General features: G+C 39.8%; 1 protein-coding gene across 3 annotated transcripts; it reads right to left on the bottom strand.

Moving 5' to 3' along the window:
* Window positions 1-255: 255 nt before the first annotated feature.
* IL6ST (interleukin 6 cytokine family signal transducer) lies at window positions 256-36,848 on the bottom strand. 3 transcript variants are annotated; one of them, XM_063319528.1, is made up of 16 exons: window positions 36,732-36,848; window positions 29,154-29,234; window positions 27,724-28,035; window positions 25,759-25,891; window positions 24,380-24,540; window positions 23,882-24,033; window positions 21,375-21,534; window positions 14,866-14,948; window positions 13,454-13,673; window positions 12,008-12,184; window positions 11,222-11,323; window positions 10,527-10,673; window positions 9,510-9,650; window positions 8,156-8,252; window positions 7,196-7,277; window positions 256-6,351 (listed from the first exon to the last, which is right to left on the bottom strand). In XM_063319528.1, the coding sequence occupies exons 2-16, from the start codon at window positions 29,218-29,220 to the stop codon at window positions 5,626-5,628; spliced, it is 2,760 nt and encodes a 919-aa protein (XP_063175598.1). In that variant the 5' UTR covers window positions 29,221-29,234; window positions 36,732-36,848; the 3' UTR covers window positions 256-5,625. The 3 variants fall into 3 exon arrangements, with proteins under 3 accessions (XP_063175598.1, XP_063175597.1, XP_063175599.1); XM_063319527.1 differs by lacking the exon at window positions 36,732-36,848 and adding an exon at window positions 36,221-36,377; XM_063319529.1 differs by lacking the exons at window positions 256-6,351; window positions 7,196-7,277; window positions 8,156-8,252; ... (5 more) ...; window positions 14,866-14,948; window positions 36,732-36,848 and adding exons at window positions 18,103-19,315; window positions 36,221-36,377.
* Between the last annotated feature and the right edge of the window lie 19,556 nt (window positions 36,849-56,404).

Below are 56,404 nucleotides of genomic sequence, written 5' to 3'. Positions count from 1 at the left end.
AGGGCAGCCAGTTGCAGCCAACACCTATTTATGGGAGTAATTACAAAGCGGGGGCTAAAGAGCACCCAGCTGCTGCTGAACTGGCCCCAGTGCACCCAGATAGGTAGCCTTTTGTCCTGGTACACCTGTCTCTCCTTGGGAACATCTCTCTGCTTCTGGCCTATTAGGTAGTGCCCAGACTCTTTTCCCTCTGTGGTTACTACTTCAGTCAGCCTTACAAAACACCAACTCCAGCACACAAGGTTAAGTATGGAATTTTGTTTTGTTTTGTTATATTATGTACTAGACAAATGCAACATTCAGGCTCAGTTGGGTAACAAAGAAGAAGACATTCAACACTGACCATAAAGTAAATTGTAGAAAGCAGAGTTTATATGACAATAAACATGCAGCTTGCAAAAGAATGAAAATAGTGTACTGGTATTAAAACACATTTCCAGGTATAGACAGCTTATGCAGCAATTTACAAGTTTAACCTCTGGCCAGAGTATGCAAGCCCTTTAAAGCTGGCATTCAAATTACCAGTAGGTTAATCAGCGATACATAACTTTTAAGTACATAGTAAAATTTTTACTTAATGTTTACATTCACTAGCCATCCAATCCAGCATCAAGGCACTTTCCTTGTTAGTATGTTTATCCCCATGTCCCATGCCTCCGCTAAGCTAGACGCATGTATCTGCACACAGCAACATTCAGTGACCTTAACCTCAAATAAAAGCACTTGGTTACTAGGCAATCCACGGCTGTATCAAAGTGTCAGGCCATACGTGACACTGTAAACAAGACTGGTGTGTTAAAAAAAAACACGGCAAGTTGACTGGATCCACTAACGAATGTGCTTTGATATGAAGAAGAGCGATGGCTGTTGCAGAGAATGCTCGTCCACCATGCCTGCATTCACCGGAGAAGAAGGGCCGGTGCTGGGTGCAGGAGACGCTTCAGCCTGAGCAGGAGGACGCGGAACTTTCCTGCCGAGTGCGGACTGTTGTGCCATTATGTGTTTTTCACCTATTGTTACAGAAGTGTGCTTCTGCAGAGTATCGATGACTTTATTGCATATATCCCCTTCAAGGTTGCAAATAAGCACAAGTACTGGCTAAGGTTGCATTCTGGGAGGCACATACTGCCCACCCTCTCTCTGCACTAAAATTAAGGTGGGGGGGGGGAAGTGGGGAAGTGGACAATTGTTGCGATCTAGCCTTTAGCCATTAATTTTAAATTTGTTTGTACCAAATCTTGTGGCCTCAAAATGCATCCTTGTGCATTAAGTCAGCACTGTTTTCATTTCCAGGAATGGCTCAGATTGCACAAGTACTACAAAGGAAACAGCAGTGAAAGCAAACACACATACGCTTTTTAGCTTTTTTTTTTTTTTAACCGATCCTTTCCCTTTTAAGGAAGAGAAATAGGAATTTGATTCCAAAGCAAAATACTTAATTTGACCCTTCTCTAGACTTTTGCACTTATACCTCCATTTTACTGCAATTTTCTGGATCAAGAGCTAAGCTGAAGACTGGGGGGTTGGTTGTAATTCCCAAATGGCTGTTTCATGACACTCAACACTTTTGTTATCAACTGCTTCCAAATAACATTAAATGCAACTCTTGGAATTTAAAATGACTGTATGTATCCATCCTAGCAAACAGACAACAGGTTACAGGGGATTAATGAAGTTTTACAATCCATCAGCCAGGAGAACTTTTTAACGTAGTTAAAGGAATGTATCCAAATAACAATTAATTACAATTGTCTCAGGGAAAGTAAACTAGTATATTTAGTCCCATTTAATGCACATAAATTACAATTTAAAATGTGTATGTCCTGGAGCAGGGCTGACTATTAACAATATGAGAGTCTTTGGAGTTTCAGATCCCAGTGTGAAGTCAATACCATGGCAGCGTACATTGATGTGGGTCTTGGATATTCAAGACCTGGTACTAATTAAACAAGTTCAATTACTGAAGTTAAATCAGCGTGGCGATTCCCACATATTGGGCACACTAATGCAAGTTTTAACTATCTGGTGGTGCCCATGGTTTACAGTCCAAGCTGAAGCTGCAAATCCCACCCCAGGCCATGGGGCTTCTCCCGTGCCCAAGAACTGGACTCAGCCCTCGCATGCTAAAACTGCCCCCTCCTCCCAGGGCCAAGTTTTTCCAGTCCTGATAATTAGCATTTTGCTAGGCTACTGTAGCACAGACAGGCACATGCTTGTCACAAGCACTCCAGAATGAAGTCTGGAAAAATTTTTGCCCTGCTGTGCTTTGTGCTGCCAGGTTAAGCCTTAACAGGCAGTTTAGTTCACACTACAGTAGGGCGTATGAAGTGTAACCCCAAGGATTTCACTACAGTGGGGAGGATATTCCCAGACTAACTGCCCTGAAAGCAAGCCAACACACCTCAGGAAAAAAAAACCAACAGCATCCTGTTCTTACAGGACCACTGCAACAGATCTACAGAGATAAATATATTTACTTTTCTTCTAAACAGAGGAGCAGTCAGCCAGCCTGCACTTAAGAGATGTTTCAAACATGCTAATGCAGGAAAAATACTTTGTATTTCTACTAGCCTCCCTTTCTGCCACCAAATTAACAAGGTCTTTACAACTATTCTCCCACCCCTACTTGAAAAATTCCAGTCCAGGTAATTAAGATGGACATGAAAGTGTCAATACTGAAGTGTGATTTTATTTTAATAATACTTTTATTTTGTAAAGTGCACCATCGTTATTGGGGAGAGGGGTGGGAAGCTTTTTCTTTAATTACTATGCTAGGGCCAAGTTCAGAGAATTTCAGTTGGTTGCCTATAATTACATTACAGACACTCTAAAAACATGCACGCAACTGTTTGATACAATTAGATTGTTATGATCCAAAGAATAAAATCAAGCCAAACCCTGAACACTGCATGATATAGTATTTGGCACATAGGCTTACAAACAAGCTGTAAACCTGTAATTTATAACCCTCCAGTATCTCCTGCTTAGTCTTCAGTATTTTAGCCCTAGATAAACGCACAAGCCTGAAGATAGAATATAACTGCCAGACTGACAGAATGCTCTCTAGGAAACACTCCTGTACAGTGCTGTCAGTTTATTACCACTGGCCCATAAACATCAAAGAAAGATGGATGCCAGAAGTGACAGGCCAGAACTCTTGTTAGCACAGACCTTTAAAAAGGAGCATCTCTTGATGCTGTTTGTTTAACGTTGGAAATGGTCCATGATTAACAGCAACTGAGAACAAAATGCCTTCCTTTTCCACAATAGACAGGCAAATCGCAACTTCAGGAACAAATGAAGTTGTCCCTCAATACAATATATGCTATCAGAAGTTAGCATCACTGGATCACAAAAAACAATTGGGAAAAAAAAAAAGACAACACCATCAGCATGTTTTTGCAAAAATCCATGCCTCTGAAGCAATTTTCAGACTAAGTAGCCAGGTTGTGGCCCACAATATTTCAGGGATGAGCAGGAGGTGGATTAGGTGCACGTGGCTGCAGGGCAGTTCTAGTAAGCACACACATTGCTCAACGGAGACTTTCCCTTTTACTTGCTGTTTCTACAGTCACTATGAAGTTTGCATAGAGAAGATGGCCCATCCCCCAGTGAAGTAACAGCTATTATTTTCCAAAAGAAACGTGTTCTGACAAAGTAATGCTCAACCTCTGAAAAAACGAAAGAGATTCTCTCCTGTCTTGTGACAGCATAGTCTTCATTATGCCCTCGGCCTCTGGAAGGGAGTTTGAAGGTGCTGAAGTGGCGTGGGGAGAAAAGGAAAGGGACTGGCTGAACAAAGGTGTAGTTATAGTAAGCTGTAACACAGCCGTTTAGTTTAAAAAAGTGCCCAGATACAAAAAAAAATGGGAGAAAGGACCTGTGGAATACTGAAATGTTATTAAAGATTCTGCATTCTTTATCTGTTCGAATAGTCCAGACTTCAAGAGGTCATCTTATGAATTTACTCTAGCATTGAATTTCTTTGTAACAAAAGCAGAAGACATGCGTGAACACTTATATGCGTACCTGTCCTTCCATGCAAGCTGGCAGAGAAGGACAAGGGAAGTTGAAATGATACTGACACCTGCCCCTTCCAGGGCCTTTAGTAAGTGCTTTGCAGAACAGCAGCACCAGAGGTGACAGCACAAAAGATTTCAGGTAGTTTAAAATACATAGTTCTTTTGCTGAAGGAGAAATAAAACACTTGTTTTATTCTCACCACACAGCATTTAGTGTTTTGAACTGAGGCTTTAGTAGTGTCAGATTAGAAAGCTGACTAGGCTAAATTGAGGTTAAAAAAAATAATCTCCAAGAGTGCCATAAAACTTCTAGTTATCATTGGAGAAGGGGTTTATTTTAATTTAACTTCACTTTTCTTTAAACCCTGGTAGAGACAGTCTCCAAGAAATGAAAGGCCAACTGTATAAACAGGGGAAAAGCGAGACACTACAAAAAAGTAATGAATTTTAAAAACGACACATTATTTGTGGCTCATGATTGCTAATAGATACATACTACCAGTAATGTTCAAATTCAGGGTGTAGGTTTTTTTTTTTTCTTCCAAAAGCTTCAGTGACTTCAATGCTTTGCTATTTTGCTGCTTTCAGTTTCAAGGAAGTCCTGCAGCATTAGTGGTGAGGTTACAGCACACTAATTGTTGTAGGCAATCAGGAAGAAGGTCATATTCCCTTTCTCCTGAGCAGTTAGAAAAATGGTAAAAACTTAGAGCTCGTTACTTGCCTCTCAAGCTGTATACAGCTTAAACAAAGGCAATTTATATGATCAGAGAGGTATGACATAATCAGACAGTGATTTGGATACAAAACCTTTATGTAACTGTTAATCTGTGTTTTCTTCTGGATTTTTAAACTTTTGAACGTGAGATTGAATTGCTGTGCGTCAATTTGCAAGGCACATTTTTAGGCCAAATTATTATATAGTTCATGTGCACGCATACCTAAACATAGGCAGAATATCAATTAATATAGTAGCATTCAGAGTCAAGCAATCATGGTGTTTTCTTATTTGCACACCATAGCAAGTTCTATTTAATTTTTATAATTTTTAAATGTGGACGAACATGATTTGCAGGTCTGGTGAACTGGAAACTGAGACACTGGGCCAAGTCAAAATTCAGAAAGTCAATCAAGCTACGGGAAAGTGTATGACCCAAGTATTCGTCCACTTTAGAATACTATGCTTCAGTCTTCTGCACAAAGATGCTCCAAGCAACTAAAGCTGGCTTTTTAGGCTTGTACACTGCCACAAATTGAAGTGTTTCTTCTGGGAGGTCTATTGGCTGTTGTGATTAACTGAAACTTGCCATTTTCAATCACGTGTAGATCTGATATGACAATACACAAAAAATCCAAGGTAGCACAAAGGCTTGTTCAGCTATCCAGACACAAGATTTTGTGTAGTGCATAAAGGTGAGTCTCCAGTAGGTCTGGACTGCAAATTTTCCACAAAAACATGGTCCTTGTACTTTGTCAAATTGCTCTTCACTTAATTTCAATATTTCTAGCTGGATTCAGATAAAAATTCCTAGCTTAATTTATTGGAAACACAGGAGAAAGTGTGAACAGGCACTAATGAAGGCCTAAACAGAGCCAGTCTCTTCTCTCACTGAGGCATATAGCCTCCTTGTCTCACAGTCTGTGGGAGGTAACTTTTTGGCATTTCATCAGCTGATGGTGGATTTCCTTCCACTGTTCCAGGTCTCACAGTTTGTCCTTCGATACTTGCCTGTAAAACATCTGGCAGAGCAGCTTCCTGGGTATTTTTTTCTAGCCCAAGGCCCAGCAGCTGCGAACTCTGACCTGAGATCTGCAGTTGTGCAAATCCCACAAGATCCCCCTCGTTAGTTGGAGTAATTTGCTTTGTTCTTTCAAAGCATGGCCTGTCTGTGTTGGTTTCATCCTGACCACCATTTTGTTTGAAATACTGTTGCCTCTGTGATGTACCGTCACCCCCCCCAGAGTGATCTTCTGATCTCTCTTCTGAATCTAGCAGTGGCTGAGTCGACTCAGACCTTGAAAAGACTTGTACAGGTGTTTGGTCTCTGTAGCCATTAAGCACTACAGTTGAATACTGTACAGTGCTTGAAGTGTTTTGTGTAGTTTCACCTTCATCGCTGTCAGAGACGCTTTGCCTAGGAGAAGACATGCATGAGGATCCTCCAATACCACTGCTGTGTCCTTCTGAAGTACTTTTTTCCTTTTTAAGCAAGTCAAAGGGTTTTAGATCTTGTTCTGAAAAAGACTTCTTGTCATCAGCTTCTATTTCTACGACGCTTACATCTGTAAAGCTGCCTTCTGGGTACATCTGATCTTTGGAACTAAAGTTATGCTGAAAGAAAGAGATGAATGTTGCCTAAGAGGAAGGTTAAAAATCAAACCCCTCATTAAACATCTGAATTTTTCTTCTGTAATTGTTTCAAGTTTCTTCATGTAAGTTTTCTTCTTACTAAGTTTGGCAATATCTGTAAAGTATCTGTTACAAAATGAAGCATGTAGCTCTGTTTCCAAGACGAAGCCTTAATTATGCAGCTATTCTAAAACTATAGCAGATCTGCAACATTTGCTCTAATTTTAATTACTCTCAAGAGCCGTAAACATACAGCCATTTGCTGTGCAGCACAGGAACATTCTATATTGAGGTCACACACACATTACTTCCAATAATGTGTCCAACATCACCGCACTTCTTCATAGAAGTTAGCCACAGTTTATTGAACAGAATTTGCTATGTCATTCACCCCACATGGGGAATAAATTTTGCTGCCATCTCCTCATCCATGAGGAACTCATAGAGCTTTCTCTCATTCATGACTCAACTGGGCAAACAAGTCCTTCGAGGTTTTAAGAATGGGAATCATAAATTCTGTTTAGTTAATCCTCATTTCCCACGAATGAGTAAAATAATAAGGACTTGACCCTTCCAACTAGTAAACTGAATATAATTCACAATGCTGAAGCCTGCTCTGTGGTGTGAACTTGTGCTAACATATTTCTCATGCTGAACCTACTGATGCATTGAAGTCTTCTAACCATATTGTATCACAATGTCATGAAACTTAACATCCATGTTTTTTTCCTTGAAATCCGTGCACGCTACAAGACAGAAGACTCCTACTGGTTAGTTTATTTGAAACCTTGTAGACTAGGAAGAAACAGGATGCAGAAAATATTACCTTAGCTGGAACCTGAGGAGACCACTGAGCAATGTTACTCTTGGATGGATCAGGGACAATAGGCCAGATATGCTTTTTAATTCTGTAAAGAATTAAAAACAGAATAAAATTGCAAGATGCACTCCCTAAATTCCTATGTTGATAGCAAGTACTGGACAATCCACAACACCACTTCCTTACATAGCAATTTTACAAGAGTATTTATTTCCAAATAGGAATGCTTCCTGCACTTATCTACATCTTTGTAGGAAGCTGTACTATTTAGCAAAACACATCACTGCACTTACAACTCCTCCACACACACGGCAAACCAAAAAATGGTTAACGGTTAGTGAGGGATTTTCATATTTATACCACTCTAGAATCTACAGAGCAATTATTTAGGTAGTCTATGATGCATGTCAGTATAAATATACACTGTTGCTTCTTTAAGGTAACTATGAACACCACAGGTGTCAAAATCTAAGCCAACTTCACAGCTAAAAATGAAGGGAAAATATTTGAAGAAAAACTTGCTGAAAAGCTTAATGTTTACTAACACTGTAATTAAATAGCTCAAACACAGCCAGTAAAAAAATATGCTGTGCTTCACAAGCTAGGGATCATCATTCTACTGTCATACGATGACTAAGAAAACAACACAGACAGTATACCCTGATCAAAACCTAACAAACCTAATCCTGACCAGCTCTAGCAAGAAAAGCAGGAATTTCCCTGTAGGACTGAGTCATGGAACATTTAGTTTGTGTGCTAATCGTTAAGAGTAAGAAATTAGTACCATAAGAGCCCCGATTTCTCCAGGAAAACACAAAAATGTTTATGACCAATCAAAGTATGCGTGCTTTACCTTCTTCTTCTCATCTATCTACAGAATATTTACTTGTTTGTATTGAGTTATTGCCATGTCTCTTATGCCCAGAAATACCAGAAGCATAAGAGAAAGACTTCATTTATACTTACAAGTCACGTTTGTTGAAGCAAAACAAAACTCCAAGGAGCACAATCAACAGGAATGCCAGACACACAGGTACAACTATGGCTTCAATTTCTCCTTTCCCTGAAGAAAATTAAGAGAAGCAGTTATACCCTACATTGGCATTTGAGGAACTCAGTAGCAGCATGCATTCCCAAAGGGAGAGGGAGAATCTGAAACTGAATACACCCACAGCGCTCAGTCTTAAGCTTCACCTTCAGAAGAACCTCTTCACCATCTGAAAAGAGTCTGTTGGTGAAAACATGAAAAGCTCTGTCCCAACAATCTCATGCCTTGCATCAACAAAAAACACAGGTTGCTCTAGACGCTGTAATACTGACAGAAAAGTAATTTTATGGTTTGTGCAGATATGACAGTAACATCTATGTAAATTCATTTGTGGTCCAGGTGTTTCAGTGGCGTACTGGCTGCTGTAACAACATCATGGTCAAATAAATAACGTAAACAAAATCACTAGTCATCCATCAGTTTATTCTGTACATGAAAATATCCCCTCCCTGCAAACACTTAAGGTCGCATGCCTGTTATGCATTTCTTCCAATATTATACACATTCTTAAGTAAACCTTACAGAATGCTTAGGGAAAAGCAACACGATACAGAAAAAAAATTATAAAAATCTGCTTGATCTAAAGTGCTTTCCACAACTAAGTTCAGTTAATGTTGTTGCTCTTACCATTACAAATGGGAAGCACTCTCTAAAGCTGAATGTACAATAAATTCATCTCTTCAAAATGAGTCTCTTCAGTTCTCTGTAGAGAACTGGAGCAAATTTTAACAGTGATATGAATAAGAACCTGAGGAAGGGTTGTAAGAACGGTACGTGCCAACTGGCAGCTAGATGAGCAGATTAAGATCCCAGCACACCTCTGCAGCTCCTCAGGACACCTGTATCAGGATAATAAAGGCCAACCTAACTTCAGATTAAAACAAAGACTCTGGACTCTAGGACCCATCAGACACCAGAAGAGAAGGCAAGGGGAAGGAGTAAATCCTAATGACTCACACCAAGTTGGGGCAAAAGAATACTATAACCTAAAGGATACATAAAACACATCCAAACCCAGCACGTTTGCCAACATAAAAGAGCGATCCATGAGACCTGCAAAGGATAGCTTGTCCTCTGTACAATCAGAAGAAATCCTGGCTAAACCACCTCATTGTGATTGAGTACTAGATAGGCTACCTGGATATCATGCAACTGAAACTTTTTTTCTTTTAAATAAAATCACCTTCCCCTCCTATGAGATCTTGCACAAAGACTTGCTATACTGCCGCAACATTACTTTCTACTTCTACCAATCATGCCACTCTTCCTTACCAAATTTTTGTGTAGTAAATGTGAAATCAGGACCACTCCTGCCTCCTTCATCTGTGTATGCCATCATCCGCACAGTATACAGTGTGTCACTGGTTAGAGAAGAAAGCGTATACTCTGTCTCGGAAGGATCCACTGTCACAGCTAAAGAGAGGAAAAAATTTATACTACTTTTCTGTACAATTAGATCTGTACAAACACAGTCGCATTAGGACATCACGTCCTCAGATGTACAAGATAGTTTTAGTAGAATGCCTGGCTGTATGGAAAATAAAACAGACACAGAAAGACTACAAACTGGTACAAGAAATGCTGAGATTCATTTGTTTCTGTTCAAGTGTTTGAATTTAGTCTATTTCTTTATGATATTTTGTGTTAATTTCCCATGTGTGTTTTTTCACCCCAGAATGTAGCTACAAACTAAACTAGTAGTAAAGTTGAGACTTAAAGATCTATAATAAGCAGACTACATGGCTTACTAAAACCAGCTAGTTACTAACTAGAAAAACATGGTTAACTAGAAATAACAAAAAGTAGGGCAGGCATAAGTAATCAGTCCTTCCAATTTACGCAAATCTAAAAAAGAAAACCTTTTGAATAGTGCTAGCTCCCTGCCTTGTTCCTGCAGGTCATACACACTATTGAGAACTAAAATGCACTTCAAACAAGATGTTTTACATCAGTAATATACTGATGTGGCGTTCCAGAAGGATTAAAAATCCCTTCTTTTTGATCTCACCCTGTATTTATATAGAAACATGGGAGCACAATACCTGCAAATCAGCTTTCAGAAACTAAACTCAGTACCCTGTTATACACAGACTGAATGCTCTGAATTCTTTATTAAGGACTTTTCTGTTCAGTATGGAGGAGAGCTAGGCCCCAGACATCAGCTTTACGTCACTAGAACAGACTGTCAGCCATACTCTACTCTGTATCTTGTTTTTCCAGAAGATGTATTAGGAAGGCGACAGATGGAATACTTCAATGGCACAAAGCACTTTCTCAGCTTTCCATTACCTGTTTCATTTCCATCAACAGTTTTGTAAAATATGGTGTAACTTCTGATAAATCCATTTTGTTCATCCACTGTGAGATGGTTCCATGTCAAAACAGCTTCAGCTTTTCCTACTTTTTTTGTCTGAACAGTTGGTCCTTTTGAAGGACCTGTAATGGGAGATGAAGATTAGTTTCCGTTGGGCACCCTCACATCCACAAAAGCAGTGTATTAATGAGCAGTGAATTTCTATTCCATAAAAACTTCAACGGAATAGCTGCACTAACTCATTTGCAAAGCATTTTTTTTCAGACAAAATAGCAACCAAGATGTTTTAAAAGAGAAACCTCCATGAAAAGAGATATGAAAAACAGTACTCAGCAGATCACAGGAAATCTTCAAAAATTAATTAGTCTTGGCTTCATAGTTGAGATTTAAAATAAATCAGCATAGAAATTTTACTATACCAATAAAATAACAAACTCATGCCAAACTGTCTGACAGAGGTTTGAAAAAAGGGAAAAAAACAGGCATAGAGATCTGTTTAACTCCTTAATACTGTAAATAAACAGAATGGATGTTAATAGAAGGGACAACATCAATTATTTCAGATGACCCTCAAATGTAGGACTACTTTTCATTACAAAGTCCACAGTAAAGCAAAGGTTTCATTATTTTTAGTCAAGAAAGTCAGTCTATATGACTATTTTGTACTTACGATCCTGCTGAAGATAAGCCTTCACAGACTGTCCACTTCCCTGACCATCGGCGTACAGAGAGTACACAGTTATCAAGTAACACTTGAACGGCTTTATATCACCTAATAAAAGGAATTTAAAATGTGTTGTTTCACAGACGGTCAAATTCCTCACCATCCTTCTTGTTTACTTCAGATACAGGGCTCTGGGTTTTATTAGATGCACCTGTATCTAATGCAACTGGATCTCACTGATACACTGCTCCAAAATATTAACTAAAGGAACAATACAATGGTTCACATTCAAGTGTTAAATTTAATAAAAAGACTTCACAGAAGTCTGGTTTTTTTCTATTTGTTTTAAATAAAAAGCCTTTATCTGTCCGCAGCACTGAATCCCAAAAATATTGATTTGAGCTACTGACAATAATCTCAAAGGAACTGTAAAGCTGATCAAGTTTCATTGTTTGAACTGAAAGAGGGATAAGAGAATTTGATTCTGAAGGAAATCAGCCTTTTCACCACTTTAATGGTTTCCAAGAACGAGAAGACTAAACAAAACACAGATAAAAACTTTGATGTTACATAATATAAATTAAAAAATGCAAAATTAGATACAGTTTTGTATTTGACAAAAATAGACAGATACTTCCACACTTATGATAAACCGAGAGAAGCCCTCAGGACTATCCCAGATTCCTGTCCTACAATAAAGTTCTAGTCAGCATAAGGTTCTTCCTCACTTTGAGAATACTTACTAGGTTTTTAGGGTGTTCTATGAAGTATTTACAGATATGAGCAAAATACCTTTTAAGTATGTTCCTTGAACATTTCCTGGTTCGTTCTGCCATTCTATGACGCAGTCTGAGCTGTTGGACACCAGACACCATTCGATCACGTATTTAAGAACGTAACTGTTAGGAGCAGTCCACCCTACCCACAACTTGCCGTCTTTAGGTAGTGTTCTGACATTCTTCACAGGAGCTGTGATGGAAGAAAACAGAAACGTGATAAATATTGACAATTCTTCCACTAGATATTTGTAACAATAGCTATTTTGTCAAATGTGGACAACTTTTAGGTTATTGTAATGGTGACAAGTTGACAGAACATAGTGAAAAAGCCATCTTCCACGATTTGGAAGCTTACATCTGAATCCTTGTAGCAGAAATCCAAAATAAGCAGTATCAGGCTATTTAAAAACTGGAGACTAGACTCAGCTTCTCTGTTCTCAAACACAGTAAGTTGCCTTATTGCACCGTAAAGAGATCACAGAATCATAGGATGGTTTAGGTTGGAAGGGACCTTAAAGATCATCTAGTTCCAACCCCCCTGCCATGGGCAGGGACACCACCCACTAGGAGGTTGACTGTGTAGCTCAAAGCCTAAAAAGCTCAAAGCTACCAGGTTTCTTCCAAAAGAAAGGGTCTATTTCAGAGAGAAATCAAACCCTGAGACACTTCTAAATTCCCATTATAATCCTCACATTCATGTACCTTGCCAACTACGTCTGGCTGGAATGCTACTCTGTTTGAAATATATCCTTAATTAGCTCATCTAATAGTTTACAACCCGTGGCTATCCCTTGGTGTTTACACTAAAAGGAGCATCTGACCGCATACTTCTTTTTTGCTTCCTGTCCTGGTAGTTGTTTGGACTGTCTAAGAGGAGGCTGGAAGTAAAGAGAAACCAGCATATAGTTATTACTCCTACTGGACAATGAAAGGAACATAATAAAAATGAACATGAACAGTAGGGAAACAATGGAAGCAGATGACAAAGCAACCAGGCAAGATAATGAAAATGGGGGAAAGTGAGACTGCGACAACAGAAGAAAGGGGCGGGGGGAGGATCAGAATGCAGAAGGAAGAAGAACAATGGTGAGATGGTGTATACATGAAGTAAAGGATGCTTGCTTCCCCAGCTCTTTGATATTTTAAAAAAAAAAAAATCAAAAAACCAAAAATGCCTGCTATGCTAAGAAAAGAAGCAATAGGAAATGTAACGCACAGTAGCTCCAAGGACCAAAAAGAATATCAAAATAGCACACGTAGCTTCAAATACCCCTGTGACTACATAATTCCACACGTTCCCAGATATATAAAAGGCAGCATAATTATATAAGACTGTAGATACATTCACTAATACTTCAATTATGTGTCCGTGTAAAAAGTATCATTTTACAACACTGAAGATTTCTTATAACAAAAACCATGCAGATGCAGTTGAAAGACACATTACTAGGACACTAACCTTTTGAATTAGTTGCTGGGATCAGTAAAACTGATGGAGGGGATGCCCCAACTCTGTTGTGGGCAATCAGAGTTACTTCATAAGTTCCATTTGGCAGTTTTAATATAAGGTTGGTGGTATTAACGTTGTATTTTTCTGGTGGACTGGAGAGAGATGATTTAGCTCTGACAGTCACTTCATACTGCAAGATTATTCCATTGGCTTCAAATGGTTCCAATGCCTGTTAGAAACACGTTTTTGATTAAATCGATGCTGAACAAACATGACAAACTTTACTGTCTTTGATGCATAATTTAAAAATCTGAGAGCAAGACAAGTTACACAGATCAAATAGCTGTGTATTTAAGGAAAGCACAAATAACGTGTGTTCATTTCTATAAAGCAGTAACTTCAGAGTTATTGCTCATTTAAATCCTCTTTCTTCTTTGTTCATCGTCCTACCTAGTAGTTTAATAAAACCTATTCTGTAGAGACTGAAGAACATGTGTTGATAAAACCTGCATTTTATGTGGCTTTACAACACAACAACATAAAGGGAATCTCACATCTTAAACTGTGGTGAACCTGTACATGAAACAGCCCGAGTAGGTTTTTTTTATTACACATGGAAAAATACTTGTTTCTGTGTTATCTACTAGCACAGAAAAATACTATGTTTCTATGTAACAGTATTAGTTTTCAGATTACTTAAAAAAATTGTTGAAACTGTACCGTAGCACCAGTTTCACAACTCTAAGCTAAATAATGCCAGAAGCGGTATGTGTCATGAGTTACATCAGGAAATGATGCCATATCAATATACACGTAACTTCACAAAAGCCACTTAATAATAGGGAAAAAGTAATAGTAAAAAGACAGAACAAATGTGAGAAAGCTCACAGAGCAAAAGAAAGCATGAGATGGGGACTGACGACAATTGCATTCACTTTCTCAGCTTTGGACTAATTGGCAAACTAGAGGGTACAGCCTACCCCATGCAAACGTGCAGTGCTGTATTTAGTAAGTTTTGACTCAGGAATGTCTCTAGGCTTAATGGATTTTGCAACTGCAGTACCCCTGTCCAGACAGCGTTAGAAAAGTTTTAGGATACAGCAGGAGGCATAACATGGTTTACTTTCTTCAAGTGAAAGTTTCCAATTCCACAGACAGCTTAAGGACAAGACGACAGGAACCTGAAAATAGATTCTGTGTACTGTGGATCACAAATGTGTGTCAGTTAACTGATGGCCTTTAAATCTGTAGTTTTAATTTTTCGTAACTATTATAATAAGAATACTAAAGTAACTTCTTGTATCAGTAAAACCTGTACTATTCCAGCTATCTACTCAAGTTTGCTGAGGTCAATTTTGACACTTAAAACCTCATGTTTTTAAAAGAATGCTCAATGGATGCAGTTTATCCTGTTGCTTTACCTTCCACATCAGACGCACAGTCCAGAAAGCTGGTGAGCGAGAAGCGTCAATGATCCTCCATATGGGTGGTCCTTTAGATGGTTCTGATGAAAGAAACAATGCTTAATAGTAGAAATATTTTTATTTAATCTGTTTGAATTCATACTTTGACTATCATTAGAATCATTAGAAGCTTACCCTTTTTTTTTTTTAAATAAAAACATATACAAAAAGTGCTTCCTTAGTTCTTCAGCGAAAAAAATGCTTGATACATTACGTGGAACACCTGCATGGAAAGATTTTCTGAAGGGATGAGCAAAACACCAGTACTGCTCTAAGTGTACAGTACCAAAATAACTGAGTCACCATGCTGAGCACCTGCAACAACGGGCTGATGATGACAGTGCTGAGCGAGGCACAATTGAACCTATACCGAGCAGCCTGTGCTCAGAGGCACAGCCCTGCATGTCTGTATACTGCAAACCTTGCTATGGTCTGTAGCTGCAACACTCTCCCTACACCTCAATATCAAGTCACCTAAAAAGGAAAGTGCAGAAAATTTAACAAGAGGACTAATTTCTCCTGCAAGAATTCCCCGAGTTTCTCATATCCTTTATGCTAAAAATGGTAACACAACTGCAGTACTTTTGTACAACAGTAAAATATTTTCTGGCATCAGTACTGTAAAAAATTCAAGTGGTATTTCCACTACAAATTTAATTTCAAAGTAGAATGAATCGATCTATTACAGTGCATCAAGCAATAAAAAGCAGCCCATCCTTTCTGAGGGCCTTAGCCCTAACAGAAAGATGATCTTAAAGTACATTTAAATTTATAATCTTGCTAGACTATGTTTTCTCTGGGAGTTCTTTTATTGCTTTTTTTTCATATTAATCATGACCAGTTTTTGGCTGTTTTACCTCCAAAAAACAGTATCAAGCGTAGAGTGTGCACCTGTCTGTTATGCTTTTACATCAGGAGGGAAGGAGAACTGGGAATTGGAGCAAACTATCTTAACAATTCATTTGAGTACCCTGATTTGATTCACGTGAAACAGAAGAAATTGTACATCTTGTCTAATATAGATCATGAATGCAACATGACCCACCTCATGTTCACTTCCTACTATAACAACTTTGTTCTGAGCCTAAAATAAGACATAGATATTTAATCACTAATAGCAGTATTTTTGCAAAACCAGTCACCACAGCAGAACAGCAACGCAGTCTGAACAGACAAGCAGTCAGTCCTGAAATCCTCATTGCTCAGGTTGAGATAGTAAACAAAGAAAACAAAACCATACTGTCATTAGGAGTTGAAAAGAAATGACTAGAATATTGAAAGAACAATTTACAGTATCTCCCCCAGAGAAAGTAAATTTTGCATAAAGCTGAAGCAATGCCATTATGTACACATAAATTCCATTCTCTTTAATCGAGTAGGGTATATACTACAATCTTTTTCTTACTTCTCCAATGTAAGATGACATGTGAATTCAATCAGAACTCACTGGGACTCAAGTAGGATAAATAAGGAAGGATTTCTGATCCGGTGCAGTTCAGCTTCAAGCGCAAAGTGGTGTTTTGACAGTGAAACCTGTATGGGTTTAACTCTGTTTGAAGACATACACTGAAATGTTGCACTGAATAGACTGCTTAAGAGGAGGGCACCTTGGAAGGCACTAAGGAACAGATACGCTATTACAGAAAGGAGACCAGGAAGAGCGCAAGCAAGAAAGGCTAAAACACATTTAAAAAAAAGAAAACAAAGATCAATCATGCTCACTTAGAAGCTAAACAGCTATTGCAAAGTATCTGTAGTAGTTGGAGGGACGAATAGATTCCCTACTGGGTATCAAGCACACAACCAGAAGGTCCATTCGTTGGCTCCATATGGGGTAGGATCAGCATAGGCTAGAAACAAAGCCAACCTTGCAGGCTATCAAAGTAGAAATGAAACGGAAACGGGACCAAGTTAAAGTATTTTCACTCCTCACAACCCTAGAATTGGAAGAGAAAGGTTTCTAACTGATAATAACAACGTTCCTGGAAAAACAAGAAATTAAATCCCCACACTGTTAAATTCTCATTCAAGTCAGAAATCAGCAAGAGATTCACAAATGCTGCTGCTACTGATGATTCAGGAGGAAACAAAACAAGCTTTTAAAATCAAATCCTTTTGATGGTGATTTACTAATTCTAGAATCCCCATAAATCACAGTGTGTATTACTGTAATATACACAGCTATGCAGCAAACCTGGTCTGCTGGATAAAAATACCCTTGGCTACAGTCACTCTTTGGAGGTTCAAAAGATGTTTCCTGATAAGAATTAGGCAATAAAACAATTGCCAAAAGATTTCAAAATTGCCAGAATGCTTGCACTACTCTTCAGCATCATGACTGTACATTTGTGACTTTGCATTTAAGGATTCTGTTGAAACTTCACTTGACAGTTACAGTACTTAACACTTGGAAATATATCGGTTGGATAAAACCATATGGAAATATAGAATTATACCTTCCTAAATATAGTAGTGGTAAATACACCTTTATCTTGGTAGCTTGCTACTGAGACAAATCTTTTGAATGCAGGAGGCAAGCAGATGTGGAATCTTCTGGGATATGAGTCTAACAGCCTTAGACAAAGCACAACATCTAAAAGTCAGTTATATAATTTGATTGAGGGCATTAATAATGGTGTAAGTAACTTAAGTGTCCTGTGTCTGCTTGCTTCATTTAATCTTTGCAATAGGCAACTGTACAGTAAAAAAAAAAAAAAAAAAGAATAAAATTTTGGTAGAGGTTTTTCTGAAATTGCAACCTGAAGTCCCTTGTGTGAACCTGATATTTGGTAGAAAAAGGATCAGGAAACTATAGACCTCATGAGCTCCTAAACTTGCAAGTGTATCAAGAGGTGATCACACTTCTGGTAAGCAAATTCAGAATAGGAAATGTACTGTCAACTTATTACTACAATAGCAAAAGTTACAACTGATTAACAAGCTATGCAGAAAAAGTGTGATTGCCCTGTTATGATCAGGCAGGGTAGCTACAACAATTTGTTAAAATGCTATTCAACCAGCAGAAAACAGATAGTATTTACATGTAGAGTGTATCACAGCTAATGACACAAGCATTCCTCAAAAGCTTACTGCACAAAGACATTAGTTTATTTTCCCTTTAGCAAGAAGTGAGACACTAATGTAGGGTGTTCTGACACAAATATACCAGATAGCACCTCTCAAGCTTCTATTAAAGACATTAAATTAGTTCTAGTTCAGTCTAAGTGGGCCATTCAGATGAACAGCAAAAGGAAAACAGACTACAGAAAGGTAAGTTACACACCAAAGCCTGGTTTTATTTGGAGAGCAAATTAAAGGGCCAAATGCATAGGTCAAGGTCGTGTTTGTATATGCACTACATGTATTTTTGTTCTCTTACTGAAAAATGTTAAGAATCCATTATTTGCAAACAGGATTTTTTCCATACTGTAACAAATATAAGGGTGCGATTTCAATGTCAGTGTTCCAATAATCACTGCTCAGTTATTGTCATGCAACTTTGTTTTGTACAAATTTACAGTTGCTCCAACAATGGCTTCGTCATTAAATACTGCAGAACAAAACAGCCAAAGAAAATAAGAAAAAAAAAATTCAGTACCAGAATATTCTAAACATACTCAGCTAATAGTTTTGGCACAACTCAGTGCCAGAAGGCAGTCTCTCTACTCAAGAGCAAACCTGCAGCAGAGCCTCTAGAGGGGAAATACTGCAATGACTTTCATAAGCCGTGAAGCGTATTAAATCCATAACACAGTGGGTTGCAGTTACTTTAATGCCACAGTACATTTCCAAGCAATGCATGTGTTCATAAGCAACTGGAAGCAATCAATGAAGTTAAAAAACATGCTGCGGAATGGAGTGGACACAGATCTTAGAAGACACTGAGTGCAGTAACAGTCTCAGTGCTGCTGTCCTGAAGGAATATGAATGAGTCCAGGGCAACGCAGCAGACCTGCAGAACAGACAGTTCAGTGGAGACAGCTGACTGGAGCATCACAAGGAGCTGAAAGGCCAGCCAAGTTGATGAGATTGTTGTAATGTGAACAGACTGGTGCATGGCAGCAACTTTGCAATGCTGAGGATTTGTTCCACAAAACAGTGAAAGCTGACACTTGACTGAGGCTCTTAAGCAGTCTTTCTTTTTTTCCCCCCACGGCCACGAACTTAAACTTTAACCTAGTGGTTTGCTGCGTTTTGTGTATCTTCATTATTAATCAGTTATAGTTTGAAGTTATATATATCCTGCTTGCAAAGTCTTTTTGTGCAAGACTAAACATGATCCAAATACTGCTCCCAAACAGCCGATGGTCTTAACAACGGATTAAGAAGTTTTCTTCAGTAAATTATGATACCAGCAATGCGGTGTTCACCCGTAACTGCAAAGGGATAGGCTATTACAAGCCCAGATCTACAAGACAACAAATGCAATGATTATGTCATCAAGAAATGAAATGTAAGGAAACAGTGATTTTTGTGATTAAATATAGCCAAAACAAAACCATTTCCCACTTTCCGCACAGACTCAATCTTGCTTAAGGTCAGCAGTTTATAGATGGCATTCTTTTCCTCATGCTTCCCACGGTGGTAACTGCATCAGTGATGAGCAGCAAGACTCTTGATTACTGTGTGTAGAATATTGTAAACAAGTGGGTATAAGACAGTGCAGAGGCAGCTCTAAGTGACTCTGACAAGCAAGAAAGTGTTGTAGATTCAGAATACCTTGGGAAAAGTTAAGAGTAAACCAGAGTGTTTAATTTATATGCTATGGTGCATAAGATGCTACACTTCACATATGCACATTACTTCATATCACTGCTTTACTAACTTTGTGAATAGGTCTACATACCTGTATTGGGTTTGCATGGCAAGGTTTTGGTAGCAGGGGGGCTACAGGGGTGGCTGCTGCGAGAAGCTGCCAGAAACTTCCCCTATGTGTGAGAGAGCCAATGCCAGCTGGCTCCAAGACAGACCCATCACTGGCCAAGCCTCAGCCCATTGCTGAGCGATGGTGGTTGTGCCTCTGGGATAACATATTTAATAAGGAAAACAAAACCTGTGCAATAGCAACCAGGAGAGAGGAGTGAGAGAAATAACTATGTAGAAACTAAGGTCAGTGAAGAAGGAGGGGGAGGAGATGCTCCAGCCACTGGAGCAGAGATTCCCCTGAAGTCCATGGTGAAGACCATGGCAAGGCAGGCTGTCCCCCTGCAGCCCACGGAGGTCCACAGTGGAGCAGATATCCACTTGCAGCCTGTGGAGGACCCTACGCCAGAGCACGTGGATGCCCTGAAGGAGGCCGTGACCCCATAGGAAGGCCCATGCTAGAACAGGCTCCTGGCAGGACCTGTGGAGAGAAGGTTGCACTGGAGCAGGTTTGCTGGCAGGACTTGTGACCCCATAGAAGGGCCAACGCTGGAGCAGTTTGTTACTGAAGGACTACACCCTGTGGAAGGGATCAATGCTGGAGCAGTTCATGAAGAACTGCAGGCTGTGGGAAGGACTCACATTGGAGAAGTTTGTGGAGAACTGCCTCCCATGGGAGGGAACCCACACTGAAGCCAGGGAAGAGTGTGAGGAGTCCTCCCCTTAAGGAGGAAGGAGCAGCAGGAAGGACAACTTGTGATGAACTGACCACAACCCCCATTCCCCACCCACCTTTGCCACTTGGCGGGGAGGAGGTAGAGAAAAATCAGGAGTGAAGTTGAGTCTGAGAAGAAGGGAAGGGTGGGGGGAAGGTGTATTAAGATTTGTTTTTATTTTCTCATTACCCTACTCTGACTTCTAATTGGCAGTAAATTAATTTCCTCAGGTCAAGTCTTTTTGCCTGTGACAGTAATTGCTGAGTGATCTCCCTGTCCTCATCTTGACCCACGAGCCTTTCCTTATATTCTCTCTCCCCTGTCCAGCTGAGGAGGGGGAGTTACTAAGCAGCTTTGGTGGGCACCTGGCATCCAGCCAAGGTCAACTCACCACAGTACTCTATATAACTAAAATACTTTGTTTCATACTTATTGATGCTTATTCACCTATGACTTTATCTAATGGCCTCTTGAACAACAAGCTGTTCATAAACTAAGGCATTCTGTCTACTGAAAAAAATATTCACAAAGTAAGGAACAGCTTCTGTTACACAGTATAACCTTCAGAACAAAAAACAAGCAAAAAGCCTATGTCTCTTCTAAAAGACTTTGAGAATATAACTTTCTGTGAAGAAAGCTCTTCTTCCCTACCTCCCATTTTAGCTGTTTTCGGGGAGCACCTCCAGATTAGCTTCATGGGAAGCTATTCTCATGCTCCTTTGAATGTATAGGTCAAGTCGGTCAGTATTGAAAGTAACTCAGGGGAGCCTTGTTGCACATGTAATCAGACAGCTCAAGCGCAGATACTCAGCTTCAGCTGGCTATTGCCAAATTGCTGAGCATTCACTTATTTTGAAAGTCAGTGACCTACTTTCATATATTACTTACTATCTTCAGTGGTGATCCCAGTTTTCTCTTCACTCCAGTCACTCCAGTAGCCCACTCCATCTTCCTTCATGCAACGAATTGAAAAGACATACTCTGTGTAGGGTCTGAGCCCTTGAACACTGAATGAAGTTCTTGGTGAAGCTGTATCTTCAGGAGGAACCTGTAAGTGGACGAAACATTTTAGAGGCACTGATAAAAAATTGTAAAGCTGAGTTCTATGCTACTACAGCTCCCATTCAAGAGGGCTCCCCACCACATACACACGCAATATAAACAACATAGTTTTAGTCCTCTCTTATTTCCAAAAGCTTCAGTTGTCATAGAATCACAGAACGGTTTGAGTTGGAAGGGACCTAAAAGATCATCTAGTTCCAACCCTCCTGCCATGGGCAGGGACACCTCTCACTTGACCAGGCTGCTCAAAGCCCCATCCAGCCTGGACTTGAACATTTCAAGGGATGGGGCAGCCACAGGTTCTCTGGGCAACATGTTCCAGTGTCTCACCACCCTCATAGTAAAACATTTCTTCCTAATATCTAATCTAAATCTACCCTCTTTCAGTTTGAAACCGTCAACCCCTCATCCTATCGCTACACTCCCTGGTAAAGAGTCCCTCCCAATCTTTTCTGTAGGCCTCCTTTAAGTACTGAAAGGCTGCTATAAGGTCTCCCCAGAGCCTTCTCTTCTCCAGGCTGAACAACCCGAACTCTCTCAGCCTGTCCTCACAGAAGAGGTGCTCCAGCCCTCTGATCATCTTCATGGCCCTCTGCTGGACCTGTTCCAACAGGTCCACGTCCTTCTCATGCTGAGGACTCCAGAGCTGAGCTGCACACAGTACTGCAGGTGGGGTCTCACCACAGTGAAGCAGAGGGGTAGAATCACCTCCCTTGATCAGCTGGCCCAGCTGTTTTAAAAGTTACTATTTCAATGGTCTTGTGTTCCTGTTAAAAGGGCATGCATGACAAGTTACAGGGATTCAACAGGATAATGTATCAACAGATCCTGGAGTTGCAGAATAAGCTGTGTGGGACAGTGCTCTTCCAGGTATCCATATAGGTGACCTTAATAATTAGTCTCTGCATCTAAAGTTCAAAAAGTTCCTCCAAAGGAATACACTACATTAGTCACAAGCTATCTGCTTCAAACACCATATTTTGGTAAGTCAGAAGCAGTCTTCCTTCCAAAAAGTCATGAAATTCAGAATACTTTTGGACTGTGGTAGTAAAACAAAATATGGGAAGATCTTAATGAAAAGAGTGTTTCTGGAACACTGCTGCTCTCAGAGAAGGCTTAAAGAAAGGCAAAACTGAGAAGCTATTGAAAATATGTTCATAGACCAATATAGAAGAAAAAACCACAACTCTTGATGACGTGAACATATTATAGTGCACTAAAGGCAGGCCTATTCCTTACTCTTTTCCAGTTTCTTGACTGCATCAGGCTAAAGGCATGTATGCAGGACAACCATACTGTATAGAATCATAGAATTGTTTAGGTTGGAAAAGACCTTTAAGATCATAGAGTCCAACTGTAAATCTAACACTGTCAAGTCCACCACTAAACCATGTCCCTAAGTGCCACACTTACATGTCTTTTAAATACCTCCAGGGATAGTGACTCCGCCACTTCCCTGGGCAGATGGTTCCAACGTTTGACAACCCTAGCTGTGAAGAATTTTTTCCTCAAATCCAATCTAAACCTCCCCTGGCAGAACTTGAGGACATTTCCTCTTGTCCTATCACTTATTATTTGGGAGAAGAAACCAAACCCAACTTCAGCCTCCTTTCAGGTAGGGACACGCTCCATCACCTCAGTGTCTTTCTTGCAGTGAGGGGCCCAAAACTGAACACAGTATTCGGAGGTGGGGCCTCACCAGTGCCGAGTACAGGGGGATTATCACTTCCCTAGTCCTGCGGGCCACACTATTTCTGATGCAAGGCAGGATGCTATTCGCCTTCTTGGCCACCTGGGCACACTGCTGGCCCATATTCAACCGGCGGTCAACCAACACCCCCAGGTCCTTTTCCATCAAGCAGCTCTCCAGCCACTCTTCCCCAAGCCTGTAGCATTGCATGCAGTTGTTGTGACCAAAGTGCAAGTACAGCAAGTTCAAAAAAAGAGTATCAGCACTGTACAGTGTTTGCCCAAGCTTTAGATGACATTTAGATCAGTAGTTCTGCATGTGCATGGGAAGATGAAAGTTCATGAATGTTCTAGACGTTGCACGTACAGAATAAAATTTCAAAATAAACATACTGCAACATGATAGGGACGACAGCACAAAAGTCCACAAAGAAAAGACAAGGTCACCGTACTCTAGATTGTGCCAAAAATCCCTAGATCACAGCCTCTGTGAACAGGCCAGGTAAACTACCTTGGGAGGCCACATAAGGCCTAAGGATAATAAAGTGAATCCTCTGAACTGTAGCAGTGGGGGAACTTCTTCTGGACTTTGACAAATGGCGGGGTTATACCAGAAGAGTGACAAGGGACATTAGTAATATTACCTGCATCCAGTTTGTGTCTCCAACGGTTCTATAGCGAATATTGAATTTCAGCTTCATCACAGATCCTGAAATCCTGTTCTCCCAGGAAATCTTCAGAACAGTAGGCAGTATTCCTGAGTTGACTGATAAGTTGTGTGGAGGCAGAGGTTTAACTAGAAGAGAAGTTAGAGTTAGAGTCAACTCTACAGCTGTATTTTATCATGCCTCTAGCAGCTGGCACGCTATGCTGTAACACTACCATTAAAGCCTTTCACACACTCAAATGGCTGCTATTTCACACTAGTTTTAAAGCAGACTACTCAACAAGAACTTGCTATCTGAAGTGTGATCAAATTTCTCACCTTCCCTACCTTGGTCCAGCACTGTTGAAGTTCTAGTCAACAATATTTTGGTAATATTAATTTTTATAGTGAAGACACATTAACAAACCAATTCAGCAATATGCACAGAAGCAGCAGTTATGCACTACTAAAGCTTTATTAAGAGACATATAGTTACCAATCTCAATAGGATCAAGAACAAGAGGATCAGATTCAGCCTTCCCAAGAGCATTTGCTGCTTCTACCCAGACCTCCAGGTTAACAAAGAACTGAACATCAGGAATCGTACAAGAATTGTTTACATCTTTTGGTATACAGTCAGGAAAGTTCTCTTGTGGCCTAAATAAAAGAGAGGGAAAAATAAGAATAGAGAATCTTTTTAAGTTGATCAGAGTGATCAATCAGCTTAGCTTGTATATTTCCCTTCTGCTGCTATCTTTGTAAGCAGAGAGGTGGAAAGCAAAGATTAAAAGATTAGAACACCTTGTTCAGCCACAAATGCATGACTGCATTAGAATGCAAACGAGAATAAAATCTCTCGACTTCAAGTCACATAATTTCAAAAGCACAACCCACGGTATTGTAACTATAAAGTTGTATACAAAACTGATTTAGCTTAAAAAATAAAGATCAAGTATTGATACATCTGATGAAAAGCGATATAGCTAGCAACTACAGGCATATTCATGCATTAAAAGACAGAGTGAGTATCACCTGCATACCCCTCAAGAGTACAGCGCTACAGCTGCAACACATCATCTTTTCTGTTCACCATCTTCTGCTACACTAACAGCAGATATTTCTAGGGGCATCAAGAGATTTGCAAAGCATTACATTTTTCTACCTATCCATACTTTCTACTACACTCATTACCAGAACACCTTAAGAATGGGGTAGATAGAAAGCTGTAGGCAGTCACTCCTGTCTCCAGAGCAGAGCAACAATTCTGCCCACTCCATTTAAACTATAAGAGGCCATTTGAAGAGTCTGAAAAATACTGAAGTTAATTTGCTTTCACAGGGGAAATACTTTTGCTGCAGCTTTCATGTTTGGATTAATTGTGGACAAACATCCTTCTGAGTTCTTGGGAAATACAGATAACACCTCTACAAAACCCACTATGTTTGTTTCTCTACTTAGAATCATAAAATGGTTTGGGTTGGAAGGTTATTTAGTGCAACCCTCCTGCAATGAACCAGGACATCTTCTACTTGTTTAGAATTGGATAGAACTGTCATGGAAAAATGTAAACTATATAATTTGGGTCTAGCCAGCTAATGATTAGGTGCATTGTACTCAAGCCACAATAATCATGTATTTGAAGAATGGAAAAATAAGAGATAGCTGTTACTCCAAAACACAGGAAGCAGCAAAATTTCAATTACTTTAAATGTGAACTTCTTTAACTTTTCCCTTCCCCCCCAAAATAGACAGCAATGCTTCAGAAAATTGGATTTAATTTAGGAACTGAGAAGTATCAAGGAATTTCAAGGAAGTTTGGTTCAGCCTACAAATATTCTTCAAAATTATTTAGATATTCTATAGAGTGCTACTTACCATCTGTATTTCAACCTAAAGTGAGTGTCCAGGAAAGTATGCCTTCCAGGGTTCCAGGTACAAGTCATAGGATATGTAAGTTTTAACACCTGATGCACAATGCAACTTAAGTTCTTGGGCTTCTCTGGGGGCACTGTACAGAAAAAGTTAGCAATAATTAATCTAAATACACATTTCAACCCAGTAAGAATCATGCTAAATGTCCCATTACAGCAATTTCAGTGAACATTAGAAATATTTAGTCAGATTTATTACTAACGGAGGGCGTAAAAAGTGCTAGACACCTCCCAGCAATGGAAGACAAGAAGCTTAACCAGCCGCTCTGACAAACAGTAGGCTGTGTAAGAACAAGCATCTGACAGTAGGGAACACACGGAAGATTTCTCATTCTTTGAGGCAGAACATCTGGTATCAACCATCTCTCATCTAAATCTATTTTAATTCACACTGAAGAAATGCTAAGGAACACTACAGCTGGATTGGCATAGGCTGATTTTGCCAATAACCTGATCTCTAAGGCATTTGTGATATGCCTGTTCTCCCTCAACTGAGCTATGGAAGAAGGATGCTTTAGCTGCAAACACCTACAAGATAGATAAGCAATCTTCATCAATGCACTTTAGAAGCGTGTAAGAAACTTTTTCAGAGCGCAGAAGAACTATTTTTTTACTTCTTAAATTCAAATCATAGCACACAGAGTTTGTTTCTAGCTTCTAGAATATCACTATTTACAAGACTATAATGTCCTTGACAAATCTTATTTCCTTTCAAGCAGAATGCTGTTTCCAACCGAACTCCCTTATGAACCTTATAGTTTTGTTCCTGAATAGTTGTATTCTTCTCAAGCCTATTATTCTCATTGTTTACAGAATTTTTCTTTAATTGACAGTATGAAACAGTACTGTCAATACTGTAGCTTGAAATACAAACACATCTCAAGATTCATATGTCAATCACAAGCGTAGCATCTTAACTGTACTGTCATTCAGTCTACCAACTTAGGATATTGTGTCTGTCCTCACCTTTCCATAGATTTTGCCTGTCACGTCTTTTTTGGTAAGAAATTTACTCATCAGAAGTTGAAATAGAAAACATTGTTCTTCTGTGAAAGTATTTTGTAACTCATACAAGAACCACGTTTAAATTGCAAATGCAAGCCAGCCTTTTATACACAGACTATGCAACAACTGCAGTACCTTTTGCCAACACTAGGAGGCAACATAACTCACCAGCCATTCACACTCCGCTATCAAGGGCACCTGAACTTATAAAAGGTCTGCCAGCTAATTAGTAGTAGTATATTAAGTTATTCGTGTTACTTTCTCAAGACCTCAGTCTCGTCTCAAAGAGCACTTGCTCAGAACTATGCAAGTGCTATCATGCTTGAATAAGGGAAGTTTATAATTAGTTGAAAGTATTTTCTTATATATAGAGGTAAAGTAATTCAAATAGTATGTTCCATTCTTAAGGCAGTTAGTGATACAGATAGACTAAATATTTCTCAGTCCACTAATGAAGAAAACACTAATTTCATAGTGTTATTACGAAAGCAGGACATAAGAGTTTATTGCATTTCGTTGAACCCTGAAACAGAAGCAAGAAGGAAAAGTTAAGTTTTCCAAGACCTATTTCAGTTAAATTCACATCTTCTTTCCGTAATTTAAATCTTCCTGCTTCAACATTTTTCTGTTGTTTTCTGTTGTTCTGTTTTCTTCCTGTTTCAACACTGAAATACTCCAGAGTATTTTCTGTTTTTTCAGAAAACTTTATTGTGTGTATATTTACCAGCTTTGATGGCATGCAATTTGACAGTGTTTTTATACAATTATCCAGGAACAGAGGGAATGGAAATACGCGTCTCAAAATGTGCACACTTTCTACTGTTTGCATTCTCTTCCCTGTTTCTCAGAAGTAATTTTCTTAAGACCGGAATAAAAAGCAAAAAAAAAAAAAAGAGGTACTTACAGCCTACTGTAACTGCAATTCCATAAATGTTCTGCTCAATCTGTCCATCTGCTAAAATGTTGCACGTCAGAGGAGTAGCTAATGAAGAAGTGTCATTAAATGTGACGCTGGAAACTGTTCTGTTTATTTCACGATACTGCTCTTTAGGTACCACTCTATTTTTAATTTTCCAGATAATCTGATTAGCATAGATATTGCCAAAGTCAAGACAACTCTCATTCAAAATGCATAATGCAGTGAAATTGGAACCAAGGGCCAACACAGGAGACTCTGGGATGATGTGACCACATGACTGTACAAGTCCACCTGAAACTAAAAAGAATTGCATCTTTATTAAAAACTACAGAGCATTCCATAATCAGTATTTCTGATACACCACTAGTGTAATGTTAAAAATACTACAGGTGTCTAAGCAAGAAATGAATAAGTTACTTGACAGTTATAAAACTGAAATGCATTAGTGGACCACGAATCAGACTTAAGGGGCTACATCAGAGTAGTGTTCCCCAGGCTTTGCAGAAGTGTTTTACCATGCAAGAAAAGCTCTATTAATAAAGAGGGGCCTTTAGAGAGACAGGAGAGTCAAGGACTGAATGTTTAGTATGTTTTGAAGGAGGAAGGTAATATACTTGAGGTTGCTCTTGCAATTAAAAAGGTATTTTCTGTGGAGAAAGTTAACAACAAAAAAATGGGTAAGTGCGCACCTTTGTTGTGGTGGACTACTTTTACAAGAATTGCATGCAGTTAAATACTTGAGTTGCCCATTTCAAAAGCTTCAGTGTGTACACAATAAGCATATTTGGGAATTAGAGCGAACTCTGCATATTTGGTAGTACTCTTTTTTACAAAGGAACTTCCACACAACAATGAAATTGACTACTGCTACAGAGACACATAAAGAGAAAAGTGTCAAGTTTTAAAGATGAAACAGATGACTGAAATACTGCCTTGAATCAACAGCCATACTAAACATCTTGAGGATGATCATTTGCTACACAACAGCAGTGTCCCACAGCTCGAACTTGATCACAGAGCGTACTACACCAGTTCACTGGTAGCTTATTGCTTTAATAGCATTTAGTCTGACCAAGACATGCTTTCATTTAGGTACTGTTTGGCATATGTGAAATTAAACTTCAGTTCGCTACAGTGACCAGATCCAGTGATGTCAGTGGAACCAAAGCAACTTTCCACTGACCAAAGCCACTCTTCACTATCTCTGTACACAGATGAGCAATGAATAGAAGAAGTGAGTATTTGACTAGTTATTTTACCATAGTATTAAGACCATAGACTAGGACTCTATCATAACACACCTTACTTTCTGCCCCCACCCCACAAGTATATAGACAAAAAGCAACTATGTGCTTCAAGCATCCGATTAAAGAAGTTCTACAAATGTCTTGTGTTTGAGACACAGAAAGTCTTACCTTCAAGAGAACAAAAATTCAACAGTAGATATAAGCCATAGGCCACCCAGTTCCACCCAGAAAACATGCTGCACAGAATTCCTGCAACAGAGAAAGAATTATTTTTTTTTTTTAATTTAAACTATTACTTTGCACTTTAGATCACTGACAAATTCAGATTTGTATTTGATCTATGACAATTTCTCAGGCATGCACATTTACTTTCCAGAAAGAGTTAGTATCTTCTCACTCTAGAAAAAGAATGGGCATATTGTTTCCATTTTACTTACTGCTATGACAAAATCCAAATGCCTACTTAAGACAACTGATGCAGTTTAAGGCCTCTTTAGTTACAAATTTAAGAAATGCAACAGCTTAAGGTGTTTGTGTCATATGTGGAAACAAGCTTCACAGGTACTTCTCTGGGAGGTTCAGTTCAAATAGAGAACATAACACTGTGGCTCAGGTTTTTAAAAAGAACCCCATGAATTTGATTATGGTTACCAAACTTACCTAGCTTTCAAAGGCACTGATACAAATGCTTTGCACAAGGTTCAGAACAACTCAGCACAAAACCATGTGTCTCATTCACAAGAATGACTTAAAATACATTTAAGAATTATGAAGCACAATGCTTCTGTATCAAGAACAGTTGACTACTATAGAAAAAGCATTAGCTTTCCTCATTCTTCAAAACCATACATGGGAGTTTGTAATTCCTCACAAGTTGGAAAGGTTTTTTTAATGTCTTATGTTACTTATTTCTCTATTGCAGCAGAGCTCACTTATTCTCTGTTTTGACAACTTTACAAAACAGTTTAGAGGAACTGAAGCATTCAGAGAGTAACTTCCACTTCAATTGTTTTGAAGCCACAAAGTCTCTTCTGGATTTCTGAACCTGCAGTTAAAAAGCAGACCTAAATTACTAAAGTGACCATTCTCTACTAAGCATAAGAGCTATATTATTTTTAGTTACATTTATGCACCTTTACAGGAATAGGTAGATTGACTTAGTCAAATAGGGCATTTAGTCCAAAGACTGATTTCTAGAAGCAGACTTCGTACTGTTCTTATAGCTAGAAAGTAAACACAGAATTTCTAGGTTTACTAAGATTTGAGATGAAATTGCCTTTAGCAGCACTGCTTCTGAAGTTTTATTTTCACTGACCTAATAAAACGTATTTGGAAACTGGTATCCTGAGCTTTACCCCTATAAAAGGCAACTCACTAGGAAGTTTTAAGGAGTTCCATGGTATTCCCTATAAAGGTAAATTTAAAAGCTACATTTACTATTATCAAAAGGAAAAGAAACTGCAATTTATGACAGGAAATACTCTGTTGTTTTGGTTCCATGTAGTTTACTTTATAATAATGACAGAAAGATGCAAGGCATTTCATGCAGATCGATAAAACTAGATAACACATTTAGCCCCGATATATCAATACCAAGCTAGAACCTCATTCCTTAGGCATCAGCACTTTTTTTTTTTTTAACTAATCAAGGTAAACAGTATAATGTAAAAACAATCTCTATTCACAAGAATTAGAAAACAACAACTAAACGAAAGCCAATCTCAAACCTTTACAGCAAAGTCTTTGTAGGGATCACCAACATAGATGTGCTTCAGTTAGGACTAAAATAATAGCCATCAGAATCACTCAGCAGTTATCTTTATTTGCATCTATACTTGTGAGTTGTTTACTCAAAGACCACCAAAATTTTCTATACAGAAAATTTATACTAGAAATATTGCTGATTAGAAGACCTGACAATTATTTTAACAAGCTTTTACATGTGTCACTAGAGGTTGGTGGGTTTTTTGTTTGAACTAAATAACAAGACTTATTTATAATCAGAATGTAGTTGTATGGAGTTGAGAATCAAAAAGTTATTCATTTTTTCTATGCTACACTGAAGTACTCTCATTGGGCTGGATATGAAAACCATTATACAGTTTTAAGTGCAATACATCTTTAGATATTTATTACAAGCACACAGTAAGAGAACTAAACCAACTGATTTTTTTGCTTATTATGGATGTAAAGTCCTCCAATATCTCAAAAATAAGGCTTCTACCCACTTATGACTTTCTACATTTTAAAATCCCAATTTGTTTCACAAATTTTAATACTTTCATATAGTGAATACAACCAAACCCAGAAGAGTATTCTCTTTTAATTAGGTCTTCAGACACTGAATAAAATCAGCACACAGGAATCTATTTTAGTGTCTTGACTTACTCAAACATTGATCAGAAATACTGCTTGCTACCTAAAGCTTGCTGTGCTCTATTAAGGACAGACCTTACAAGGCATTATTTTAAGCAAGATTAATTTAAAGCCATTTAAGTTGAACAATTTGAGTTGCAGAATATCTGAAACTCCTGAAAACCCTGAGCAATTACAAGCTAGGTAGAAATAACTAGCAGCTCCACTTTCCTGCTAATCGCCAAAAGCTGCAGAACAACAGCAGAAGCAGTTTCCACACTGAAGAGGGAAGTGTAAAGCAGATGTAAAAAGGCTTTAAAAACTGTTCAATGCAGTATTTCTCTCCCATTTGGTATCATTATTGGTGCCACATTAGAATAGTGGCAGTGTCAGCTACACTAAGTATTACATCATTACAAAGTTATTCAATTTCTTTTTGGTAATGATTTACTTCAGGTTAAACGATATGTCCACAAAACTGATGGTGTTAAAATCATATGAAGTCATATTAAGTATGGCTCAGGTTAACAAAATACACTGTGAAGCACCTGAAGGAACACTTAACTTAAAAAGCCAACACTTAAAAAGCAGCAACTCAACATTGTCCTGAGCAGATTCATTTACACATGGGAAGCTGAAGTCCAAATCTCTACCACTTTGCACTTTGGAAAGTTTTGTATCTGTTTTGAAGCAGCAAAGAAACCCTCCACATTTGATAGTACTTATTCCACTGCACTCAGCTCCTGAAAGGCATGAGAACTGAGAGTCACGCTCCGTCACCTGCAATGGAAAGTTAAGCAGAAAGCCCCCCCACCTACAGTATGGGCAACAAGCGTTTGTGACTATAGTGTCAAAATCAAGGTCCAGTTCAGCATATATCTGCTTTTAGGCTATTCTGATGTATTTTACTTTTTACCCCCTGCTGATCAATGCAGTCTGAAGAAGACTCAACCTACATACCTCCAAACCCACAAAGGGGCTACTGCAATCCCTTCTAATGCGTGCTATTTTTAAAAACATTAGTCTCTGCCTTTTACAAGGCTGATTCTTAACTGAAATTTAATTCTAGGAGAAAGAATCAGAGTTATGCTAAGCACTTCCATCCCGCTTGCCTAGATGAAAGCTTTAAAAAAAAAAAAAGGGGGAAAAAAATGTGGTGGGTCTTGTAACTATGAAAACAAGGAGCAATACTTCAGATTAGAGTAGGGAAGATACTTTTATGAAAACTAGTGCTTTCTAATCTGAGCATATAAAGGCACCCAGGTGCAGAAACCCTGCATATAAGCTATACCAAAACTTAAAAACATAGTGCCATCATTCAAAAGAAATGCTGCTAAACAGCAATTGTTCACCATTAACTACTTTAAGTAAGACTAAGCTGCAAGTCTGGGCAGCAGTAAACTCAGTAATTTCAGCGATTATGCAGCACAGCCCAAAGTCTTCTGTTTTACAGACTGGTATAGTGTATTAGGAATCTAGGTTCAACCCAACGCAGAACTAACACTGAAGCAGCTAATCAGTTCAGAAGCTTTTTGCTTAAAAAAAAGAAAAATCAACATTTTACCTATACATGTAGTTGTTACGGACAACTGAGTGAAAAGGAAAGGGCGACAGAGAAAGAAACTGATGTTAGAAGTTTGCGAGGTTACTTTCATAGTTAAGTCTGACAAAGTGGCAAAGGATTAAAGTCTGTCAAAATACTACACAGCAAAATCAACGTGGTCAATTTAGAACTGCTGCAGGTGACAGTCCTTAACTCGCAGAACACGTTATCTTAAAGAGGAAAAAAACTGTTAAAATGCTGTGTAACAACAGACATACTAAATTCATATGCCATGAGACCATACCATTAAATCTCTAAATCATATGGGACTTCTATTATTCTTGACATCCTGCTACCATTTGGAAAGGAAAGCACTAAGCCTTTATGCCTGAACTTGAAGTGATCCTTCAGGCAGTATCCCATGAAAAGCTAGTAAGAACCCTGAAGTCAAGCTTTATATGCATAAACTAGCAACAGCATAGAGTTTTCTGACTAACCTGTAAATAACTGTTTTTGAAGAAATGTCAGGCATTCATGCAAAATGGATATCATTACTTATTCTGAGCAACAGAGAGAAATCTCACAAATTAATCTTATTTCATAAATCATGAAAACTACCCCAAAATGAATACAGGTGTATGTCATATGGTGAGTTACCATCTCTCCATTTCAGAGAAGTGACAATTACTGTCCAAGTGACCTACAAATGACAATTTCAGTTTAAGACACTATAGCCAAAATTACGTTCTTCCCAGCAAAGCCCGCTTGCAAGCCAGGAAGTACAGACAACACCACGACCACCACAGGAAGGCATTAAGTCTATTAAGGCTCATCATCATACCAATCACAAAAGCCCAAAGGTTGCTGGCAAATGGATTTCCAGAAATGTCTCAAAAAAATGAAGCTAATTTACAGCTTCAAGTGGTAATCTCTCACTAAGAATCCACATAACTCAAGCATATAGAGCAAGGAACGAGTACATAAAAGTGATACTGTGCATAGAAGCTACTGCTTGAGGTTTTATAACAAGCCAGGTAGTACGTAAGCCTACCTAAAAGCTGTAACTATCCTCAAGGAATTTTGATTACTCAACCCGTAACTGCTTTCTAATTAGGAGTATTTAATCTGCAAACTTCCTTCCTTTCTTCCTTAAGCTTACTCCTCCTTGGAAACCTCAAACACCTTTAAGGGAATCACTTGAAAATCTTACATAACATTATATGCACAGAATATTCTGAAATTCTTTTTCATATTTAAAATACCTACACACAAACGATATCTCTATCCCTTTCACCAAATAGGTAAGTCATTCATCAACATTACTCATTCCTTTGCCTCTTGAAGGAGGCTTCTCCCTACTTTTGGGGTTTTAGTATAGCACTCAGAACAAAAAAAAACAAACAAAGGGGCACAGATTAAAATGACTGAAATACTTCATTAGAGGCACCAAATATTTGCTTGCAAGAATTAAGTTCTTCTTTCTGGTACCTTCTTAAATTGCAGATCATTTTCTCTGAAATTCTTCAGGTTTTTTATTTTTGCAGCTAGCAAGTAGCTTTAGTCTACAAAGTAAATGACTTTATACAAAATAATGTCTTAGTATTCCTCATCTTGAGGTCGAACTTTCAAGACTGACAACCACCAATGCTGGTTCTCCAATTTAGACAGTTCTCGTTAATATAAGAATCATCCTAAAAGAACTGGCCAAGAGGTTTATTTATTTTCATACAACTGCACTTGTGTTAATCCTCCAGAGAAGAAGCATGGGAGACAGTGGGATGTGCATGCATCTTCTCCCCGCTCCCAAGAGTATATATAGGCTTTACTTGAAGATATCACATTTCTAGACATGTAGACAAGATCCAAATGTTTATTTTTAATGCTTAACTTCTAGAAGTAATCTCAATTTTTCATCATCCTTTCCTACTTTCCTATTGTGATACATGAACATACAGATTAAAAGTTTAAGTTCAGAATTTATATGCTTTCAACAGGTATCTTTTACATATCTTTATTCCTCTGGAAGTAGCAGTATTAATTTTATGTTCTATAAGGGAAAAGAGGGTGAAAGAAAGATGCTCCCAAAAGTATCCCCAAAGGATTCAGGTTGTGGAGCCGCTTTTTTCCACCCCTCTTTTCAGTGACAGTGCCTATAACCCCCACGTAATTCTATCACCAGGTTTCTCCTTCAGAAATGCCTCAGAAGTAATAAGCAGCCACCATCTGGCAATCACCTAGTCAGCTTAAAACAAGGATGAAAAACGAAATTGGGATTTATTCTCCTCCACACTGCCAGTACACTTGGCAGACCACGTTCCTTTGTGCCTGAGTTTCATCATCTGCAAGATGACAGTAATGACACCGTTTTTCTTTAGGAAGAGCATCAGAGACCCAGTGCTAGGACGGCTGGAGCTCAAGAGCACATCGGAATTCAGCAGAGGATCCAGGCTGCCCACTGTACCCGTTCCTCAGATATCTCCCCTCTGATAGTTGGGCCAGGCGTAAAACAACATGTGCCTTTCTGTCAAGGCCAGCAGTTTTCCACCTTCTGGTATACAGGCAACAAGAACAGGCCGCTTGTGGTGAAGGCAACAAAACGCAAAGCTTTCCAACAAGAAAACGCCTGCTGATAACACGGCCAAATTTATCGGAGAGTTGAAAAAGCCCTAAAGACACGAGTCCAGTGAGGGCCGCAATACCTTTATTAATTAAGGCTGTCGGCATTAACAATCACCGCACTGGAGAAAAACCCGGATAATGTTCAGTCTTACCCTCCGCGCCACGCCGGCGGGGCAGTGTGGCCGCACCGGGAGAGGGGAAGGGTTGCGATGGGGCACGGCCAGCCGCTGGGACTACCGGCAAGGAGAGGCCCCTCGCCAGGCCCTCGGACCCCGCACTGAGGAGGCCCCTGCGGCCAGACAGCGGACGAGGCCATATTGCATTTCAAGGGCCACCGCCAGGCCGGCTCCCTCAGCGCCCGCCGAGGGGAGGCGAGACGCCGCCGGGGGGAGCGGGCGGCGGCACCCGCGCCCCCTCACAGCCCGGCCCCGCTCGGGGAGGACCGCAGCCGGACCGGGGGTGGAGGGAAGGCGAGGGATCGTCTCGGGAAGCGAGCGGCGCTGTCCTCCCCTCCATGTCTCCCAGTCAGCCCTGGCCGAGCGCCCGCCCGCCCCGGCCTCCCTGCCCGCGGCGCACGGTCCGTCCCGGCGAGCCCGGAGGAGAAGAACGGGCCCGACGCGGCCCCCGCCAGCGGACACCCCTGACGGAGAGGGGCTCCACAGAGGCAAGCTAAAGGGGGGCCGAGGAGAACCGCCCCCGGCTGCGAGCCGGCCCTTACCTGGCCCCTGCGCCGCCGCCTCACGGCGCCCCGCGCCCACCGCCAGCCCCTAAATAACGGCTCCGCCGCGCCGCGCCATCGCGCCGCCGTCCCGCACGCGCGGCCCCACGCCCGGTCACGCTCCCTCCCTCCCTCCGCCCTTCCTTCCCTCCGCCACCCACACCGCCATTGGCGCACGAAGGGAGGGGGGGTGCGTGACGTTGCCAAGAGGGGGCGGGGCTTCCCGTAACGCGCCCGGCCGGTGCCAGGATCCCGGGCGCGAGGGGCGCGCGCGCGGCCGGCGGGAAGGGCGGTGGCGGGCTGTGAGGGGAGGAGGGAGGTGTTCCGCCCCTCCGCGCTCCCCCCGCCGCCATCTGCCCGGCGGCCCCTGGGCTCCCCCCCGCCGCCCCTCCTCGGAGAAAGGCTCCCCTCAAGGTGTGTAAGAACAGCCGAGGGGCTGGAGAGCACCGCTTCTTCCGGAGGGCGGCGGGAGTCACCTCCGTCGCCCACTCCCACCCCCCGCGGCTCTTACCTGCTGCGCAGCGGGCGGCAGCCGCGGGGCCCCTCGCTGAGGCTGACCCGGCCCCTGCGCGTCGCCGCCGGCGAGGCCTCTGGAAGCTTCTGCCGGTCGTCAGCTGGCCGGGCCTGCGCGGGGGGTGTCCTCCTGGGGAGGGCTGAGGAGCGACTGGCCTTCCCGGCGTTGCGCAAGGCGCCTCTGGGAGCTGGAGCGGCTGGAGAGTTATCAACAGCGGCAGTATTAGCAAAACGGTGTTATCGAGAGCAGCCCTTAGAGAAGGTGTTTGTGAAAGGCCGGGTTGCTAGGAAATGGGCCTTAATATAGATCGTTCCTGTGATAAGGGCCCAGGGAAGCCTCTGGGTTCCCTCGATGGTTAGTTATCCTTGTGTATTTCTTCATTCACTAACCCTGAAAACTGACTTTTGTAAATGGGACACGGTCATGTGCTCTACGATGGCCTCTTCATTCCACATTAATTTTTTCCAGTTCACGAGTGAGAAGGAGTGCGTTTCAGTGCCACATCCACAAACTTGCACTGTGCTAAGAGTGTCAGAGTAGGCGGTTTCTAGTCAGGAAAGTACCAGGTTATCACTGATGCATGCCCAGGTTGCTTCCTGCCTTACACTTGAGGTGTTTGCCTGTTTCTTACATTATCTTTGGGCCTGAGTGGGATATGAGCTATATTATATTTTTGATTACTTCTTTCTTGGCTAGACAAATAGGGCATCTAGTCCAATATCCCGTTTCAAATACTGACTGGCATGAGATGCTAATGAGAAAAGATTTAAGAACTTTAGAAAAAGATAGTGGAATATGCCCTGTTTCTCACGTGTTTAGTGCAAGTCTCTGATTATGTTTGTTTTACTTTCTGAGATGGCTTAATATCCCCCCCCGCCGCAGAATACTGTTGTTACCGACTCTGAGAATGTTGTGTATTTTATACATAACAGAGTAAACCTGGATGTGCACTTCAGAGGCCATTTAGTTCCTCCACTTTCCTCAAGACAAAATCAATTATGCTTAAATAATTTCTGATAGGTACTTATCTAACCTGCAGATTAAATTTATTACTTCAATGTCCCTACTCACAGCTGATGCTCTTTCTAGCAACCTTGGATGCTTGTAGTGTTGCTGTTTCTCTCATTGGTGGTCTCTACACTCAATAGACCCAGTCCTTTCCATCTTTTCTTACAGGGTTTTTGGTGTTCAGACCCATCTTAATGTGTCAGGATAAATGACATCTGGGGAAATAAGTTTCACTTTTTTTTTTCATTACAAAAAAAGTACTTCAGCATTACAATTGTTCACTTTTGCTTTCTCACGATTGTGGTTGGTGCGTTTCTGCTTATGTTGATGTAGGATTATAGTTTGAGAATTATGTATAATTGGTAGATTTTCAGTCTGTATGGATATCCCTGCTTCGGTACATTTGGCAACAGAAGGTTAAGTGGAAGCAGGCTCCAACTAGAGGGACTGAAAAAATGTGGTGTTTTTTTTCTCTCTCGTTTTAGCATATCTTCTGTGTCCTGTAAGATCGTTAGAGTTCTGCTGCTAAATAGACATTCCAGGAGTAGATGCTTAACTCTCGCCCCTTCCCCCAGCCAACAGAAAGCCTCTTGTGACATTCGCATTCCCAAATCCAATAGCCTGAAGCGATTCCTGGTTTACTGCCAGAACTTGTAGAACGACACCTCCCCCCCCCCAATCAAAACCAATCCCGTCTCAGGCCGCACTTACATATGACATGTATTGTAACTCTTCAAATAAGCAAGAGCTCTTGTAATTCACAGGCTATTTATATGTAAAACTATTTCCACATAGCTGAAGTTGCGCAGAAGAACAATGCAATTTGCAATTGTACTTAATTCCTCTGTATTGGCACAAAATATCATTAATATAGTAACAATTTAGTTGCTGTATTGAGTAGTGTGTGAGCTCTTTTAAGATGAGTTGCTTTCCCAAATATTTTTTGTATGTTTGGAAAGATGGTAGCATGCTTGCCTATATACCTTATCTCCGCTGGAGAACCTTTTGCAAACTCTAGATGCGTGGAAAGCTACCTCAAAAGTATAAAGAAACAGACTTAGGGACAGATTAAGTCCCATTTGTCTGGGGTATCAGTTAGAGGGCACAAGTCAGTCCTGTATTTTCCACCAGCCCTAACTGCAACATGAATGTTGGGGTAGCCACTGTCCTTGTAGGTGACCTGAAGACAGTTGTGATAGCCCCTGTTGATCACTTAGTTGTTGATCTTATTAGTCCAGTAATTCTGTCAGGGCTGCTGTTTGGCTTGTGCTACTTGTAGGAAATAATTTGACACCTGTGTTGTAAATGGAAGTAAGTGGAATTAAATGTGGTAAGATATACTTTTCGTAAATAATCAGTATCTACCCCAAATGTGGCCTTTATTAATTTCCTTCTTTCACAGGCAGGACTGAATGTTTTGGGCAATTACGCTACATCACTCACTGGGCTGAGTTTTGTTTTTATTCTTATGAAACCCAAGGTTTTAATCTAACAGGAGGATTGTTCGTGTTGCAGTGATTTCTAATTTTGTGTGTCAGCATGTTCTCTAGTAATAAATGCTTTGTTTTGAATCTTGATGGTGAAGGTGAAACTCAACCGTGGTCATAAACACTGGGCCAAACCCTCTGCTGGCATAAACAGCATGGTCCATGGGAGCTTTAAATACTTACTTTCTGGCATGGGGTCTTGCAGCCTGGAGTATAAAATACATTGGACTGTGGCCTTTTAAAATATACAGACTGAACTTTCAATAACACACCAAAAATCTGACTGTTCTTATAACATCATTAGACATTCTCTGGTGCAAGCAGGTAAAAACAAGTTAATAGCATTATGACTCCAATTTGACAGAATCGGGACATTTGGGATCCCAGGTGAAGAAAACAATTAAGCCCTTCAAGCCTGTTGTGAAGTGCCTTTTCTGCACATAAACGATTTCCTGAAAGACTCTTTAGTTTGATTTACTGCATTATATTCTTCCCTACTGATACATATGATACTGCTGTATACTGTACTGTACATGCAATATAGTACTGATATGTAGGTAATGTAAGCACCAGTGATTTAATAATAAGTTTCAAATACCTAGAGAAATTCAAAATTCTGGCCATATTTTTAGAGTGTTCCTGCAAATGAGCATTTTAATCTGCATATTGAATTAAGCATTATATGAAATAAGTTAATGTATTGAATTCACTAAATATATGAGGCAAGAATAAAAGGAAGTTAATTGCCAGGAACTGGAAGGTCTTTGAGATGAATTGTCTATCTGCTCATTTACACTGCAGTTTTTGTTCCAGCACAGTCCTCAGATCAGGGCTGCTTAGGATATTTCCAAGCTTCCGTGATCCACAGTTAGGATATAAGTAGGTAGAGCATGCCTTCACTTCACACCCTCTGTTCTTTTCAACCCCAAGAAGAAGGGGATAGCCTGGGAATATGGAGGTGGACAGTAACGCTTGAACAACATTCAGTGATTGGCAAACGTTTCAGGGTAGCTGCTTGACTGTGGGAGCAGAGATGTTTTTAGAGATGCTGTTAGAGGCTCCCTAGCATCAGACTTTATGGATCATTTCAGCAGTTTTGTAACAGGTTTTGTGACAAAGTCTGCAGTCAGTACAGAATCTACTGAATCCTACAATACATGTGCCACAGAGATGAAAAGATCTTTCTACAATGCATTGTTATCTTGGTATAAGGATATGAAGCATCCCATAGATACATCAGGGGTGTGAAAAGATCCCTCAGTCCTGCATACATGTGATTTTGTTGGAGATGGGTCGCTGTCAGAACAGGGGTTTTGGGCAAGATTTTCAAAGTCATGGAGGAGCTGAACAAGACAACCCTTTAATGGAGATGTTCTGACTCATGACAAGTCAAAGACATTTTCTGTGGAATGGCTGAATCACTATGTGGAACTATTCATCTGGGAGGTTCAGTGACACATGCAGTCTTTTGCTGAAGTGATGATGTTATCTCAGCTTGTATCACTATCCTGAACTTGAACTTATGAGTATGGGCGTTCAGTGTCCTTACACTCAAGGTGGATCTCTGTCTTCTGACATTCTTTAACAGTACAAAGAGTCATTTTTTTCCCCCATGAGTTGAGAGGACTAGTCCTTTGGCCTGGGTGGCCAGAACAGTATCAGATTTTGTGTTGAAGCCATAGTCTTGTAGGTCATGAAGTGTTGGTAAAGTCCTCTGAAGAAGAAGGGAGGAGGCAGGCTGGGAGACAGCAGTGAGATTAAAAATGAATGATTGTTGTGGTTTAACCCAGCAGGCAGCTAAACACCACACAGCTGTTTGCTCTCTCCCACCCGCAGTGTAATGGGGAAGAGAATTGCAAAAAAGATAAAACTCATGGGTTGAGATAAGACAGTTTAATAGGACAGAAAAGGAAGGGGAAAGAATAATAATAATGATAAAAGAATATACAAAACAAGTGATGCACAATGCAGTTGCTGACCACCTGCTGGCTGATGCCCAGCCAGTCCTCAAGCGGTGGCTGCTCCCCCTGCCGTCCCCACAACTCCCCCCAGTTTTATTGTTCAGCATGATGTCGCATGACATGGAATATCCCATGACCAGATACTGATCCTTTGGCCAGTTTGGATCAGCTGTCCTGGCTGTGTCTCCTCCCAGCTTCTTGTGCCCCCCCAGCCTCCTCACTGGCAGGGCAGTATGAGAAGCTGAAAAGTTCTTGACTTTGTGTAAGCTCTGCTCAGCAACAACTAAAACGTCAGTGTGTTTTCAACTTTATTCTCATCCTAAATCCAAAGCACGGCACTATACCAGCTACCAGGAAGAAAACTTCATCCCAGCTGAAACCAGATCAATGTAACTGTTGGAAAGGATTTAGTTAGGGTTACAGCATTTCCCAGCTTTATAACTTAGCAAACATGATCTGCTCAGTGGCAGCAAAAAACAGGCTTGTTAATTCATTGCTTCCTTTTGAGGGAGATTGGAGGGTAGTGCTTTTTCCCTAGAGTAAGTAGGTGTTTGCAGTCCTGGTGACAAAGGGGTAAAAGTTCACTGAGCCAAGCAGCCACTATTGCAACCAGCTAAATAGAATCATAGAATCATAGAACGGTTAGAGTTGAACTTCTTGTCAATCCCAAGCACAGATACAGGGTGGGTGGAGAATGGATTGAGAGCAGCTCTGAGGAGAAGAGCTTGGGAGTGTTGGTGGATGAGAAGCTCAACAGGAGCCAGCAATGTGTGCTCACAGCTCAAAAAGCCAACTGGATCCTGGGCTGCATCAAAAGAAGCAGGTCAAGGGAGGTGATTCTGCCCCACTACTCCGTTCTGGTGAGACCTCACTGTCAGTACTGTGTCCAGCTTTGGAGTCCTCAGCACAAGAAGGACATGGACCGGGTCCAGAGCAGCGCCAGAGGAGGGCCACAAAAATGATCAGAGGGCTGGAGCACCTCTCCTGCAGAGACAGGCTGAGAGAGTTGGGGTTGTTCAGCCTGGAGAAGAGAAGGCTCTGGGGAGACCTTGTAGCAGCCTTCCAGTATCTGAAGGGGGCCTACAAGAAAACTGTAAAGGGACTTTTTACAAGGGCATGTAGTGATAGGACGAGGGGTAATGGCTTCAAACTGAAAGAGGGGAGATTTAGATTAGATATTAGGAAGAAAATTTTCACTCTGAGGGTGGTGAGGAAGTGGAACAGGTTGCCCAGGGAAGTTGTGGATGCCCCATCCCTGGAGGTGTTCAAGGCCAGGCTGGATGGGGCTTTGAGCACCTGGAGGTGTCCCTGCCCATGGCAGGAGGGTTGGAACTAGATGATCTTTTAGGTCCCTTCCAACCTAAACCATTCTATGATTCTCATTAACCAACACCTCCAACGCCTTGTCATCAGGGCTGCTCTGAATCCATTCTCTGCGCAGCCTTTATTTGTGCATGGGATTGCTCCAACTCACGTGCAGGACCTTGTACTTGGCCTTGTTGAACTTCATGATGTTTGCATGGGCCCTATATGTACAACCTAGGCAAAAGCAAGTCCGCTTGATACTCGATGGCACTTGTTGCACCAAGCAATGAATGATGCATATAGCAACAGGGCTATCCTCATTCTCTAGCACTGCTGTGCCCAGTAGGTTGCTAAAATCTGAGACTCAGGTCAAGGTCTTGCAAAATTCAGTCAGGGTCTGTACAGCTGTAACTAGGGTTCATCAGTTCAGGAAAATCGTGTGACCATTGGAAGAAGTTAGAAATGCAGACAGTTGACTCCTCCATGTGTGGTAAGCTTGACAGGAAGGCTTTGGGTTGTTGAAGAGGACTTGACCCAGTTCCTTTGTTGTGATTCTTGGGAATATGAGTGGCGACACCATGAAGCTGCAGCAGGGCATGTGGAATAGAAAGAAGATTGGTTGTAGCCGACAAAAATAATGGCACATCTGACACAATGGTGCAAAACCTAGCAATCTGCTTGTTTTTCTGAAGTGGAAGTTATACAGCTAGTGTCATTTTAGACCTAGGCTGGAAGCTTTGACTGATGGAACATGTTGCTAGGTGTTTTTTTTTTCCCAAAAGATAGTGGGTAGGGCAATTAGAAAAAAAGGGGTCTGACCTTTATTGGAGGGAGAAGGCCAAAAGTGAGACCAGAAAAATGAAAAGGCTTCTAAATCAAGAAAGCAAATACGAAATATCAGTGACGATAAAATAAAAATACTGAAAAGGATGAAATCAATCAAACATAGAATATGCTTAAGTTAGAATGAGTAATACAGTGAGATTGCAGTTCACTGCAAGGAAGTGCTGATTCAGACTGGTAGCTAAGATGAGCTGAAGGTGTTATGCTGCAGTCACTTATGCCACAACTGTGATCTGCCCATGAGTTTAGTACGCTTTTGGCAGCTCCTAGAGCTAAAAAGCCTTTGGAGTGATTCTGCATACGCAGCCCAAAGTGTAGACATGTCCTTGGACAAGTGCTTAGGGCAGGACTCTCGGACAGTGAACAAGAAGACCCAACCAGAAGTAGCAGAAGACAATTAAAAAGGAAAGGAAGATGTCCTCAGAATGAGTGGAATTGTCTTTCCTACTTGGCCACAAAGACTTTCATGAGCAGTATGTTCAGTAATAAATATGCCAGAAAATGTAATTCATTCCTTCATTGCCAAGATAATGTAGTATTTGGACAAAATAAGGTCATGTGTGAAAAACAGGTGAGCTGAGCCTGAACATAGGCTGACAGAAGTGATACTAGCAATAGAAAAAGGCATTCTGAAAACTCAAGGGTCCTTTGTTACAGGGTGTATATTCACAGTCTGTGTTATATAGATATAATTGCGGATTCCTTTTAAAAAACACATGTAAGTGTCACTTTCTGTCCTTTACAGTGAGCAAGGGAACAGTCCTAGTCAGCCAAATTGTTACTAGCCATGGTTTTTCAGCCTTTCCCTGTATTTTGGACAGGCTGTAACAATATTCCAGTTATTAACGAACAAAATCACACGACATGCTTCTCCAGGTTGTATGATAATTGGCTTACAAGGCACAGAATTTCAAATGGAGCTCATGTTCTTGGTCCTCAACTGCAAGAGCATAGCAGGGACAGCACAAGGGGTGCCTGGCGCTAGGCCCCTCGCTGTGGTTGCTCCGTCACACAATGGAGCTCTCCATACTAAGGCTAAAACTTGTTCGTGTCGGGGCTGGTCTTAGGTAGTGGAATGACTCTGAACACGAAGAGCTATTGCTGACCTTATATTCCTTCCTCTAAGTGCAAAGTCTGCTTCTTAATTTATATGGGGAAAGCAGGATCACAGAACAACACAGCATTAAAAAATTTGCCGTAACTTAAAAAGTGAGATACCAGCTAGCATATCCTGTGCACAAAGAGAAGCTGTAATAACAAACGACAACTTTGTGCTGTAAGTTGCTGTGTTCCATAACTGCTAGTCATGCTGTCTAATACTGGAACGTGTTCAGCAGGGTGGTTGTGGTATAAGAACCTGTATGCAGTAGAAAATAGTTCAGCTTGACTTTAACAACCATAAATTTGCTTTCTGTGAATTCACACATCGGAGTGACACCTAACTTCTGAAGGTCTATTCTGTTGTAGCATGCTGTGTATGAATTAAGCTGTTGTTATGGCTGGAAGCACTGGCTTTCTGATACTACAGCTTGTGACTTCTCAGTAGAGGATGGCAGACACAGAAGAAAGAGTGTATATGTAGCTTAGAGAGAAGAAATCTGCTGCAGGCAGACTACTGACAAATCCTTCTTGTATTTTTCCACGCTATACCTACTGTTAGACAGAAATCAATACAGTGAGATACCACTTGATTTCCAGGAAGAGAGCTATCAGCAATGATATATAGTTAATTGCCTTAAAGTGACACATGTTAAAAAAGGGATCTTGACAGCTTTGTGTTTGAAGTTTTCTACTTGAGCAAGAAACAAAACACAAAAGGCTGTAGCCTGTTGCTACAAGTAAAGGCTGGGGAATTACATTCACATCAGTAAAACTGAAGCCAAGTTCTGTATTACAGAACCCCTTATTCACTGCTGCCTTCTAGTTAAATTGACTGATGCTATTCAGAGAGTTAAGGCTACGTGTAGAAAAATATATTCAGTTCTGAGTATTTTGCTGATATGGTAATGTCACCAAAAGTGAGTGCATTTATGAGAAAGAATAACAACTTCATATGATGCAGGAATGAAGACTTGAGAATAGGAACAATTGAAAAACAGTAACAAAATTCAGCATGCCAGGTATATTTGTGTGTGGATGTGTAACTAAGAGATCCAAGAAGGAATACAGGAGTTTGTACATGAAAGCGTAGCACAAAAGGAATGTATATAGAATGAAGTAAGCAATAGAGTGAAAGAGAACAAAGGAAGATATAGGCTTTTGGTAATAATTTCCTGTTGCTAAAACATACTAGACTGTGGTATGGCTTCCATCAGCTACAGGTCTTAAATAATTTATATCTAGAGTGAACAATATACTTAGGTACCTAATAAACTTATGCATTCATTGGAAAATAAAAGAAACAATAATGATTTGTATTAGCCAATTCATACTGCAACTTTATATATGGTACAAAGATAGAGATAAAGATCTTTGCCCCATATGCTTCATTACCTTTGAGGATTTACTTTGCATTTTACGTTTCTGGTCTTGCTGATCTGTATTCTCTTTTTCTTCCTTTACTTTTCCATTATTCTTTACCATTTTTAAGAGGTTTTTCCCCTTTCTTTTATCTCCTTGTGCTCTTTTCCTCCTCTTCCATTGCCAGCCTTACTTTCCTATCTTTTCCTCTTTTTTTCTGCTCCCTTTAGCATTACCTTAAATACAGCTGTTGTATTTACAACTTCTACAGAATCAGTCCGTCAAAATAATTCCTTCTCAGGGTCATCTTAGGGAGAAGGTTAATTGGATAAGAGTATTTGTGTCTCACATTTATACTACTACTCAGCTATATACCAAAGCAAATTCTCTGAAAAATCTGAATACACAGAGTTCCTTTTCCTGTTGTGTCACCACCTGCAGTAACAGTGCTTTGCAGTCAGAATTTAGCAAACAAAAATGATGGTGGTCATGCATAAGGCATAGCAAAATAAAGCCCAGTTTCTCAGCACCAAAACTCCTCTGTAGTGCCAAGAGCAGTGAAAGCTTGCTTTAAGAGAGAAGCCAGAGAGATATGAATCATCCCGTGAAAACATATCCTATGCTCAGCTGTGAAGCATTCTTTCTAGAGCCCCAGTTTAGAAATTGTCATTGTTACTTGAAATTCTGGTATGAATATTTGTAATCAAGCTTTAACTTCCAAGAACCGAATTTTGTAGTTTTTGTGATTTCTTTTTTGTTTTGTTGCAGCAGTCACATTTCCCAGACGGGATTAGGAGCTCATTGTCTTGCTGGTGTATAAATATGTGGAAAAATACAGACCTTCTCCCAGAATCAGGAATCCTGAATGAGTAAAGAAAATGGCAGACAAACATTAGTGGTAAGAGATGTAACCTACAAAGCAAATTGTTAACAAAACCATAGACTTTCTTTGTCACTTCCCTGCCTCTTTTCTTTTGCCCTTCCTTTCTTGGGGCCACTTGTCATTCAGCCCGTAAAGGTTGACTTAAACATATTCTGTCTATAGTTAATTAAGCAGTGGGAGAATCTTCTTGGAGATATGTGTATACCCAAGACTGGGTTCAAGTCATGTCAATATCAATATATATTGAAACACATGGGCTGCTCCTGTTTGTATTTTAGCGCCTTTTCTGAACAGATCCTTTGTGAAACTGCTTGCTAGTATTTGCTCCAAAGCAATAGTTCATAAAGTATTACTTGAATTTTATTATATGACTGTGATAATCAGTATCAACTAAAAGAAAAATTCATTCACCAGTGATACTTTGTTGAACAAGAGGCATTAACATTTTCACTAACCTGATCTTTCATATGCAGTCCTTATCAATGTGAATACATGTATTTCAGAAATGCTTATAAATTCTTACATCACTCATTAATTGCCTAATAAGCTTGAATCAAAAGGAGCCATTAACAAATTACTTTTAATACATTGGATTTGATGAAAATTTCTCAGGTTATATTGATATTTTCCTTGTAGTTTCCTGTTGGCAGCTTCATAGTCTATATTACATGCATGTTAACATGTAACAGCAGTAGTATATGCAGGGTCTTTTAAATTAAATGTTTGAGAAACACTAGTGTGAAGTTGAGTAATCTCATCTTTGGGTGTGTTGAGTGCACTGTTCTCCCAGGAGTTGATGCTGGATAATATGAGCTTTGAGAGGACCACAGTGCCTTCAGAGCTTTCTTTCTAAATTCTTTCCTAAATTATTTTACCATTCTATGGTAATCATTAGCTTATCACTGAAGATTGGGCTATTAGTCCATGTACTGTCCAATGCACTCTATTTATAGGATTACAAGAATATATTCAACATGTCTTTGTAAAGGAATATGGAATATTAGTGGTTCAGTTTAAATAAAATTAATCACTTAAAGTTAATGATTTAATGCTAGGCCACATTGGCATACTACTTATATATAGCTCACTTAGCATAAATAGCTAAAGGTGATGAGGACTCAGGCAGCAAGCTGCAAACTTTCGCCTAGATAAGTTGAACTGGTTTTGGATTTCTACTTAGTTACATAAAAGAAGGCACTGAGACCAGTACAAACCAGGAGATAAGGAAACTACTACCGTCAGCAGAGATGTACCTCGTCTAGATACGAACAGTTAACAGGCTGGCCTGGAGACAAAGAAAGAATCCAATAATGAACAAGAAGACCCCAGACTACAAATTCCCATTGGACCAGGTGGCGCGTGCAGGGTGTGTGAAGAGCGTGTGAGGGGCAAATGCACAGAGTGTCAGGGTGTAATTGCCCAGGGATTTCTTGTTGCTGGGTCCCTCTCTGGAGGCTGCCAGCCGGGGCTGTACTTGCTGCTGTGCCACTAGAATAAATTATTTTTTTCCTTGAATTATTGCCAGAGACTCTGCTATGGGAAACCAAGGGCAAAGAAGCTTCTTTAACATCTTTTTAGTTTTTTTTTTTTTAATGTTACATTTATGCATATTGTATTACAAGTTCCGTTGTGTATCACTGAGAATATGCATTCTTTATAGAAACTCAGATGACCATTAATCATAGAATCACAGAATGCCTGGAAATACAGCAATACATTCACAATGAGCACCCATCTGCTTTGGAGTGATTACATGTTTAGTGTAAAGATGTATTCCATATCTCATTTTGAAAAAAGCTGGCCTATAGTCCCTCTGTGTACCATTCCCACCCCTGTGAAAGCTCCTCAAATGTTGTGTAAGTTACGGTCTAAAGTTGCTTTGCAAGTTGTTTGTAGCCCGAGGTTTCTTAGAACATTCGGTGTTCTCAGGAACGACCTGGTAGTTGCTGCCTCTCTACTCTCCTGCCATGTTTTAGGTGTCAGGTTCTCCTGTTCCTGCCTTGTTTTCCTTTAGAGCTTTTTTTTTTAAATTATTTTTTCCTTGCTTGCTCCACTATGTTTCCTTCTCCTGACTTTTGCATCTAGCTTTGTTTAGTGTTGTCCAGGGCATGTGTCAGTGTCAGGAGGCAAATTTGGTTTAAGGTGGGCTGGTATGACAGCCTGTGATCTATGGGAACCCTCGCCACAGGCCAAAGTACTAAGAGCAGATACAGACAGGGAAGAAAAGGAACATGTGATTAACAGGCCACTGCCTGAGTTAGGGCTTGGTGGCGGTCAGAAACTAGTACCTCACATTCAGATGAGCTATTGACTGTATGGTGATGGGATCATGCCCCTTGGGAAGCTGCAGTTCCTGGCTCCTGCTGAGCTCCTTCCAGCAAGTTCAACCACTGACTTAGAAAAGAAAAATGCAATCTGACATGTAATCCTTCACAAGTTGCTGACCCTTGTATCTGAGGGATGAGAGGAAACTATTCTCAGTGTTCACACAGTTCTTTTCTCTATAAGCAGTAATTCTTTGTCCACAGCCTTAAAAAAAAAAAAAAGGGAAAAAAAAAAAGCCTGGGTTGAAGACAGAAAGTTCAGTCTCATTTCTGTGTGTAAGAAGTCCCTTTTACAGATGATTGAATTCAGCCATGTCTGGGGTGAATGTAACAATTGTTTAATAATGTGAAGCCTTAAATTGTATCCAGCTGGTTCTGTAGGGGGATTTTGCAGCCAGGAAGAAGTTAATTATCCAAAACTGGATCCAGATCAAGATTAGGTTTATTGGCTTACACACTGTAAGCCTGATAGCTCTAAAGTGGTAACTGACATACTTTTTTTAATATCATTGTGAGTATGTACTATGCTGTAGGAAGGTACTTTTCCAGCCAGCTCAAGAAACAGCTTTTTGCCTGCTTATTAATTAATTACACTTTTCTTGAGAAAAGGAATGTAACCTAACATAATACTCCAACAGTCACTGTAAAAACAATAATAAAAAAATCTAAGTAGAAGCTTGTCAGGTCATGATGTAGGATTTTTAGATGCCTTTTTGTATCGTTGATGCTGTCTCTTACATTAAAAAGTTCTGTTGGTAATAGCCTTACCAATGATTTGGTTTTTTTTTTTTCTTTCCTTAAAACTTGGAATCAACATGACCAGTATGTTTTCAGTGTTCTCATTGGTAGTAACGTGAAGTCATCTTGATGGTATAAGTATATTGCAGAATCATAGCTAGATTTTCATCATATTAAGGGCTAGCTGATTGGGTTCCTGAACTGTGAAGTAAACCTGGCTGATAAAATTCTAGATCAGCAAAGCTAACAAGTGTTTTATTATTGGCCCTGTAAAGGGTAAAGATGTGATCTGAGGAATTTAATATTCAGCCACTATTAGAAAGTTAAGCATGAGTGTATATTAATCGTAATTCTGATTTCATTTAAATCAGTAGGAATTTGCAGTTGAGTTCAGTAACAGTTGGACTGGACACCAATTGCCAAATTCTGCAGGGTTCTGCTGACCTCTGCTAACCTCTCTTGCTTATATGGATCCAACAGTGTGAATTTGTAATGATTTACAGGAAAATACTCAAGAATGTGGATTGTCATAAGAAGTATCTTACTTCATCTTTAACCTACAGCTTGAGTTTCACATCAGTTAAAAGATTTTAGAGGTTATAGCCAATGCTTAAAGTGAAGTTGGTATCCCTTTCTAAAGTAATGTTAGGGAGGATGGAACTCAGACTTAGGAATGAGTGGAAATAAACCCGTCACTGCGCTCTTAAGACAGGTTGCTGCTCAGAAATTAATAAGAAGAAAATACTTATTTGCAATTACAATAGGCAAGACATTTTGAATTACAGACATATGGGATCATTGTGAAAGTATCTTGAACTACCAGAAACTTTATAAAATACTGCTATACAAAAGTGAATACAAAAGTGTATTTATTCCAAGATCCAGTAGTATCTTTTTTTTTTTTTTAACATGTTGTTAAAGTTACCTGAGGAGAAAAAGTGTTTTAAGTTATATAAAGCCTATGTCTGGTAAGAGAAATCTTCAGAGCAACCTTCTTACTCTAGATGAGACTTCATACTGTTAATGCAGTGTATCTGTGTTAAATTAGGTTGATCTATATGTGCTTTTGCAGATGAGTCCAAAATGCAGACAAAACCCGACATTCCTCTATCAGACAGAATTAATTTTCTGCAAGGGATTTTCATCTGTTGTGTGCACAAAAAATGTAATGCCCAAATAATGTTTTGTGTAAGTTGCGCATGGAGACTGAAATGGAGACTGTATGGAGACTGAAATGGAAACTGAAAAAGAACCTTGGAAAACTTAATGTATAAAAGAAGAAGTAGAGGCAAATTCTGATCTCACTGGAGCTAATTTTTTTCCATTGTCTTTTACAAGGTCAGTTTTCATCTTCAGTTTTCCAAAAATAGGTGAAAAAGTGAGATATAACTAAAAATGTAAGGAAAAGTCATGGTAACAGAGGTATTCCGCGTTTTGAGCCTTTAGCAGTACATTGTTCACAGTGTATATCTTTCAGTTGCTGTTGATTTTTCCAACATTGTTGACGGCACTAGTGTCAATTCCTTTATGAAATGAAGCTCCAGTATATTCATGAAGTGAAATGGAAAAACAAGAAAACAAGGACAGGATGCTTACTGCATGACTGACTGACATACACACAGCTTGAAAGGAAAGGAAACACGGCAAATCCACTTCCTAACCTTAGTGCTAAAAAAAGTACTAGGGATAATAACAGCAAAGTTAGTTGTCTGAAAAAAGGCAAAAATTGTTAAGGTAGAAAGGAGGAAAGGCAAGTAACAAGATTATTGAAGACATACAGAGCACATTCTGGCTCTGTCAACCATGTTTTGGGTAGTGTATATATTTTAGCTTCTGCAAGAAAATAACTTTTGTTACATATCTTACACAAAGAATGTTATAAATTGCTTAAAATAAGTTGCTTTAAGCAACAAATTCCTTTAAAACCCCACAAAATTTCCACATATCAGTCTTCTCTATTTCTTGCACTAAAACCTCTGGGGTTTCTGTCAGTTTTTGATCATGTTTTTAAAACTTGCTCTCCTGTGAAAAACAAACATATTTCTCCAATTATTATGAATATGTTATATTTCCTAGGTCACTTCTTTGAATTCTTGCCCATGATAGTACTAGCCTACTTTTGTGAAGTATCTAAAGACCTGAGGTGACTATAGTAGGTACAGGAAACATGTTGTCTGATGTTGGTATGGGAAATGCTTCCTTGCCCAGCAACTAATAACACAAGAATGAGATCTGATAGTTTTATCATCTTAGTCTAATGTATGTTGTGGTATACTAGTAGTGGAGTCAAACCCTGCACCGTTCCCCTCAGAAGTTTGTTAAGGCTTTTCCTAGCAGACTACATTTCCTAGCCAACAATCAACTTTTAGGTGGGGTCTGACATGCATTTAAATGAAGGGTTTGAATTTGTGAGCCAGACTGTATAAATTTACCAACTCCAGACCTTTCAGAATCTGTAACATTTTCAGGTTTTTGGGACCACTGTTTTTTTGCTAAGCCCAATTGTCAAGCAAAGCCCTCTGTGTTCTCCACTAACCATGATTAACCATCTGGCAGCTATCTGTAGATTTAGTTTCCCAAAACATAATTTCTTTCCAGTGCTAAGCCTAGGAGGATGACTAGGGGCCTCCATTGGCGTCTGCTTTTTTGTTATTTTAAAAAATTACTTCCAGTATTTCTGCCCAGTACTTAGCATCCTTATTTACTTTAGAGTATTTCCAGCAGATGGGGAGGAGTGTTCCATTTTCCTCACATTCAGCACATTTCCAAAGAATGCTGATTTCTTTTTTTTGGGCTATAATGGAACAAGATACCACTGAAATAATATGTTTCATAAAGGGTTTCTTTGATGGTTGCACTTCTTGATGATCCCAGAGATCTCTTAGGTGCCACTGTTTATCATCTTACCTCGTATTGCTTTGACTATGCCATAAAAGCAGAAGCATAGTCTGGAGAGGCAGTCTGCTCTGAAGAAGCACTCCAAGTGTCTACTGCCTCTTACAGCTCTGCATTCATGAAAACCATGATAACCATGTCCATAATTACAATTTAGAAAACAAACAAATGCTCCAGCTTACAGGAAAAGCAAAATAGTGCTCAATTCCAAGATAATAAGAATTGTTAAAAAAGCAAAACAAAACAATGCTATGTGCGGTTTTTCTCCTGGTTTGGAAGAGTGCCAAATTTGTGTGCTATGGGGGCTTGTAGAAGGTTTAAATTGGAAAGACAACTCTGCGTTTTTGGTAGTGCTCTGTGTCAGCGACCTGGCTTCCACACCTTCTGCTAAAACATGCAGGATTTATATTCTAAATATTTGAATCAATACAATTGCAAGGCTGGGAAGCACAAACTTTCCATGCACTCATCAGAGTTGTGAAACCAATGAAGGTTGAAGTTACATTGACATTGAAGTGGTTTTACTGTTAAGGGTGATGAAAATGGTGCTATACTTCACCTTTGTAATATAATGTCAAAATAAGAAAAACTGCTGCTTTCGAGTGTACATTTTGTGGCCCACTCTCGAGTTGTACCTAGGTAAGATTGTTTTAAGGAGTGTTCTCAGCAGCCAGATTACTACATTTGCAGTGAAGCAATTCTGTTCCAAGCCTAGGAAGTACAGATAAGAACTAAAACAGAAACATTAAACTTTGTGGTTAAATAACGTTTAGGTGTTATTTACATTTAGAACATTTGCCTTCCCAGTTTTTTTCATCAGCTGATTCATCCAGATCAGGTCTTATATCAGTTTAGAAAGATGCCATGGGAGTTTCTGAACCTTTTAAATCTATGGTAAGAGAGGCTGTGGATATTGTAGCGACATGATAGGACTCTCTGTATGTGCATAGAGAATTATTATGCAGGACACAGGATAGGCTCAAATAACATTAGTGGGGAAAGTCCAGGGAAGGATCATGGGAATAGGTCACGGTTTCTAATCTTTCCAGGCTGCAACACAGGCAGAAGCTGTTTCAGAGTGTATTCTGGAAAAGAGGGTGTGGAAGGTCGTGCAGTCCTCCAGGAGTTCATGATTTGGCAGGTGAATTCCCCCTTCACAAACATACTCCTAGCCTGTAGCCCCTGGCATCTTGCCTGTTTTTCTGGTTTGAAAAGGGAGGGGTGGATTTCCATGTATAAAAGTACCTCTGTCTACAGTTCACCTCAAATATTTCTTGAGCAGCTGCCGCACTTTCTAGCTGGCCTTAAGCCTCAAACTCTGTGACAGAGAAACTTTTTTTCTAAAAGCACCAGTGAGCGTAAAATATATATTTTTTGTGATTTATTTGTATGAACATTTGAACTACATTGGAAGTATTGTTCAGATATAAATTGGAGTTTGTCCTAAAGAAAACAGACTTATTTTGGGAAAAAGATGTTTGTCTCTCCATTTTCACTTTCTACATTAAATCATTCAGAGCTTGTGGGTGTTGATTATAGTATTTCCTCTTTACTTCTTGTAATGCTTTTCTCTAATACAAACAGTCATGTAAGCATTTCTGCAAATGGGTCTGTTGTATTTCTTTTTTCTTTTTACTTCAGGAGTGTAAATGAGCCTAAAAAAAGAGGTTTAAAATTCTGAAGTTTTAAAATATCGAGAAAAATGCTTAACATGCTTCCTAATACTAACAAAACGTCAAGAATTTATACTAAATATATCTTGAGGCACTTGTGACATGAGACAAAAAGGGTTCTGAGAGCCCTGCTGCCCTTATCCGCTGGTATGTTTTGCAGTCCAGCAGCATCCCAGAGCTCTACAAATGTTATGTTAAAGTTGACTGGAACATTTGAAGCTACATCACTTACTTGATTCTGACTGGCCCAATGTGTCTCTACAATGATTTCACACTAGTGTATACTAGAATCCGAGCAGCTGTATTTTTCAACTGGCCTTGTTGTATCTGTCCTACACCAAATGCAATCTTCCGTTTTAGAGAATACATTTGAATCTGGCTTCTAAAAGTAGTAACGGGAATGAAGTAAGGGGTAAGAGATGCTCTGCAGAAGGATTAAAGAGTACTCTCTGTAAAAGATCCTTTGAAAGAGTGAAGCTATGCAACTGTTGAAAGAACATGGATTTCTTAGTTTATATACATTAGTTTATATAAATTATATACATTGCTTGGAGGAGCACAGGCCATTATCATTAATTTAAAAATAGCTAATACTTAGAGAAAACCTAAGGAATTTTGCATATGTGATGATTATATTTTATCCACTGCTAATGCAGCCTCCTCTTGGGGTGGAAAAGGGCTTATCGGCACTACAGGTGTAGTATGTATCTGTGTTAATAGATCCATCCTGTCATTTCACAGCAAGAGTGGTAAAGTTGTATGTATAGTACATAACTAGGAAAGACAGGCAGTGCATATCTAATGTCTGTTAGACGTTGATAAAATCCCACATTCAGATAAAACGAGAATATGACAATATAAGCTTATGAAAATCAAATAGCAAGGATGTTAGTCTTATTTGGAAGACTGTGTTGGGTTGCAAGGACAATATGAAGGGTTTCAGTCTATTTGAGAATTTAAAGGCCCCGAGAGAATAGTGCTACAGGGAAAACAACCACCAGAGGTGTAAGAAAGAGAAAGCAGACCTTTCACACTTGAATGATTTCATCAACATGTCATTTATAGCACCTTTTATTTAATTCATAAATGTTGTTTCACAGAGCTCACGTAAAGAAAAACACAATGGGGAATGAAGTTCATGACGTTCATGATTTTCTTACCATAGTTCTATGGAGAAATGGGTGAATTTTACAACATGCTATCAGCAAATGTTCTTTCTGATTCGTGTATGTTAGAAATATATAGCTTAGCCTTCCTTTCTCCAAATAACATATCTTTCTCTTACAGCTGGAGGATCTGAAGCAAGGAGTTAAAAGGAAAAACCACTCCATGCCTCCATGCTACTCTGTAAGCTTCATTTCCTGCTGAGACATTTTGATAACCAAACAGAGTGACTAGTATTAATGGATAATGACATGAGAATACCACCATTTTCGGTCATTAACTGCAAATGGACATCATATTTTCAGTTTCAGAAACCTACTAACAATACGTATAGCTGAATCAAGAAACCAACCAAGACATCTGCTATATCACCTTGACCAAATTGTTTCATTTCACTGCTGCTATTATTCTTGCTGCGCTATGTGCAGCCTTCTTATTTCAGTTTTACATTTTGGGATTACAGGGTGGATTTCTTGTAATGTATTTGCATGGTAAGAAGCACAATAAGATTTAAATCTTCACTGGAATGTCCAGGTGCTACTTTGATATAAATAAATAAATTACAAACAGTTAAAAAAGTAGTCATGTCCTATGTATAACAGATGGGTGCAATTAGAGTCTAATGAAACAAGAATGAATAGCGAAAGATTGGCCTGCAGCTTGGGAGAGGATGGATACAGTCTGATGCAATGCAGGCTTCTGCCACAAGCTGTATTTCCACTTGTGCTGACTGCAAAGTGAAAGAATATTTTGCATAATGGAATTTGCATTTTTTTTTCCTCTTTAAGCCAACCACACAAATCACACCCTAAATGGTTTCTCTTTTATAGATCCCGGTACTACTTACTGTCACGTGCCCCGCTGCTCAGTGACATTCCACTCTCTCATAAACCTATTTATTGGTTACTTTCTTAAACTCTTGCTAGAGG

Source organism: Chroicocephalus ridibundus, chromosome Z (assembly GCF_963924245.1).
Source record: "Chroicocephalus ridibundus chromosome Z, bChrRid1.1, whole genome shotgun sequence".
Lineage (NCBI taxonomy): Eukaryota > Metazoa > Chordata > Aves > Charadriiformes > Laridae > Chroicocephalus > Chroicocephalus ridibundus.
The sequence above is the reverse complement of the archived record's forward strand: the minus strand, read 5'-3'. Positions and strand labels throughout refer to the sequence as shown.

Excerpts from the sequence above, each read along its gene's own strand:
- IL6ST (XM_063319528.1), bottom strand. The coding sequence starts at position 29,220 with ATGTTTTCTGGGTGGAACTGGGTGGCCTATGGCTTATATCTACTGTTG. Across the intron at positions 24,034-24,379 it reads TCTTGATCCTATTGAGATTG|TTAAACCTCTGCCTCCACAC; the intron begins GTAACTATATGT and ends CTTCTCTTCTAG. Across the intron at positions 9,651-10,526 it reads TGTTGATGGAAATGAAACAG|CTGTGACAGTGGATCCTTCC; the intron begins GTAATGGAAAGC and ends TCCTCTCTTTAG.